At 41.9% G+C, this 72,089-nt stretch overlaps 2 protein-coding genes across 4 annotated transcripts; both read left to right on the top strand.

The window, feature by feature from the left end:
• Nucleotides 1-37,966: 37,966 nt before the first annotated feature.
• LOC106578631 (uncharacterized) lies at nucleotides 37,967-41,589 on the top strand. 3 transcript variants are annotated; one of them, XM_014157640.3, is made up of 8 exons: nucleotides 37,967-38,168; nucleotides 38,499-38,613; nucleotides 38,722-38,866; nucleotides 39,326-39,439; nucleotides 39,600-39,744; nucleotides 39,939-40,087; nucleotides 40,534-40,667; nucleotides 40,981-41,589. In XM_014157640.3, exons 2-8 carry the CDS (start codon nucleotides 38,508-38,510, stop codon nucleotides 41,124-41,126), a joined length of 939 nt encoding a protein of 312 aa, XP_014013115.1. In that variant the 5' UTR covers nucleotides 37,967-38,168; nucleotides 38,499-38,507; the 3' UTR covers nucleotides 41,127-41,589. The 3 variants fall into 3 exon arrangements, with proteins under 3 accessions (XP_014013115.1, XP_014013114.1, XP_082821795.1); XM_014157639.3 differs by having other exon boundaries at nucleotides 39,582-39,744; XM_082965669.1 differs by having other exon boundaries at nucleotides 39,326-39,744; nucleotides 40,012-40,087.
• A 274-nt stretch (nucleotides 41,590-41,863) lies between these two features.
• LOC106578604 (uncharacterized) lies at nucleotides 41,864-55,288 on the top strand. Its single transcript, XM_014157597.3, has 7 exons — nucleotides 41,864-42,115; nucleotides 44,209-44,353; nucleotides 44,622-44,735; nucleotides 47,122-47,266; nucleotides 53,711-53,859; nucleotides 54,075-54,214; nucleotides 54,804-55,288. Exons 1-7 carry the CDS (start codon nucleotides 41,962-41,964, stop codon nucleotides 54,995-54,997), a joined length of 1,041 nt encoding a protein of 346 aa, XP_014013072.2. The 5' UTR covers nucleotides 41,864-41,961; the 3' UTR covers nucleotides 54,998-55,288.
• Nucleotides 55,289-72,089: the final 16,801 nt, after the last annotated feature.

Raw genomic sequence — 72,089 nt, 5'->3', positions numbered from 1 at the left:
TTTTACATTAGCATGTGACGTTCAGAACTAGCATACCCCCCGCAAACTTCCGGTGAATTTACTAAATTACTCACGATAAACGTTCACAAAAAACATTATTATTTTAAGAATTATAGATACAGAACTCCTTTATGCACTCGCTATGTCCGATTTCATAATAGCTTTTCGGTGAAAGCACATTTTGCAATATTCTGAGTAGATAGCCCGGCATCACAGGGCTAGCTATTTAGACACCCACCAAGTTTAGCCCTCACCAAAGTCAGATTTACTATAAGAAAAATGTTATTACCTTTGCTGTTCTTCGTCAGAATGCACTCCCAGGACTTCTACTTCAATAACAAATGTTGGTTTGGTTCAAAATAATCCATAGTTAAAACCTGTTGGGGCTACAGGTTAGCAATGAACCCCGAGTCGGGATTGCTAACAAGGCTGGAAATTCAAAACATCAAAAATCTAATAATTTCAATTTCTCAAACAATCAACTATTTTACACAATTTAAGAGATAAACATCTCCTTAATCTAACCACATTGTTCGATTTTCAAAGAGGCTTTACGGCAAAAGCATAAAGTTAGATTATGTTAGGACAGTACATAGCCACAAAAGTACAAACATCCATTTTCAATTCAAGGTCAGGCGTCACCAAAGCAGAAACCAGCTAGAATTATGTACTAACCTTTGTCAATCTCCATCAGATGACACTCCTAGGACATTATGTTATACAATACATGCATTTTTTGTTCCATCAAGTTCATATTTATATCCAAAAACAGCATTTTACAGTAGCGTGAAATTCAGATTTTTTTCTTCTCTGAAATGCTTCCGGTGAACATAACAAAATTACTATTCGAAAACATTGGTAAATTATAATATTGTCATTCAAAGAATAATATATTATCATCTCGTAATTGCTACCGAATGGCCAGATCTCAAAATAACTTTACTGGGAAATCACATTTTGCAATAAACGGGGTGTTATGCTAAGAACAATAAGCTATGCTATACAGTTAGCATCATCTTAAATCGATAATAACATTGTAAATATCCCCTTACCTTTGATTATCTCCATCAGAAGGCAGGCATCCCAGGTCCGGAAGGCATCCCAGGTCCGGAACAAATGTGGTTTCTTTTGACAAAGTTCATAATTTATGTCCAAATAACACCAAGTACTTAGCGTTCATTATGCTCCCACAAAACGTGGTGGGGGGAGTGTAAAATCACGCCGAAAAGCTAAAAAAACCTAGTAAATAATCTATTTATGTTCGTTCAAACATGTCAAATGTTGTTTAGCATTAATCTTTTGGTCCATTTTTAACGTTAAACATCAGTAATATTTTCACACAACCTATCCTATGTCTAGATAAACAATGATGACAAACTCACGCTTCTCAGATTTATGCGCAGGCGCAAAAAAATGAAGTGATGACATGTCAACATCCTTGGATTCTAATTTGCTCTCTGTTTATCATAGACGCTTCAAACAACTTTATAAAGATCGTTGACATCTAGTGGAAGCCGTAGGTGTTGCGAAATGAATCCTCTCTCACTATGGTATCTATAAAACAATGACACTAAATAGTACAGTCACAAAATTCACATTTTTTTGGGATCTATTTTTCACAGGTTTTTGCCTGCAATATGAGTTTTGTTATACTTACAGACACCATTCAAACTGTTTTAGAAAATTCAGAGTGTTTTCTATCCGAATGTGTTAATAATATGCATATCCTAGCTTCTGAGTTGGTGTAGGAGGCAGTTAAAAATGGGCACATATTTTTTTCAAAATGTCTCAATACTGCCCCCGAGCCCCAACAGGTTATGTTCAAATATCCTCTGTTTTGTTCGTGCGTTCAAGACACTATCCGAAGGGAAAATAAGGGTGACGCGCCCGACACGTTTCGTGACAAGAAAATTCTAAATATTCCATTACCGTACTTCGAAGCATGTCAACCGCTGTTTAAAATCAATTTTTATGCCATTTTTCTCGTAAAAAAGCGATAATATTCCGACCGGGAAACCGTGTTTTAGTTCAAAGACAGAGAAAATAAAAACATGGGGTCGCCTCGTGCACGCGCCTCAGTCTCATTGTCCTCTGATAGACCACTTATCAAAGGCGCTAATGTTTTTCAGCCAGGGGCTGCAAAGACATCATTCAGCTTTTTCCCGGGTTCTGAGAGCCTATGGGAGCCGTAGGAAGTGTCACATTACAGCAAAGATCCTAAGTTTTCAATAAAGAGAGTCAAGAAGCCCAAGGAATGGTCAGAGAGGGCACTTCCTGTACAGAATCTTCTCAGGTTTTTGCCTGCCATATGAGTTCTGTTATACTCACAGACACCATTCAAACAGTTTTAGAAACTTTAGGGTGTTTTCTATCCAAAGCCAATAATTATATGCATATTCTTGTTTCTGGACAGTAATAATAACCAGATTAAATCGGGTACGTTTTTTATCCGGCCGTGTAAATACTGCCCCCTAGCCCTAACAGGTTTTAAAAGTAGAAGTTCAAATAGTTTGAGTACAGACCTGGATAGTAGGACAGAACTCTGCAGGCTATCTCTGCAGTAGATTGCAACACCGCCCCCTTTGGCCGTTGTATCTTGTCTGAAAATGTTGTAGTTAGGGATGGAGATTTCAGAGATAATCAACATGTGATCAATTATGTTTTTTGGGTGGTAAGTCGAATCGAATGAAACCCCAGGAGCACTGTGTGTCACTGTGATCAATATCCCTACATATGAGAGAACACGCACACACAGAAAATCTACATAACTGAGAGCTAAACACAGGCGACCAGATTTGGACTGAGATGGTTTTGTAGTATCATATTCATGATTGATCACCAGTGTTGTCTCTAGCACTGCATAATGCATGAATAGTGAAGGAGAAGGAACAGTTCTTTAGAAAGGCTATCCACACATTCCCTCTTACCCTCTCTCTCTCCACTCTCCTCCTCTTTCTCTCTCTCTCTCTCTCTCTCTCTCTCTCTCTCTCTCTCCTCTCTCTCTCTCTCTCTCTCTGTTTTGCCTTTTAAATTATAATGAATGGACAGGGATGGACCTGATCCTCGATCAGCACTCCTACTCTGAAATGCTTTATGAATATGGGCCCTAATGAGGTGTCTGTTGTGAATGTGGCTCCCTCTAAAGTCAGGGTGGATGTCATATCATATTTTTTTTTACTGCTGATGCGGAGCCCCATCGGGCCTTCACGACTGGACCACCGACGTTATCTGCCCGAGGGAGTTACCTGAACCTGAACCGAAAAGCTATTTTAAAATCGGACACCGCGATTGCATAAAGGAGTTCTGTATCTATAATTCTTAAAATAATTGTTATGTTTTTTGTGAACGTTTATCGTGAGTAATTTAGTAAATACAATTATGCAATCGCTATGTCAGATTTTAAAATAGCTTTTCGGTGAAATCACATTTTGCAATATTCTGAGTAGATAGCCTGGCCATCATGGCTAGCTATTTTGACACCCACCAAGTTTGGCACTCACCACACTCCGATTTACTATAAGAAAAATTGGATTACCTTTGCTGTTCTTCGTCAGAATGCACTCCCAGGACTTGTACTTTACACCCAATGTTGTTTTGGTTCCAAATAATCCATAGTTATATCCAAATAGCGGCGTTTTGTTCTTGCGTTCAAGACACTATCCGAAGGGTGACGCGCCGGCGCGTATCGTGACAAAAATAATTCAAAATATTCCATTACCGTATTCCGAAGCATGTCAAACGCTGTTTAAAATCAATTTTTATGAGATTTTTCTCGTAAAATAGCAATAATATTCCGACCGGGAGACGTCGTTTTCGTTCAAAGACTGAACATGTAAAATGGACTCTTCACGTGCACGCTCGCGCCCGTTTCATTGTTCTCAGCTCGACCACTATCCAAATGCGCTACTGTTTTTCAGCCAGGGACTGCAGAGTCATCATTCCCCGTTCTGGCGCCTTCTGAGAGCCTATGGGAGCCTTAGAAAATGTCACGTTACAGCAGTGATCCTCTGTTTTCGATAAAGAGGCAATAGAAGGCCAAGAAGTGGTCAGAGAGGGCAATTCCTGTATAGAATCTTCTCAGGTTTTGGCCTGCCATATGAGTTCTGTTATACTCACAGACACCATTCAAACAGTTTTAGAAACTTTAGGGTGTTTTCTATCCAAATCAAACAATTATATGCATATTCTAGTTTCTGGGCAGGAGTAATAACCATATTAATTCGGGTATGTTTTTTTATCCGGCCGTGAAAATACTGCCCCCTATCCTAAACAGGTTAACAACCCTCCAGACGAGCTTTAATGCCATACAACTCTCCTTCCGTGGCCTCCAACTGCTACTAAATACATCTAAAACTAAATGCATGCTCTTCAACCGATCGCTGCCTGCACCTGCCCGCCTGTCCAGCATCACTACTCTGGACGGTTCTGACTTAGAAAATGTGGACAACTACAAATACCTAGGTGTCTGGTTAGACTGTAAACTCTCCTTCCAGACTCACATCAAACATCTCCAATCCAAAGTTAAATCTAGAATTGGCTTCCTATTTCGCAACAAAGCATCCTTCACTCATGCTGCCAAACATACCCTCGTAAAACTGACCATCCTACCGATCCTCGACTTCGGCGATGTCATTTACAAAATAGCCTCCAATAACCTACTCAACAAACTGGATGCAGTCTATCACAGTGCCATCCGTTTTGTCAACAAAGCCCCATATACTACCCACCACTGCGACCTGTATGCTCTTGTTGGCTGGCCTTCGCTTCATAATCGTCGCCAAACCCACTGGCTCCAGGTCATCTACAAGACCCTGCTAGGTAAAGTCCCCCCTTATCTCCGCTCACTGGTCACCATATCAGCACCCACCTGTAGCACGCACTCCAGCAGGTATATCTCTCTGGTCACCCCCAAAGCCAATTCTTCCTTTGGCCGTCTCTCCTTCCAGTTCTCTGCTGCCAATGACTGGAACGAACTACAAAAATCTCTGAAACTGGATACACTTATCTCCCTCACTAGCTTTAAGCACCATCTGTCAGAGCAGCTCACAGATCACTGCACCTGTACATAGCCCATCTATAATTTAGCCCAAACAACAACCTCTTCCCCTACTGTATTTATTTAATTTATTTTTGCTCCTTTGCACCCCATTATTTATTTCTACTTTGCACTTTCTTCTACTACAAATCTACTATTCCAGTGTTTTACTTGCTATATTGTATTTACTTTGCCACCATGGCCTTTTTTGCCTTTACCTCCCTTATCTCACCTCATTTGCTCACATTGTATATAGACTTATTTTTCTACTGTATTATTGACTGTACGTTTGTTTTACTCCATGTGTAACTCTGTGCTGTTGTATGTTGTCGAACTGCTTTGCTTTATCTTGGCCAGGTCGCAATTGTAAATGAGAACTTGTTCTCAACTTGCCTACCTGGTTAAATAAAGGTGAAATAAAAAAAATAAAAAAAATATACAGTATATTATTTTACAAACATGAAATCTGTGACATCTGCACTCTGACCTTTCAGCCCAATTTGTATGAAAGATATTGGTTTGTTTAAAAATATAGATTTGTAACAATTATTTGTTATTTTTGTTCCCCTTTTTCATCATATCCAATTGGTAGATACAGTCTTGTCCCATTGCTGCAACACTGCTTCTTGACACAATGCCCGCTTAACCAGGAAGCCAGCCGCACCAACATACACCTGGCGACCGTATCAGTATGCATTGCACCCAGCCCGCCACAGGAGTCGCTAGAGCACAATGGGACAAGAACATCCCTGCAGGTCAAGTCATCCCCTAACCAAGACAATGCTGGGCCAATTGTGCACTGTCCCATGGGTCTCCCAGTCCCGGCCGTCTGCGACTGAGCCTGGACTTGAACCAGGATCTCTAGAGGCCTTAGACCACTGCGCCACTCGGGTTGCCATTGTTTCCCTTTCTAATCATGCCATGGGGATGTTCAATGACAGACATGTATTTGATTGAAATCTATCACTTGATGGTTTAATTTCAGAGAGAAATAATCATGTTTTTTTTGCAAAACACTACAGTATATTTCTGACTCATTCTCAAATAAATAGCTGGTACTGCTAGCTTTTACACGGGCAAAAGTAACAATCGAAAAAGTTTTGTTTTTTAAAGAACTACAAATGATACATTTGTGACATCAATATAAAAAATAGATATAAATCAATACAGTAATAGGAGATCTGTACAGTATGCAAAACATTTACATTATACATTTTAGTAGCATTTGTCTTAAGATAGCTAGGTGAGACAATCATATATCACAGTCAAATATACAGTATACGAACATTCCATTCCAGCTAAAGAATTGGTATATAGCATTTTGAAAAAAGTTACACATTTTAATACACACCTACAATCTATGAATTACAAATCTGAGAGCAGTAATATTTTACACACAGATGAAGGTTCTCATAAGCAATCATTTCTGTTGAAAAAATACAAATGTGAAAAATATGTGAATATAGTGTAAAAACATATAGATACTACTACATACTACTACATATAGATATTACTACATATACAGTACCAGTCAAAAGTTTGGACACACCTACACATTCAAGGGTTTTTTACTATTTTTTACATTGTAGAATGTAAAAAATACTATGAAATAACACATGTGGAATCATGTAGTAGCAGATGCTAAACTACAGGACTGTTTTGGTATCACAGACTGGAACATGTTCTGGGATTCTTCTGATGGCATTAAGGAGTACACCACATCAGTCACTGGCTTTATCAATAAGTGCATCGAGGACTTTGTCCCCACAGTGACTGTACGTACATACCCCAACCAGAAGCCATGGATTACAGGCAATATTTGCACTGAGCTGAAGGGTAGAGCTGCCGCTTTCAAGGTGCGGGACTCTAACCCGGAAGATTATAAGAAATCCTGCTATGCCCTGCAACGAACCATCAAACAGGCAAAGCGTCAATACAGGGCTAAGATTGAATCGTACTACACTGGCTCCGATGCTCGTCTCATGTGGCAGGGCATGCAAACTATTACAGACTACAAAGGAAAGCACAGCCACGAGCTGCCCAGTGACACGAGCCTACCAAACGAGCTAAATCACTTCTATGCTCGCTTTGAGGCAAGCAACACTGAGGCATGCATGAGAGCATCAGCTGTTCCAGATGACTGTGTGATCATGCTCTCCGTAGCCAATGTGAGTAAGACCTTTAAACAGGTCAACATTCAGAACTGCGAGGACAGACGGATTACCAGGACGTGTGCTCCGGGCATGTGCTGACCAACTGGCAGGTGTCTTCACTGACATTTTCAACATGTCCCTGATTGAGTCTGTAATACCAACATGTTTCAAGCAGACCACCATAGTCTTTGTGCCCAAGAACAACGAAGGCAACCTGCCTTAATGACTACAGACCCGTAGCACTCATGTTCGTAGCCATGAAGGGCTTTGAAACGCTGGTAATGGCTCACATCAACACCATTATCCCAGAAACCCTAGAGCCACTCCAATTTGCGTACCGCCCAAACAGATCCACAGATGCAATCTCTATTTACTCCACACTGCCCTTTCCCACCTGGACAACAGGAACACCTATGTGAGAAAGCTATTCATTGACTACAGCTCAGCGTTCAACACCATAGTACCCTCAAAGCTCATCACTAAGCTAAAGATGCTGGGACTAAACACTTCCCTCTGCAACTTCCTTGGTGTCCATATTACCAATAAACTAGAATGGTCAAAACTAGAGGTCGACCGATTAATCGGAATGGGCAATTAATTAGGGCTGATTTCAAGTTTTCATAACAATCAGTAATCGGCATTTTTGGACAGCGATTGTGGCCGATTACATTGCACTCCACGAGGAGACTGAGTGCAGGCTGACTACCTGTTACGCGAGTGCAACAAGAAGCCAAGGTAGGAAGATGGCGGACTGAACGAAGTTATGTAGAGCACCTCAAGATAAAAACATAATATTCAATATCGGTAAGTTAGACTAAAATATTAGCACTTCACAATCTGGTGGGTGATAACCTTCAATCTGGATAATAACACAAAACAAATCTTAAGACTAGAGACATTTATCAACAAATATTACGAAAACAAGCAACACCCAAACATGACAGAGAGTAAGACAGGGGAACCGATTTCAAAACGGAAACATGACTCTTCTACAGACACAGATTTCATATTTTCACCACCGGGAATGGTAAAGGTCGAAGCCGATCTGTTAAAATCAATAAATGACAAACTGGCTATACTTGAATTAGTTAGTAAGGATATAAAAGAGTTGAAGGCAAGCCTCGAGATGAGTGATGAGAAAGCTGCGACATTGGAGAAGGAAACACACAAGCTAAAAGGGACAGTCAACAAGATTGAAACCGAAGTGAATGAAATTAAAAAGGAGAACACCGTTCTGAGAGAAGCCTTACTGGACATACAAACTAGAACCATGAGAGAGAATCTGGTACTTACAGGTATCCAGGAGAAAGAAGGGGAAGTTCCTGAATCTGTAGTTAGAGAGTTCCTCCTTACAGCGCTTCAAATCCCACGCGAAGCTATCGACAAAATCCAACTTGAACGTGTACACCGCTTCGGACAAAGAGGCCAAAGGAATGAACGCCCAATCGTTGCCAAATTTGCTTCATTTAAATATAAAATAATGGTTAAAAGCCTGGGTAAAAGACTTGCTGGGAGCAAAATTGGCATGAATGATCAGTTTCCGAAGGAAATTGCAGAACGGCGTAAAGTTCTGTATCCAATTTTCAAAGAAAATAGATTAAAAGGGAAATGAGTAGCTCTCGTCATTGATAAACTATATATTGATAACCAGTTTTTCAGAGACACAAAGACTACTCCATGGTTATTTTAAAAATTACAAAGTTCTCATAGATGAGGGAAATAATGAAACACAATTCTAGCCCGGTTATGGATTGTAACAATACAATAAAAAAAATAGCTTTTGTATATATCTTCACATATAACTAATTGGAACACACAAGCACTAATTCAACATGGTGAAGATAAAAACTAAGTAAACAGAAGGCACAGTATGTGTGGATGGTGGGTGTTTGTTTATCTTTTAATTTTATTTGTTATGTTTGGGAAAGTTGAGTGAGTAATGAAATGGTTGCATATCCCAGAACCAATGTATTGCTGTGAGTGGGGGTATGAGAGAGCTTTCAATGTTGTTCAGATGATGGATATACTTTTATAATGAATTATACATCTTATTTATTTATTGTCCTATCATGGTGGAACAGTTTTAAAATAAATTATACATTTAATTTACTTATTGTCTTATCATGGGGATCTACATTTTTTAAATAAATGATACCTATTTATTTATGATCCTAATTTAATGGTACGGTCAACAACCCTATACCCTAGACACCCACCTGAATGACCCAGATACTAAGGAGAAGTCCCTAACTGTTTTATGTGCCTGCTGTAAGTGGTCTCTATGCAGCCAAAATGCGGTCAGAGACCAAGAGCAGCACTGCCCCCTCAAGATTCTGAGCCTGCTTGGCAGGGTTGGTCCTGCAAAGCCAAAGCCCCCTAAAGGGAGAGCATACTATACAAGGAAATTCTCAAAGCTTCTAATGAGAACCTTGACGACCTTGTACCTAGCCGGTGGGGATTCCGGTGGGGTGCGGTGCCCCCACCCAGGCAGTGGCAGTGCTGGCAACACTAGCTGCAGTAACCCATGGGGAGGGGGTCACACTCGGACATTCAGAGAGGAGATATACACTGCTCCAAAAAATAAAGGGAACACTTAAACAACACAATGTAACTCCAAGTCAATCACGCTTCTGTGAAATCAAACTGTCCACTTAGGAAGCAACACTGATTGACAATAAATTTCACATGCTGTTGTGCAAATGGAATAGACAACAGGTGGAAATTATAGGCAATTAGCAAGACACCCCCAATAAAGGAATGGTTCTGCAGGTGGGGACCACAGACCACTTCTCAGTTCCTATGCTTCCTGGCTGATGTTTTGGTCACTTTTGAATGCTGGCAGTGCTTTCGCTCTAGTGGTAGCATGAGACGGAGTCTACAACCCACACAAGTGGCTCAGGTAGGGCAGCTCATCCAGGATGGCACATCAATGCGAGCTGTGGCAAGAAGGTTTGCTGTGTCTGTCAGCGTAGTGTCCAGAGCATGGAGGCGCTACCAGGAGACAGGCCAGTACATCAGGAGATGTGGAGGAGGCCGTAGGAGGGCAACAACCCAGCAGCAGGACCGCTACCTCCGCCTTTGTGCAAGGAGGAGCAGGAGAAGCACTGCCAGAGCCCTGCAAAATGACCTCCAGCAGGCCACAAATGTGCATGTGTCTGCTCAAACGGTCAGAAACAGACTCCATGAGGGTGGTATGAGGGCCCGACGTCCACAGGTGGGGGTTGTGCTTACAGCCCAACACCGTGCAGGACGTTTGGCATTTGCCAGAGAACACCGAGATTGGCAAATTCGCCACTGGCACCCTGTGCTCTTCACAGATGAAAGCAGGTTCACACTGAGCACGTGACAGACGTGACAGAATCTGGAGACGCCGTGGAGAACGTTCTGCTGCCTGCAACATCCTCCAGAATGACCGGTTTGGCGGTGGGTCAGTCATGGTGTGGGGTGGCATTTCTTTGGGGGGCCGCACAGCCCTCCATGTGCTCGCCAGAGGTAGCCTGACTGCCATTAGGTACCGAGATGAGATCCTCAGACCCCTTGTGAGACCATATGCTGGTGCGGTTGGCCCTGGGTTCCTCCTAATGCAAGACAATGCTAGACCTCATGTGGCTGGAGTGTGTCAGCAGTTCCTGCAAGAGGAAGGCATTGATGCTATGGACTGGCCCGCCCGTTCCCCAGACCTGAATCCAATTGAGCACATCTGGGACATCATGTCTCGCTCCATCCACCAATGCCACGTTGCACCACAGACTGTCCAGGAGTTGGCGGATGCTTTAGTCCAGGTCTGGGAGGAGATCCCTCAGGAGACCATCCGCCACCTCATCAGGAGCATGCCCAGGCATTGTAGGGAGGTCATACAGGCACGTGGAGGCCACACACACTACTGAGCCTCATTTTGACTTGTTTTAAGGACATTACATCAAAGTTGGATCAGCCTGTAGTGTGGTTTTCCACTTTAATTTTGAGTGTGACTCCAAATCCAGACCTCCATGGGTTGATAAATTGGATTTCCATTGATTATTTTTGTGTGATTTTGTTGTCAACACATTCAACTATGTAAAGAAAAAAGTATTTAATAAGATTATTTCTTTCATTCAGATCTAGGATGTGTTGTTTAAGTGTTCCCTTTATTTTTTTGAGCAGTATATTATTGTGACCCTGGTGGCACAAAATCAAAAGTCTGACTGCATGGAGATGCTTGGGAATATGGTCAATACGGGTGACCGTATTGTGGGTGTTTCAGGGAAAAGTTGTACATTTGACCTCCATCATCTAGGATGTGACAATGGTTAATAAAATCTCTCAATTTCTGCCAATTTTTTTGCACGGTCTTGCAGGCCTTCTAATGCAGCTGCAACTGTAAATGCATTTGTAAATCAAGATCTTTCTTGAGTTGGGCTCTGGGATGGTGCAACTGTTGAGAATGTGAGCTTATGATTGTGTGGGGGGAAAGGGTTGAGTGTGTGTGGGTGTATGTGTGTATCCCACAACTGTTGTGAAGGAGTAAAATATGTTAGGGACAGTAGAGGATGATCCACAGCTATATATAATACAAATCGAGGTGAGGGCGATGGAAATGCATTTGGAAATTGATTTACTTAAATTCGGTAAATGGCACTGTGTGCTCTTTTCGAAGGATGGATCCCAGTTTGTTCAGGGCAATGGGATACGGGGGATTGGGGGTGGTCTGCCGGGCATTGGGATGACAACTCAACTAGGGATGAGGAAGGCTTTTAGCGGGTGGAATAGTAGGGACCAATTGGAGGTTTACTTAGTAGCAATGCAAATATCATGGTACAGCTATATAGACACTCAATCATCATGTTACTTGTTAATGGTACGTTTACAAACATATATTTTCATAAATAGAATTTAAAGTTGTCTCATTATGGTAAGTGGTGAAATAAGTATAGCAGATAATAAGAAAAGATGATCAGTATTTACCTGGTTAAAAGAGAACGAATATAATATCTATTGTTTACAGGAAACCCATTCAGGAAACCCTTCATTTTAGATGAAGTTTTGTGGAAAAAGAACTGGGGGGCTAAATATATTTCTCCCATGGGCAAAGAAATTCAAAAGGGGTGATGGTTTTAATTAACAGTAATTTTGATCCAAATGTGCAAATTGTCCTAACAGATTATCAAGGTAGATGGATTATTTTAAATATGTTATTGGACAATAAACAGATATGGCTTATTAACCTATTCGGTCTGAATAATGATGATCCAAGCTTCTTTGAAAATATATATAAGAATGTATCAACTCTACAAGCAACACTAGACTCTATTATTATGGTGGAAGATTTTAATACAGTCTTAAATACCTCTATGGACCGGAAAGGAAATCACACTACAAACTATCACCCTCGGGCACTTAAGGAAATCATGAATGTCATGGATATATTGGAATTAGTGGATATATGGAGACTTAAATACCCTGACCTAGTGAGATATACATGGCGGAGGCTTAATCAAGCTAGTCGTCTTGACTACTTTGTTATGCAATTCTCTCTGGCACCAAAAGTTAAATAAGTGTTGATAGGGGACAGAATGCTGTCGGATCATCACATAATTGGCATATATATTACTCTTACAGAACTTCCACGTGGGCGAGGATATTGGAAATTTAATCAAAGCCTACTAGATGATAAATTGTTTAGAACTAAGACAGAAGAATTTATTACTGACTTTTTCAGACATAACATAGGTACAGCATGGGACACTTTTAAGTGTGCCTTTAGAGGCCATGCAATTCAGTACTCATCTATAAAAATAAAAGCAATTTAGATCAAAAGAGTCCATATTAACAAAGGAAATTGAAGGACTAACAGTACAGTTAGATAGCAATAAAAACGGTACCATAGAGGCACAGAATAAGTTAGATGAAAAACAAAAAGAAATGGAGGAACTTATTCAAGAAAGATCCAATGTAATTTATTATAAAAATAAAGCGAACTGGATGGAATATGGGGAAAAATGCACCAAATTATTTTTCAATCTTCAATATAGAAATGCTACCAAAATGTTTTTATTAAAACTTGTTACAAATGATGGAGTCACGCATGATTCACCAAATGATATTTTGAAAGAGGAAGTAAAGTACCTTAAGAATATGTTTTCGTTTCAGGCTCCTCCATCTCCACTAAATGAAACTAATTGTATGGATTTTTTTCCAAATAATAATGTAAAATTAACATCTGTACAGAAAGACTCATGTGAAGACTAAATTACAGAGGAGGAACTGCTTGATGCAATTGGGGCCTTTAAGGATGGGAAAACTCCAGGGCTGGATGGCATACCAGTGGAAGTATACAAAACTTTTTTTATATACTCAAAGGACCATTATTAGCATGTTTTAACCACTCCTATATAAATGGTAGATTATCAGACACGCATCAAGAAGGTCTGATATCATTATTACTGAAACAGGACCCAAATGGTATATATAAAGATCCAATCCATTAAAAAATTGAGACCTCTTACACTTCAGTGTTGTGATGCAAAAATCCTAGCAAAATGCTTGGCGCATAGAATTAAAAAAGTATTGTCAGATAGTATTCATCCTAATCAGACAGGTTTTTTACTAATCAGACAGGTTTTTTACATGGACGATACATTGGAGATAATATAAGACAAGTACTGGAAACAATAGAATACTATGAAATATCAGGGACACCAGGCCTGGTATTCATAGCTGATTTTGAAAAGGATTTTGATAAAGTACGACTGGAGTTTATATATAAATGCCTAGAATATTGCAATTTTGGGGAATCTCTGATAAAATGGGTTAAAGTTATGTATAACCCTAGGTGTAAAATAGTAAATAATGGCTACATCTCAGAAAGTTTTAAACTACCTAGAGGAGTAAAACAAGGTTGTCCACTATTGGCATATTTATTTATTATTGCCATCGAAATGTTAGCTGTTAAGATTAGATCAAACAATAATATTAAGGAATTAGAAATCCATGGCTTAAAAACTAAGGTGTCATTGTACGCTGATGATTCATGTTTTCTTTTAAAACCACAATTAGAGTCTCTCCACGGCCTCATAGAGGATCTAGATACTTTTGCTATCCTCTCTGGATTAAACCAAATTATGATAAGTGTTACGTATTACAATATTACGTATTGGATCACAAAAAAATGCACATTTTACATTACCATGTAGTTTACCAATTAAATGGTCTGACGGAGATGTGGACATACTCGGTATACAAATCCCAAAAGAAAGAAATTATCTCACTCTAATACATTTTTATAGAAAGTTAGCAAAAATAGATAAGATCTTGCTACCATGGAAAGTAAAATACCTGTCTATTTGTGGGAAAATCACCCTGATTAACTATTTAGTCATATCACAGTTTACCTATTTGCTTATGGTTTTGCCTACACCTAGTGACCTGCTTTTTAAATTATATGAACAAAAAATATTCAATGTTATTTGGAACGGCAAGCCAGATAAAATTTAAAGGGCCTATTTATATATTGAATATGAATTCGGAGGGCAGAAATTATTAAATATTAAAGCATTAGACCTCTCACTAAAGGCATCAGTCATACCAAAGTTCTACTTAAATCCAAACTGGTTTTCTAGTAAATTGGTACGAATGTCTCATTCTATGTTCAAGAAGGGCCTTTTCCCCTTTATTCAGATTACACCTGCCCACTTTCAGTTGTTTGAAAAGGAAATAATCTCCAAAATATCTTTATTTTTTAAACAAGCCTTAGAAAGCTGGTTGCAATTTCAGTTTAATCCACCTGAAAAGACAGAACAAATAATACAACAAATATTGTGGTTAAATTCAAATATAGTAATTGATAAAAAAAAAGGTATTTTTCGAATATTTTTTTTAAAAAGGTATGATTTTAGCGAATGATATTATAAATAGGACTGGTGGAGTGATGTCACAGACATATGGAAAAGTCTGCTCTACCCAAAATCACAACCAATTAATTGCAGCATTACCACAAAAATGGAAGAGGCAAGTAGAAGGGGAAAAAAGTAAGGAACTTGTGTGTCGGCCCTGTATTAAAGAACATAAATGGTTAAAGAAAAGTGTGATAAATAAAAACATATACCAATTTAATTTAACGACCAAAAAACTGACAGCTGTGCCATATAAATTGCAAAATAGTTGGGAAGAGATTTTCGATGTACCCATTCCATGGCACACAGAAATAATCAGACACCCATTTTTCAAGCTAGCATATAATGTCACAAAAACAAAACCACAGCTAAATGCAGCACTAACCTTTGATGATCTTCATCAGATGACAACCCTAGGACATTATGTTATACAATGCATGCATGTTTTGTTCAATCAAGTTCATATTTATATCAAAAAACAGCTTTTTTACATTAGCATGTGACGTTCAGAACTAGCATACCCACCGCAAACATCCGGTGAATTTACTAAATTACTCACGATAAACGTTCACAAAAAACATAACAATTATTTTAAGAATTATAGATACAGAACTCCTCTATGCACTCGATATGTCCGATTTTAAAATAGCTTTTCGGTGAAAGCACATTTTGCAATATTCTCAGTAGATAGCCCAGCCATCACGGCTAGCCATTTAGACACCGACCAAGTTTAGCCCTGACCAAACTCCGATTCACTATTACAAAAGTTTGATTACCTTTGTTGTCTTCGTCAGAATGCACTCCCAGGACTGCTACTTCAATAACAAATGTTGGTTTGGTCCAAAATAATTCATCGTTATATCCAAACAGCGGCGTTTTGTTCGTGCGTTCAAGACACTATCCAAAGTGTAAATAAGGGTCACGAGCATGGCGCAATTCGTGACAAAAGATTTCGAAATATTCCATTACCGTACTTCGAAGCATGTCAACCGCTGTTTAAAATCAATTTTTATGCCATTTTTCTCGTAAAAAAGCGATAATATTCCGACCGGGAATCTGCGTTTAGGTAAACAGACGAAAGAAAACATAGCATGGGGTCGACGCGGGCACGCGCCTGAGTCTCACAGTACTGTAACCAGCCACTACCCAAACGCGATACTTTTTTTCAACCAGAGCCTGCAAAGCCACGATTCAGCTTTTTGCCGCCTTCTGAGAGCCCATGGGAGCCGTAGGAAGTGTCATGTAACAGCAGAGATCCTCTGTAATGGATAGAGATAATCAAAAAGGGCAAGAAATTGTCAGACAAGGCACTTCCTGCATGGAATCTTCTCAGGTTTTGGCCTGCCAAATGAGTTCTGTTATACTCACAGACACCATTCAAACAGTTTTAGAAACTTTGGAGTGTTTTCTATCCAAAGCTAATAATTATATGCATATTCTAGTTTCTGGGCAGGAGTAATAATCAGATTAAATCGGGTACGTTTTTTATCCGGCTGTGAAAATACTGCCCCCTAGCCATAACAGGTTAACCTGTTGGGGATTTTTTTTTGTAATTTTTTTTGTTGGCAGGGTACTCTCCTAACATAATCTAATGTTTTGCTTTTGCTGTAAAGCCTTTTTGAAATCGGACAACGTGGTTTGATTCAGGGGAGGTGTATGGGGTTTTGTATTTCGCGCGACGCGATTCCACTGGCTGTTGACTAGGGTGCAAGCGTCCCACGTTCCCAGACAGGTTAATCTAACCACACTGTCCGATTTCAAAAAGGCTTTACAGCGAAAGCAAAACATTAGATTATGTCAGGAGAGTAATCTCCCAAAAATAATCACACAGCCATTTTCAAAGCAAGCATATATGTCACAAAAACCAAAACCACAGCTAAATGCAGCACTAACCTTTGATGATCTTCATCAGATGACAATCCTAGGACATTATGTTATACAATACATGCATGTTTTGTTCAATCAAGTTCATATTTATATCAAAAACCAGCTTTTTACATTAGCATGTGATGTTCAGAACTAGCATACCCACCACAAACTTCCGGTGAATTTAATAAATTACTCACGATAAACGTTGACAAAAAACATAACAATTATTTTAAGAATTATAGATACAGAACTCCTGTATGCAATCACGGTGTCAGATTTTAAAATAGCTTTTCGGTGAAAGCACATTTTGCAATATTCTGAGTACATAGCCCGGCCATCACGGCTAGCTAATTTGACACCCACCAAGTTTGGCCCTCACCAAACTCAGATTTACTATTAGAAAAATTGGATTACCTTTGCTGTTCTTCGTCAGAATGCACTCCAAGGACTTCTACTTCAACAACAAATGTTGTTTTGGTTCCAAATAATCCATAGTTATATCCAAATAGCTCCGTTTTGTTCGTGCGTTGAGGTCACTATCCGAAGGGTGATGCGCGAGCGCATTTCGTGACAAAAAAAAATCTAAATATTCCATTACCGTACTTCGAATTATGTCAAACGCTGTTTAAAATAAATGTTTTTGCTATTTTTCTCGTAAAATAGCAATAATATTCCAACCAGGCGACGTTGTGTTCATTCAAACACTGAAAGAAAAACATGGAGTCATCTCGTGCACGTGTGCCTCAGTGCCATTGTTCTCAGCAGGACCACTCACAAAAACCCCTGCTCTTTTTCGCCCAGAGACTGGAGAGCTCTCATTCCACTTTCTGGCGCCTTCCTAGAGCCAATGGAAGCCTTAGAAAATGTCACGTTACAGCAGAGATGCTGTATTTTTGATAGAGATGCCCTGGAAGGAGAACTATATGTCAGACAGGGCACTTCCTGTATAGAATCTTCTCAGGTTTTGGCCTGCCATATGAGTTCTGTTATACTCACAGACACCATTCAAACAGTTTTAGAAACTTTGGAGTGTTTTCTATCCAAAGCTAATAATTATATGCATATTCTAGTTTCTGGGCAGGAGTAATAATCAGATTAAATCGGGTACGTTTTTTATCCGGCTGTGAAAATACTGCCCCCTAGCCATAATAGGTTAACCTGTTGGGGATTTTTTTTTGTAATTTTTTTTGTTGGCAGGGTACTCTCCTAACATAATCTAATGTTTTGCTTTTGCTGTAAAGCCTTTTTGAAATCGGACAACGTGGTTTGATTCAGGGGAGGTGTATGGGGTTTTGTATTTCGCGCGACGCGATTCCACTGGCTGTTGACTAGGGTGCAAGCGTCCCACGTTCCCAGACAGGTTAATCTAACCACACTGTCCGATTTCAAAAAGGCTTTACAGCGAAAGCAAAACATTAGATTATGTCAGGAGAGTAATCTCCCAAAAATAATCACACAGCCATTTTCAAAGCAAGCATATATGTCACAAAAACCAAAACCACAGCTAAATGCAGCACTAACCTTTGATGATCTTCATCAGATGACAATCCTAGGACATTATGTTATACAATACATGCATGTTTTGTTCAATCAAGTTCATATTTATATCAAAAACCAGCTTTTTACATTAGCATGTGATGTTCAGAACTAGCATACCCACCACAAACTTCCGGTGAATTTAATAAATTACTCACGATAAACGTTGACAAAAAACATAACAATTATTTTAAGAATTATAGATACAGAACTCCTGTATGCAATCACGGTGTCAGATTTTAAAATAGCTTTTCGGTGAAAGCACATTTTGCAATATTCTGAGTACATAGCCCGGCCATCACGGCTAGCTAATTTGACACCCACCAAGTTTGGCCCTCACCAAACTCAGATTTACTATTAGAAAAATTGGATTACCTTTGCTGTTCTTCGTCAGAATGCACTCCAAGGACTTCTACTTCAACAACAAATGTTGTTTTGGTTCCAAATAATCCATAGTTATATCCAAATAGCTCCGTTTTGTTCGTGCGTTGAGGTCACTATCCGAAGGGGGATGCGCGAGCGCATTTCGTGACAAAAAAAAATCTAAATATTCCATTACCGTACTTCGAATCATGTCAAACGCTGTTTAAAATAAATGTTTTTGCTATTTTTCTCGTAAAATAGCAATAATATTCCAACCAGGCGACGTTGTGTTCATTCAAACACTGAAAGAAAAACATGGAGTCGTCTCGTGCACGCGTGCCTCAGTGCCATTGTTCTCAGCAGGACCACTCACAAAAACCCCTGCTCTTTTTCGCCCAGAGACTGGAGAGCTCTCATTCCACTTTCTGGCGCCTTCCTAGAGCCAATGGAAGCCTTAGAAAATGTCACGTTACAGCAGAGATGCTGTATTTTTGATAGAGATGCCCTGGAAGGAGAACTATATGTCAGACAGGGCACTTCCTGTATAGAATCTTCTCAGGTTTTGGCCTGCCATATGAGTTCTGTTATACTCACAGACACCATTCAAACAGTTTTAGAAACTTTAGAGTGTTTTCTATCCAAATCTACTAATTATATGCATATTCTATTTTCTGGGCATGAGTAGTAACCAGATTAAATCGGGGACGTTTTTTATCCGGCCGTGAAAATACTGCCCTCTATCCCATACAGGCTAGCTTGTCCTGCGTTGCATATAATTGATGCGGTGCCTGTTAATTTATCATCGAATCACAGCCTACTTCGTCAAACGGGTGATGATTTAACAAGCGCATTCACGAAAAAGCACTGTCTTTGCACCAATGTGTACCTAACCATAAACATCAATGCATTTCTTTAAAATCAATACACATGTATATATTTTTAAACCTGCATATTTAGTTAATATTGCCTGCTAACATGAATTTCTTTTAACTAGGGAAATTGTGTCACTTCTCTTGCGTTCCGTGCAAGCAGAGTCAGGGTATATGCAGCAGTTTGGGCCGCCTCTCTCGTTGCAAACTATGTGAAGACCATTTCTTCCTAACAAAGACCGTAATTAATTTGCCAGAATTGTACATAATTATGACATAACAATGAAGGTTGTGCAATGTAACAGCAATATTTAGACTTAGGGATGCCACCCGTTAAAATACGTTACGGTTCTGTATTTAACTGAAAGAATAAACGTTTCGTTTTCAAAATGATAGTTTCCGGATTTGACCATATTAATGACCTAAGGCTCGTATTTCTGTGTGTTATTATGTTATAATTAAGTCTAGGATTTGATAGAGCAGTCTGAGTGAGCGGTGTAGGCAGCAGCAGGCTCGTAAGCATTCATTCAAACAGCACTTTTGTGCATTTGCCAGCAGCTCTTCGCTATGCTTCAAGCATTGAGCTGTTTATGATTTCAAGCCTATCAACTCCCGAGATTAGGCTGGTGTAACCGATGTGAAATGGCTAGCTAGTTAGCGGGGTGTGTGCTAATAGCGTTTCAATTGGTGACGTGACTCGCTCTGAGACCTTGAAGTAGTTGTTCCCCGCGGCTTTTGTGGAGCGATGGGTAACGATGCTTCGAGGGTGGCTGTTGTCGATGTGTCCCTGGTTCGGGGCGAGGAGAGGGACGGAAGCTATACTGTTACACTGGCAATACTATAGTGCCTGTAAGAACATCCAATAGTCAAAGGTATATGAAATACAAATGGTATAGAGAGAAATGGTCCTATAATTCCTTGTATAACTACAACCTAAAACTTCTTACCTGGGAATATTGAAGACTCATGTTAAAAGGAACCACCAGCTTTCATATGTTCTCATGTTCTGAGCAAGGAACTTAAACGTTAGCTTTTTTACATGGCACATACTGCACTTTTTCTTTCTTCTCCAACACTTTGTTTTTGCATTTTTAAACCAAACATTCATTATTTATTTGAGGCTAAGTTGATTTTATTGATGTATTATATTAAGTTAAAATAAAAGTGTTCATTCAGTACTGTTGTAATTGTCATTATATCAAATAAATAAATTGGCTGATTAATCGGCATCGGCTTTTTTGGCCCTCCAATAATAGGTATCGGTGTTGAAAAATCATAATCGGTTGACCTCTAGTCCAAATACACCAAGACAGTCGTGAAGAGGGCACGACAAAGCCTATTTCCCCTCAGGAAACTAAAAAGATTTGGCATGGGTCCTCAGATCCTCAAAACGTTCTACAGCTGCAACATCGAGAGCATCCTGACTGGTTGCATCACTGCCTGGTACGGCAATTGCTCGGCCTCTGACCGCAAGGCACTACAGAGGGTAGTGCGTACGTCCCAGTATATCACTGGGGCTAAGCTGCCTGCCATCCAGGACCTCTACACCAGGCGGTGTCAGAGGAAGGCCTTAAAAATTGTCAAAGACCCCAGCCACCCCAGTCATAGACTGTTCTCTTTACTACCGCATGGCAAGCGGTACCGGAGTGCCAAGTCTAGGACAAAAAGGCTTCTCAACAGTTTTTAAAATCAAATCAAATTTATTTTTATATAGCCCTTCGTACATCAGCTGATATTCTCAAAGTGCTGTACAGAAACCCAGCCTAAAACCCCAAACAGCAAGCAAAGCATGTGAAAGAAGCACGGTGGCTAGGAAAAACTCCCTAGGAAAAACTCCCTAGAAAGGCCAAAAACCTAGGAAGAAACCTAGAGAGGAACCAGGCTATGAGGGGTGGCCAGTCCTCTTCTGGCTGTGCAGGGTGGATATTATAACAGAACATGGTCAAGATGTTAAAATGTTCATAAATGACCAGTATGGTCAAATAATAATAATCATAGTAGTTGTCGAGGGTGCAACAAGCACGTCCGGTGAACAGGTCAGGGTTCCATAGCCGCAGGCAGAACAGTTGAAACTGGAGCAGCAGCACGGCCAGGTGGACTGGGGACAGTAAGGAGTCATCATACCAGGTAGTCCTGAGGCATGGTCCTAGGGCTCAGGTCCTCCGAGAGAAAGACAGAAAGAGGGAAAGAGAGAATTAGAGAGAGCATGTTTAAATACACACAGGACACCGGATAAGACAAGAGAAATACTCCAGATGTAACAGACTGACCCTAGCCCCCCGACACATAAACTACTGCAGCATAAATACTGGAGGCTGAGACAGGAGGGATCAGAAGACACTGTGGCCCCATCCGATGATACCCCCGGACAGGGCCAAACAGGCACCAAACATTACACCCAAGCCATAAGACTCCTGAACAGGTAATCAAATGCCTACCTGGACTATTTGCATTGTGTGTCCCCCCCCAAACCCTCTTTTTACACTGCTGCTACTCTCTGTTTATCATATATGCGTAGTCATTTTAACTATACATTCATGTACATACTACCTCAATTGGCCCGACCAACCAGTGCCCCCGCACATTGGCTAATCGGGCTATCTGCATTCTGCCCCGCCACCCGCACCACCCGTCAACCCCTCTTTTACGCTACTGCTACTCTCTGTTCATCATATATGCACAGTCACTTTAACCATACCTACATGTACATACTACCTCAATCAGCCTGACTAACCGGTGCCTGTATGTAGCCTTGCTACTGTTATAGCCTCGCTACTGTATATAGCCTGTCTTTTTACTGTTGCTTTATTTCTTTACTTACCTATTGTTCACCTAATACCTTTTTTGCACTGTTTGTTAGAGCCTGTAAGTAAGCATTTCACTGTAAGGTCTACACCTGTTGTATTCGGAGCACGTGACAAATGTACTTTGATTTGATTTGAGTAACCAAAAAGGTGTTTCACAAATCAAAATATATTTTATATTTGAGATTCCTCCAAGTAGCCACCCTTTGCTTTGATGACAGCTTTGCACACTTGGCATTCTCTCAACCCGCTTCATGAGGTTTCAATTAACAGGTGTGCCTTATTAAAAGTTAATTTGTGGAATTTATTCCTTCTTAATGAATTTGAGCCAATCAGTTGTGTTGTGACAAGGTAGGGGTGGTATACAGAAGATAGCCTTATTTGGTAAAGAACAAAGTCCATATTATGGCAAGGACAGCTCAAATAAGCAAAGAGAAACGACAGTCCCTCATTACTTTAATTAAGACATGAAGGTCAGTACTTTCTTCAAGTGCAGTTGCAAAACTCACCAAGCGCTATGATCATCAAAAGGTTTTACAGCTGCACCTTCGAGAGCATCCAGACGGGTTGCATCACTGCCTGGTATGGCAACTGCTCGGCCTCAGACCACAAGGCACTACAGAGGGTAGTGCGTACAGCCCAGTACACCACTGGGGCCAAGCTTCCTGCCATCCAGGACCTCTATACCAGGCGGTGTCAGCGGAAGGCCCTAAAAATTGTCAAAGACTCCAGCCACCCTAGTCATAGACTGTTCTCTCTGCTACTGCACGGCAAGTGGTACCGCAGCTCCAAATCTAGGTCCAAGAGGCTCCTACAAAGCTTCTACCCCCAAGCCATAAGACTCCTCGTCTTTGTGAAATGCACAGTAGGTGAATGGATGATCTCCGCATGTGTGATTCCTACCGTGAAGCATGGAGCAGGAGGTGTGATGGTGTGGGGGTGCTTTGCTGGTGACACTGTCAGTGATTTATTTAGAATTCAAAGCACACTTAACCAGCATGGCTACGGCAGCATTCTGCAGCGATACGCCATCTCATCTGGTTTGCGCCATCTCATCTGGTTTTTCAACAGGACAATGACCCAACACACATCCAGGCTGTGTAAGGGCTATTTGGCCCATAAGGCGAGTGAGGAAGTGCTGCATCAGATGACCTGGCCTCCACAATCACCCGACCTCAACCCAATTGAAATGGTTTGGGATGAGTTGGACTGCAGAGTGAAGAAAAAGCATCCAACAAGTGCTCAGCAATATGTGGGAACTCCTTCAAGACTGTTTGAAAAGCATTCCAGGTGAAGCTGGTTGAGAGAATGCCAAGAGTGTGCAAAGCTGTCATCAAGTCAAAGGGTGGCAACTTTGAAGAATCTCAAATATATTTTGATTTGTTTAAAAAAATGTGGGTTACTACATGATTTCATATGCGTTATTTCATAGTTTTGATGTCTTCACTATTATTCTGCAATGTAGAGAATAGTAAAGATAAGGAAAAACCCTTGAATGAGTAGGTGTGTACTAACTTTTGACTGGTACTCTTCTTCTTATTGGTGCACTTGAAGTGTTTCAATTAGCCTTATAAGTCTGTGTCAGGCTTCGCAGAATAGTAAGGTAGCGATCATTTTTATTATTATTATTACTACTGCATGAGGCCATAACCCGAGCACTCCATTCTACCACCTCAGGTATCTTGGCCCAGCTCCCACTCAGCCAAGTCCAAGCTCTTCTCTGTCCTGGCACCCCAATGGTGGAACCAGCTTCCCCCTGCCCATCTTCCGAAAACATCTGAAACCCTACCTCTTCAAACAGTATCTGAAATAAATTATTTTATTTCTTTAAAAAGCACTTGCACCTGCCAAATCCATCCATTACGCACAGTTCTCCCTCTCAAGCATTCCTGCTTGAGGATGCACTCAAATCAATATTTTACTTACCATCAAATGAATAGGTTATTGTCATCGGTTCTACGGAAAATCAGATAGCTTCCTTATGTTACAGTAAACCATTAGCCAACATTTCAACGATTAAACAAATGTCTCTTCATTTCAATTAAAGGCCTATCACAAACCTCTTGTAGGCAATTCTGTTAGGCTAATAAAAGCATGTTATTCGCAGCACAAACCAGCCTATTATCTCTGAAGTTCATTCACTTATTGGTGATGGCTACTTTAACTGTACGTTTAGGTTAGTGTTAAAGTGCTCACATAGGCCACTACTCTGCCATAGCTGTGAGATAACTAGTTCTAAAGGTAAGTGCGGTCTAAGCAATTCCCTTATGATATCACGTTACCTTCCTAGTTGATTCTATTGATGGAAAACTGTTGTTTACCTCATGTCGCACACATTTCCTTCTAGCTCACACTCCATCAAGGACAGCTGTATTTTAGGCTTTTCAAATATATTCCATTCTCCTTTCTCTTGTTTATTTTCTGGCTATATTCCCGCTAATATTAATTTATGTAATTAAGCTTATAGATATGTATTTTTCTGTCTTTATTATAATAATAATACTATTTTAATTTGTAAAGCGCATTTCCCACACTAAATGCACATACTGAAGCTTTATGGTTCTTGCTTCTGTGCACAAATCATTTAACCACTGCAGTTTTAGATTATTTATTTAGAATCTGATACTGGCCTTTATTATTTATTTTTTATTTCTGATATTTTAGCTTAATTAAATTGGTTTATATTATAGTGTTTCTATTCCAAGAAAAATTCAAATACATTTTACAGTCGCCTATTTATTGCCTACCTAAAACACCTGCTAATACATTTGAAGTAGAAATTAATCCTAATGTTAGAAAGTAGAATAAAAAAACAGATATAAGCTACTGTGGGCGGGTAAGCTAAATAATTACAACTGAATAGCCCTAATTCAAAGAATAGTGATAAAGGAGATGAAAAATGCTAGGTAGAGCATGCCCAGAGCTTGTGGCTAAGCAGTACCAGAGTGAAAATGTAGCAGAAGAGAAGGCCGACAGCAATTGTACTCTCTGCTCCTAGCGCCACACTTGCCCACTTGAATGCTCTGACATTCAAAAGCAGCCCTGATTTAGGCTATAAAAGAACTGTTAATGAATAATCATATCAATGGATGGAATCAGTGTATGAATGGCTGCAGCAACCATTACACGGACTTAAAATCTGCATAAGAAATGAGGCCTAATTAGACAAAATAACAATTAAGTCAAACGAGATAAGTTGTTCAAACGGCTTTGTATCTCATTCAAATGACTTAATATCTCGTTTGAAGATACTAAGAGATTCTAACTTGTTTAAACAAGATAATTCCAAGAATCTATTGGGGTTTTTTTGTGGGCAGGGGGCCTTGGGCTTCAGGGCTTCCTTCTGCACATGAGTAACATTAAAACATAATATTATGCCCCACCAACATTAGACAACTATACAGAAAACCCTCAAAATGCTGAATAAAGTAAATTAAATCCATGATGAGAGAATAGTCAAATTGACTGACAACTAAAATAGCAATGTAGATGGCACGCGTTTGCTAACGATCAGGGTACACCAAATCCAGAGGTTGTGATTTCAAATCCCAGGTTGGGTCATATTGAAAAGTGAGCACTATGTAATCATGTGAAATAGCTGTTTTCACATGTTGAGCTGAAAAGACACGTGAGACCAGTTGTTCACATGTTAAAACCATATGTTGACATGTTAAAACCATATGTTCACATGTATTACATTTAGAGTTCACATGTTAACACCACCTTTTCACATGTCAGGAGAATAACATGTTTTCAACTCACATGTTGAACTTGCATTTTCACATGTGAAAAACTTTCAGCGCTTCCTAGATCATGAGTAAGGGCCCTGGTGTAATCTCGACATAACCTATGGTTGTAAAATATATTGATTTGATGTTGTTGCAAGTGTAATTATAGCAATAATACACAAAGGAAATCTAATTTATGTAAAGTGTTACCTTTCATTCAAGTTATTTGATTTAAACATATCTGAGTATATTTGCAACTGATATATCATCGACCATATTCAAATGTACTTAATATAATGACAATGCCCCTGTAAAGAAACAAATTAAGCTAATCAGACATGTTTCATCTTGTCAATTAAAGAATGATTGTTATGCCCTGACCATAGAGAGCCTTTCTATTTCTCTATTTGGTCAGGTCAGGGTGTGATTTGGTGGGCAATCTAGTTTTCTTATTTCTTTGTTTGGCCGGGTATGGTCCCCAATCAGAAGCAGGTGTCTATCGTTGTCTCTGATTGGGGATCATACTTAAATTGCCCTTTTCCCACCAGTGATTGTGGGATCTTGTTTTTGTGAAGCCTGTGTGCAGCCCAGAACGTCACGTTTCCCTTTCCTTCTGTATTCGTTTTTTTTTTGTTTCAATTCGATTAAAGGCTGTGGAATTCCATGCACGCTGCGCCTTGGCTTATTTACGACAGGGAGTTTGAAGACAGCGATCGTGAAAATGATAGTTGGCATGTGGACTGCTAACGAGTACTAGTAGTCCAATTTGATGACCATGTCCTCTCTCCATTCTCCACAGACACTGGTTCAATTCAGCTCATTAGGAGTGGTAAATGTCGTTATGACAGGAGAGGACAGGAAGGAGTGGAACCTTGTCTATCTGGATTGTATTCATTAGCGCACACTATTTCAATGAATGAATGAATGACTGTGGAAAGGTATGCACGCACTACGGCCACTTTAGATTAAAGCACTAAGTCTCTTTGGGTAAAAGCATCTGCTAAGTGGCATATCTCATTATTGAATGAATGAATTAATTAATTAATTCATGGCTTATTAGAACAATCCAACCACTGACAAAAATCTAATTTATCAGCCAGGGAGAAATTCTTTCCATCCTTCTTTTTGTTATGGCTGTAATGCCACCACCCACAGGTACAATGAGATGTTCAATCATTTATTTCCTTTCCTTTATTTTCCTCCCCGAGGCAAAAATAAAAATGTGTGCCTGTCATGTATGTGTTAGACATGATGGCGGTGGTTGTCACGTGTGTGTGTGCTTGTGTGTGCCATCTACTTTATATCGCATTATGAATTCATAACACTGGTTAATAGAATGTCTCTGTAAACCGTATCAGACCTTTGAGATAAATTCAGATCTGGACTCATGTAGCAAGGGGTTCAGAGGACATGAAATCAGTTGGACTGGATGGGAGAACATGAGTACATTTTCTCCATGATTTATGGATCGATAGAATAGCCCAAAGGGACATCCTACAACCTTTTCATGTTCTTGTGAAGACTGGAAGATTTGCTTGAAGCAAAACTGTGACATAGCCGATAAAGTGGCTCTTGACAATATTAGCAGTGTATCTACTGTCTAGTCTATCAGTTCAGATTGAAATTATTCAAATGAGAGATTGAGTGAAATAAAAGGTGCAGTGCCTTATGTCTTTTTCATTTTCCACAATATTCCACTTAGGAGGTGGATGGCATGATTAAACATTTCAAGAAGTGTACGTACATACGGAATTAGGATCTTAATTTGAGCCAGTTTGCTACAGCATGAAAATAATCCTGCAGCAACAGGAAATGTGGATTCTAATTAATGGACGTTTTTGATGGGGTTGATACATTGTAGTAGTAAGTAAGTAAGAGTGCTCTATTGTGGCAGGGAGCATTACTGCGAGACGTTTGCCATTGTTTTGGCATTCTGTTAGTGTAATGCCCTTTAGATACAGACAGAAAGTAGCAAGTTCCTTGGTGCGTGATTTACTGACAGGTAGGTGTTGCTGAATGCTCTGGCCAAGTGACTATATTCTCTCTCTCTCTCTCTCTCTCTCTCTCTCTCTGTCTCTCTGTCTCTCTGTCTCTCTGTCTCTCTGTCTCTCTCTCTCTCTGTCTCTCTGTCTCTCTCTCTCTCTCTCTCTCTCTCTCTCTCTCGTTACCCTGTCCTACCTGAAGTGACAAGTGCCAGAGGTGGGACTAATCATAATGACTAAAGACCTTGACACAGAGTTCTGCTCCTGCCACATCCATCAACTGCTCCTGCCACATCCCCATACTCGCTCATCTTTTAGACACAAAGGAAGCTGATAATGGTAGTTGTTGAGTAGGAGCCTTCCATGTTGGAAAAGTGTGCAATGCACCACCTAAACAAATCGGTTCAATGACAAAAGCACGCTTTTTTTAATGTGACACCATTTATATTCTGTGTTAAGAGATGTTCCCTTTTATAGTGCACCATGTACACTCTTAACAATAAATATGCAAGTTGGAACCAAATAAGGTTATTGGGAGCAATGCCATAGATGAACCATTTTAGGGTCTCTGAAGAACCATAAATGGCATGGTTCTTTGAAGAACCATACACAAATCAGAAATGATTTGGCCCTCCAAGATCGGAATTGAATAGCCCCACTGTAGGGTTTTAAGCCTTAATTGCATATTTCCCAGGGTGAATTTTAGAGTTACCAGTACCACCCATGACTGTGTTCGCTAGTGACAGAAAAATGGTTGTTGCGTTCATACATTTTCAGTCCTGTGTCCTTCACAAAGTTAGATCCTAAGTGGTTATGTCATCATTAAAATGTAATTCTACAACATAATAAATACAATGCATTCGGAATGTATTCAGACACCTTGACGTTTTTCACATTTTGTTACGTTACAGCTTTATTCTAAAATAAAATATATATTTAAAAAATCATCAATCTACACACATAATGACAAAGCAAAAACAAGTTTAGACATTTTCGAAAATGTATAAAAAACAACAACTGAAATATCACATTTACATAAGTATTCAGACACTACTCAGAACTATGTTGAAGCACATTTGGCAGCGATTACAGCCTCGAGTCTTCTTGGGTACGACGCTACAAGCTTGGCACACCTATATTTGGGGAGTTTCACCCATTCTTTGCAGATCCTCTCAAGTTCTGTCAGGTTGAATGGGGAGCGTCGCTGCACAGCTATTTTCAGGTCTCTCCAGAAATGTTAGATCGGGTTCAAGTCCGGGCTCTGGCTAGGCCACTCAAGGACATTCAGAGACTTGTCTCGAAGCCACTCCTTCGTTGTCTTGTCTGTGGGTTTAGGGTCATTGTCCTGTTGGAAGGTGAACCTTCACACCGGTCTGAGGTCCTGAACGCTCTAGAGCAGGTTTTAATCAAGGATTTCTCTGTACTTTGCTTAATTCATATTTTCCTCAATCCTGACTAGTCTCCCAATCCCTGCCACAGAAAAACATCCACACAGCATGATACTTCACCATAGGGATGGTGCCAGGTTTCCTCCCAACGTGATGCTTGGCATTCAGGCCAAAGAGTTCAATTTTGGTTTCATCAGACCAGAGAATCTTGTTTCTCATTGTCTGAGAGTTTTTAGGTGCCTTGGGTAAACTCCAAGCGGGCTGTCATGTGCCTTTTACTGAGGAGTGGCTACCGTCGGGCCACTCTACCATAAAGGCCTGATTGGTGGAGTGCTGCAGAGATGGTTGTCTTTCTGGATGGTTCTCCCATCTCCACAGAGGAAATCTAGAGCTCTATCAGAGTGACCATCGGGTTCTTGGTCACCTCCCTGATCAAGGCCCTTCTACCACGATTGCTCAGTTTGGCCGGGTGGCCAGCTATAGGAAGAGTCTTTGTGGTTCCAAACTTCTTCCATTTTAGAGTGATGGAGGACACAGTGTTAATGGGGACGTTCAGTGCTGCAGAAATGTTTTGGTACCATTCCCCAGATCTGTGCCCCAGCACAATCCTATCTCGGAGCTCTGCAGACAATTCCTTCGACCTCATAGCTTGGTTTTTGCTTTGACATGCACTGTCAACTGTGGGACCTTATATAGACTGAATTATATAGATTGAATTTACCACAAGTGGACTCCAATCAAGTTGTAGAAACATCAAGGATGATCAATGGAAACAGGATGTACCTGGGCTCAATTTCAAGTCTCATAGCAAAGGGATACTTTCTGAATGCACTATATTTCATAAGGCCTGCATTTACCCTAGTACATTTGCCTGAAACTTGTGCAACCTGCATTTAAAATGACTGCCAGTGCCAGGGTTGGGAAGATGAAGACATGAAACTGGCTTAAACATCTCAACTGGAACAACCATTTCCGTAATGGGTGCAATAAATCCAAGTAACAGATTGGAATGGTTTAGAAAAATGTTATTTATATTTGAGTAGCGTAAAATTAATTAATCAATAAACATGCAAAAACATAGATATTGATAACAAACAATTGTAAAAAACATTTATTCATCGTGTGTGTGTGTGTGTGTGTGTGTGTGTGTGTGTGTGTGTGTGTGTGTGTGTGTGTGTGTGTGTGTGTGTGTGTGTGTGTGTGTGTGTGTGTGTGTGTGTGTGTGTGTGTGTGTGTGTGTGTGTGTGTGTGTGTGTGTGTGTGTGTGTCAGCAGGTAGCCTAGCAATTTAAGAGCATTTGGCCAATAACCTAAAGGTCACTAGTTCGAAGCCCCGAGCCAACTAGGTAAAAAAGCTGTTACGGTGCCCTTGAGCAAGGCACTTAACCCTAATTGAAGCTACAGTAATAGGAAGTATACTGATTGAGGTGATGTGCAAAATAGAACACATTGTCCAAAACACGAGCCATACGGCTCTGTAGCTCATTTACATCAAGCATAGAATCTCACCACAGTTGTCTTTTTCATCGTCATTTGTAATCTCTGTCAAGCCCACACTATTGGTCACTGGGTGTTGCATTCATTCCAGAAGGAAAGCGAATGTCTGACACAGATTTAGCGTGAAAGTCACACGCCATCTAAAGTGAGAGATAGAGGGTAAACAAGAATTTGAAAACACACAGCTCGTTAGTCACGGCCCTTCATTATTAAACTGTGCATGTAGGAGTCAAACAGGACACTGGCTAAGGCTTAACTTTGAGTGAGTGAGTGAGTGAGTGAGTGAGTGAGTGAGTGAGTGAGTGAGTGAGTGAGTGAGTGAGTGAGTGAGTGAGTGAGTGAGTGAGTGAGTGAGTGAGTGAGTGAGTGAGTGAGTGAGTGAGACTGCTTAATAATGAACTATATGTTATGTAAAAATTAACAATAGCCAAGAATACTGAGTATTACTCTAATTAGCTCCATGCTGAAACAATGACAGTTCTTCATTTTCACATATACATTTAAATATTGGTTATTCAGCAGACGCTCTTATTCAAAGTGACAGTGCATTCAACTAAAGTAGATAAACAACAATATATCACAGTCAGAGCAAGTAAGAAGTTAAAGTAACCGTTACTGAGAATGTTTTTTGCTGTTCAGCCGGCTACTTGCAAATGTATTTTTGTATTTTCAATTACAAAATACACACATTTTAATGAAATACAATACTTTGCAAAATGATTTTGATACATTGGTCTTTAGGGTATTTTGTAATTGTAATTTGTAATTTATGTCCATCCCTGGCTTTAACCATGGCAACAATGCAACGTTATTAGGGCCATGTCAACACATCTGTCAGCGCGGCTGTGAATCACATCACAAGAGACATGCCAAACGGGACATGAAGACATTTTTTTTTACATAATTGATGAAATTTAAAAGCTTTTTTGAGTTGCTTTGTGAATGACCAAATTAGCTTGAGATGATTTTACTCCATCCAAGTTTCTTGACATAGGCATTTTAAAGAGCTGTCATTTAAGTCAATTTTATTGGGTTTATATACAAAACAAATATTATGGGTGCAATTTTAGTCACTCAAAAGGCTATTTTATATGGGTATCAGAATGAGTGCTCTGGACCATTAAGGGCCCTTGGAGTACTGTTGCACGATAAAGAACCTTTGAGATCTGTCCCTTTCATAGCACACAGCAAATTGGCCAGTGTTGCCTAGTGTTGATTTTTCAGTGCAACATTTCCAATGTTGATTCAAGAGTTAAATTAACACTGTAAATAGATCAATTAACACTCAGGATCTAACTTGGTGAAGGCCATAGGACTGAAAATGTATTAATGCAATAACCATGTTTCTGTCACTAGCAAACACCCTGGGAAATATGCAAATAAGGCTTAAAACCCTACAGCAGGGCTGTTCAATTCCTGTCCTGGAGGGCTGAAACATTTCTGGCTTTTGATTTGTGTGTGGTTCTTAAAAGAACCTTCCCATTTTTGGTTCTTCAGAGACCTTACAATTGTCACCTAAGGCATCACACTCAAGAACCTTATTTCGTTCCAACTGGTACCTTTATTTTTAAGAGTGTAATTGTATTGATTTAAGACTGTAAGGCATCATTGTTGTAGCCATTGCGGAACCTATTCTTTGTAGATTCTTTCCGCAATGTCTGTTTCAAAACAGAGTAGTGTTTATTCTGGCATTTCATGGTGCAGTTTTTAAGGATTGTGATATTATTTAAAGAACTACACACTGTGTCCATTTTAGGACAGCCTCGGTCTCAACAGTCCTGCTGAAACTGAGGCTTTCTTAGTATGGACACCATACAAATAAGATTTGATGGTCTCTGTCAATAAAACCTACAGTCTTAGATTGTGCAGATACAGTTGAAGTTGGAAGTTTACATACACTTAGGTTGGAGTCATTAAAACTCGTTTTTCAACCACCCCACAAATGTCTTGTAAACAAACTATAGTTTTGGCAAGTCGTTTGGGACATCCTCTTTGCGCATGACACAAGTCATTTTTCCAACAATTGTTTACAGACAGATTATTTCACTGTATCACAATTCCAGTGGGTCAGAAGTTTACATACACTAAGTTGACTGTGCCTTCAAACAGCTTGGAAAATTCCAGAAAATGATGTCATGGCTTTAGAAGCTTCTGATAGGCTAATTGACATCATTTGAGTCAATTGGAGGAGTACTTGTGAATGTATTTCAAGACATACCTTCAAACCTAGTGCCTCTTTGCTTGACATTATGGGAAAATCAACAGAAATCAGCCAAGACCTCAGAAAAACATTGTAGACCTCTACAAGTCTGGTTCATCCTTGGGAGCAATTTCCAAATGCCTGAAGGTACCACGTTCATCTGCTCAAACAACAGTACGCAAGTATAAACACTATGCGACCACGCTGCCATCATACCACTCAGGAAGGAGACGCTTTCTGTCTCCTATAGATGAACGAACTTTGGTGTGAAAAGTGCAAATCAATCCCAGAACAATAGCAAAGGACCTTGTGAAGATGCTGGAGGAAACAGGTACAAAAGTATCTATATCCACAGTAAACAAGTCCTATATCGAAATAACCTGAAAGGCCGCTCAGCAAGGAAGAAGCCACTGCTCCAAAACTGCCATAAAAAAGCCAGACTACGATTTGCAACTGCGCATGGGGAGAAATGTCCTCTGGTCTGTTGAAACAAAAATAGAACTGTTTGGCCATAATGACCATCATTATGTTTGGAGGAAAAAGGGGGAGGCTTGCAAGCCAAAGAACATCATCCCAACCGTGAAGCACGGGGGTGCAGCATCATGTTGTGGGGGTGCTTTGCTGCAGGAGGGACTGGTGCATTTCACAAAATAGATGGCATCATGAGGATGGAAAACTATGTGGATTAATTGAAGCAACATCTCAAGACATCAGTCAGGAAGTTAAAGCTTGGTTGCAAATGGGTCTACCAAATGGACAATGACCCCAAGCATATTTCCAAAGTTGTGGCAAAATGGCTTAAGGACAACAAAGTTAAGGTATTGGAGTGGCCATCACAAAGCCCTGACCTCAATCCTATAGAATATTTGTGGGCAGAACTGAAAAAGCTTGTGCGAGCAAGGATGCCTACAAACCTAACTCACTTACACCAGCTCTGTCAGGAGGAATGGGCCAAAATTCACCCAACTTATTGTGGGAAGCTTGTGGAAGGCTACCCGAAATGTTTGACCCAATGTTTGACCCAATGCTACCAAATACTAATTGAGTGTATGTAAACTTCTCACCCAGTGGGAATGTGATGAACGAAATAATAGCTGAAATAAATCATTCTCTCTACTATTAATCTGACATTTCACATTTTTAAAATAAGGTGGTGATCCTAACTGACCTAAGACAGGGAATTTTTACTAGGATTAAATGTCAGGAATTGTGAAAAACTGAGTTTTAATGCATTTGGCTAAGGTGTATGTAAACTTCCGACTTCCAACTAAATCTAATGATTTAGATGACTTCAGTGGCCTTTGCCTTGGATGATGTACAGATGTAGTTAAAAGTGCTTGAATCACAGATCAGTCCAAGTGACGGATAGTGGTGTATAGTGATGGAGTTGACGTGAGCAGTATCCATCATCAAATGGGTGATGAAAGATGGTGTGTATGCAATAGAGCTGGATTCAATCTTATCGTCAAAGTATCGCGGAAGGTTCGCTGCATTAAAGGTCATTTCTGATTGAGACGAAATATGCAGTTTTTACTGTGAATTACCTTCCCTTCTAGAAAAACCACATGCATTTCACATGTAATCTTATGTGAAGTTAATGTGATAATGTGACATCTAAAAGCAACATGTGATAACATGGAATTTCACGTAAAAACATTTGAGCACATTTTAAAACATGAAATAAATGTGACAACATGGGGATGCAAAATGTCAACATGTGATATCATGGAACTACACGTGACAACATTTGAAAGTTTTTCACATGTAAAACTGCTAATTCAATTTTCGCACGTGAATGTTTTTCCACCAGCGTAAAGGCTATTCCACGTGTGAGAGTTAGATTTTCACATGACAGTTTTTCACATGTGAATCTGCAATTCACACATGAGGTGAAAACATGTTATTCTCCTGACATGTGAAAAGGTGATGTTAACACGTGAACTCTAATTGTAATACATGTGAACACATGGTTTCATACGTGAACCAACGACCTTACGCATCTCTTTTGTTTTCACGTGAATATTCCAGCTCAACATGTGAAAACAGCTATTTTGTATAAATAGAAGTCATGAAATGTTATGGGGGTTTTAAGGTAAGTGATACGCTGTTCAGCTAAAACAGTGTACACATCTTTAATCAATAGGATTACATTTGACATGATCACCTGACATTTCTGTATGACCCCCACCTGGAATTAGAACTCATAATGGACTTCGGGTACGCTGATCATTCTGCTGTGCCACAAAGTCTGTAGCATTCTCAGAACTCCCATTAAGATTCATGGCCTATAATACATCTCTGCACTTAGCAAAATAGTGCCAAGTGCACTGCTATTTTAGTTATCAGTTAATCTGCCTATTCTCTCATCCTTGATTTCATTTCAGCAAGCTGAGGGGTTTTCTGTATAGTTTAATGTTGGTGGGGCATATTATTCTATTTTCATGTTGCTTCTGAATCACTATGATAAATATAATAGTTTATCTTCAGTGTATTTTTATTAACGAAGCTGATAACTACTTTAAAGTCCAAAGTGTATGAATACAGGTGGAATCAGTTATTGACACAGACATGGTGGCGTAGAAGGAAGTTTGGAATGCCGTGACCCAAGAGGTTGTGACTTTAAATCTCTGCTGAGGAACATGTTAAATAATCATTCGTATATAAACATATACTATGTAATGATGTGTGTCAAATATGTAAGTTGATAACACTGTGTGAAGTTCTGGGGACATCCTAACGACTAATTCTTGTTTGCAGGGCATCACCTGTGAAATCTTGTGTGAAAAATAACCACATGTTTTTCCATGAGGTAGATTTAAAAGCCAAATAGCCTCCCTTCTGCCTGAAAAAGTCCTCAAGATTGTTAAGAGAAAATGAGGGCCCAGTAGACACGTCAGTGTGCTATGACCAATGAAACTTTAAAGAATCCTTATCACTCTGATTGGCATGGCTTCCCATCCTCTACCTCCTAGTATCATAGGCCAGTAGCTTTACTGTGTGTGTGTGTGTGTGTGTGTGTGTGTGTGTGTGTGTGTGTGTGTGTGTGTGTGTGTGTGTGTGTGTGTGTGTGTGTGCTTACCTGTGTGTGCTTACCTGTGTGTGTGACTGCCTGGCTGGTTTCTACGTGTGTGAGACAGTGTTTTGTGTGAGAGCTCATAAGTGCTTAATACCCTGGGGAGTGCTTCATTAATTATGCAGAGCGTTTGAAACGCCATACACCACGGGACAACATCTGGCGCAGTAGGCTCTCTGGGTCGAGGGCTCTGTCGGGAGGTGGAACACCAACCAAGCGGTGCCACGGTGCCCGCTCCCTCGTCCCCAGGACAGAAATAAAAGGATCAAATGACTAGTCTCAATTACCCTTCAGTACACTGGAAAAAAATAGAGGTTCTTAAATGGTTCTCCCTCGGCTCTTAAGGTTCCTTAGAGAACTTGCCTGATAAAGAACCTTTGAGTTAAATGTGGGTTCTTGACGTGGCATCTATGGTTCTTCATAATTCTTCATAATTAAAGAACTATACTATTTATGGTTCTTCAGAGACCCAAAAATGGTTCCCTTATTTTATCGCTCTCAAGAACCTTATTTGTCTCCAAATTGCACCTTTATTTTTAAGAGTGTACACAATGTCTTAACCCTACAGTGTCCATATTTGTAACGCCATGGCCATAGAGAGGGTTTTTTTGTTATCTATTTTGGTTAGGCCAGGGTGTTACATGGGTGGGCGTTCTATGTTTATTTTTCTATGTTGGTTTGTTTCTTTGGTTGGCCGTGTGTGGCTCCCAATCAGGAACAGCTGTAGTTCGTTGTTGCTGATTAGGAGTCATACATAGGCAGCCTGTTTTTCCTTTGTGGTTTGTGGGTGATTGTTTTCTGTTTAGAGTGTTTTCCTGACAGGACTGTTTTGCTGTCGTCTTTTGTTTAATTTTGTAAGTGTTCTCTTTTTCTATTAAATTTCAAGATGAACACACATCCTCCGCTGCACATTGGTCTCATTACTACGACAGCCGTTACAATATTAGGACAGCCTCTGTCGTGGAGAGTCACCTTTATTAGAAAACATGCCTGAGATGTAAGAAGAAACCTCGCCCAGTTATTGCCAGTGTTGCCATTGGGTTTGGGAGGATCTTTTGTTAAGAGCTCAGTGGTGTTTTAAAAGCAGTACACATGTAAACAGGAATTGAGCTGCAGGCGATGCTGTCTGGCGGAAGAATTAACGGATTGCAGAAATAATACTAAATGCACGGTATGCCTACTGGTGTAATATAACGCAATGGTGACACTGTGTGGTATAAGGCTATATGTCACATGCTGTTACAGCATGGCTATAAAAAAAGAATAGAGCAGATCTGACACCTTGTGGGCCCATGGAATACATCATCTATTTAGATGGTTAAGATATCTGAGTGAGGTACAGGCTCCTCTTTTATTCAGGGACATAACATTGAGGTGACTCTGCTATTACAACATAAGGGAGTTTGTTTTGTTCCACAGTGTTCCTATGCCGTGGCCTATTCAACGTTGGGTAAGGGTTGACATTATTACAACAATGACACGACTTGTTCCCGCACACAATGGTGCGGATTGTCCTTCGGATATGACTTAATGTGGTCTTGTGAATGGAGATAGAGGAGGAGTCTCTGCTACGTCCACCCACATCTCTCTCCGTCCATGGGCAGATCTATTTATTATCTGTGGAGACAGCACCAGCAGCAGACAGACCATCCTCAAGACTGTGAACCTAATGTGTGCTGCATCCACCTACTCTCCTGTGTGGGAGCAACTGGGAACAATCTGTTTTTGACTTTGTCCACAGAATATCCTAGAAGGTCTATCCTAGAAGGAATTAACAGTGTTTCAGGGCCACCATCGTAAGGTAAGATATTCTATTTCACATACTGTTCATCAGTCTTATGACAGTATCGTTTAGAAACAAATAACTGAATTTTATGAGGAACAATATATGCATTGTTGTACTGTAATAATGTTGAATAGGGCCATCTGAGAAACATTGTGGAACGAAACAAACTGCCCAATGTGGTGCAGCGGGGTAGAACACAGAAATCAAATGTTTTTGACATAGTGAAATGAGGGTGTGACTGACTAAAATGACATGTGACTTCTGACTGAAATTACTACTAAAATGACCGTACTGAAATGGATTGAAATGTCAGTACTGAAATTAGTTTTGTACTTCTGTCCTCAGATCCTGAACATGGGCGAGTGCATTTCAATCCGTGTTTTACTGATGTTTCTGGCCCTAATCAGCTATCTAATTGCACTGACATTCAACATATTGGCTCTATTTGGGCCCTGGACAGGTGAATTCTTAAAGTCCACTTCAAGTCAATGACATCTGTTTGAAATATACTTCCTTTTTTTTTTGCATCCGACAGAATGTTTTGTAACCTGTGTGTTTGAACATGTAGGTGCGTTCATGCAAACCACACAGTATGTGCTGAGCAAGTCCACAACCCACCTAACCCCGGATAGATGGGTACTCTTTCTATGGGACGTCCTTAACGTCTGGTTGATCGGCATGTTCATCTATCTGATACACAATCTCCGTAGAAGGTACGATACTGTCCATTAAAGCTAGACTCTCGCTGACACTACAACAATCATGTAAACATTGTTCCTTCAGACATTTTTTGTTATTTTCCAAGCCAAACCCTGGCTGGAATGAAATGAACTTTGCACTGGACATTAGCCTGGTCCCAGATCGGTTCCTGCTATATTGCTGAATCATTGTCTCTCACTGTCTTGCCAAACATGACAATTCCATAAGGAGGCATCCAGGCTAACTAGCCTGTATTTACTGGCAATCTAACTTAGGTGAGACAAAAAAAATACAAATAATTGAAGTGCAGAAAGAGTGATTTTTACTGTCCTGGCTAGGGTTGCAGAAGCTTTTCCAAAATTCCCAGGTCTAGTTCTGGCCATGATGATGATGTTTTTGATTATGATGAGGCTGATGGTGATGGTGATTTTGTTGTTGTTGTTAATTATCATGATGATGTTCTTGTTCCTTAGGGAAGCCTATACATGGATGTACACCACTCCTGCTGTCCTGCCCTACGGATTCTACTTGTCCTGGATTGTGAATAGTATTTTGAATATGGCATGGTTATTTCTGTACGACAAAGAGTAAGTGATCATATTATGTGTATTTACTGTGCAATTATATACAACTTTTAAAATGTTTTGAGTTGTTTTTGAGTTTCTACTTTGAATTCGTGGCAAGGAAATCACTTGTATAGTATTTCTCAAGACAGATTACGTTTTCTAGATTCTGTGTTTGTCATAGAAAGATGGTGCCAACACTCCTGATCACAGCATTACAGGCCATCTCCAACTGTGTTATTATCATGTTCTCCTGCTACGGACTGGTCGTCTATGGAGCATGGCTCCATAAATATCACAACAATGATCTCTGGCTCATTCGAATACTGGTACAAAAACTTTTTTTCTACGATTCTCCAAGAACATTGTATTGTGTACACAAACCTTCCACAAGTGTGCCGGACAGTTACTTTTTCGGTACAGACATGTGTTATCTGTTTATGGTGTCCATATTATGAAGCCTCAGTTTCAGTAGGACTGAAGCTGTCCTAATATGGGCACCGTATTTTTTAACTCTTTACAGGTGCAAAACGGAGTGGCTTTGTATGCAACATGGTGGGCTGTGGCTACTTTTTTACACTTGACCGTTGTTTTAGATCATCAAACCCCAATACCCAAGACAGATGCTGCAATAATGGTACTAGTTCTGCTCCAATTGGGACTCATAGGATGGTGAGAGTTTGATCCTACATTTTATCTAACCTCTTAATTCAGTGATGTTGATTCAATAAACCACACCATTTGAGCTTTGCCAGTAGATTTTCCATTGCAAATTCATGAACAGTGGATTTACTTAACCTATACATAAACTATGACAGTGGCATGACAAGATAATGATACAGTGGCCCTAAGCGACAAAGTAGCTTCTAAAAATTGTGTGACAGCTCGTGCACACAAAACAAGTGCCTGCAAATCATTTTGATTAAAATGTAGTGACAGCGTATGCCTGCGTTGCAAGTGCCTGCGTTGTGTGCATGCTGTCACTATATTTTAAAAGCTAATTTGCCCCTTTGGGCCACCATACAATCACCAGAAACCTTTCCTTCTCTCCCCTTTTTTTAACCATGGGATTGATGCACTATTGATTTATATTTTCTTCCTCCTTATAACTCTCTCAGGTTTGTCATAGAGAACTGGTACCTGGATAAGCACGTGCGTTACATCCTCACAGTGTACCCTGTGGTGATCCTGGTGTTGGCAGCAAGTGTGGCCAATCCAGCCACGCCCGGTACCCACATAGACATCATGTCTGGTAGGCCCTATGTCCTGACTGACTCCTAAACTGACACCCAGAGGAAGATAACATAACACAGCCTGTCCTAATATGGACACCGTACATATGTTTTATTAGTAGATATACCAAGTCTTAAGATTAGATCGTGTTATATTTACTGTACATAAGTATAATGAGAACTGAGTATACTTATGTGCAATTGGCAATGTTTACACTATCTTCACTACTAGACTAGTGTCAATGTTATTCTCGTATCACTGTCTGTAGTCACTGTAGTGACTTTCCCATGGCGCTTATGGCTAATATGCTTGATGCCTCATCTCTTTTCCAGCTGTCATATTGGCCATAACTAGTGTCATGTTCCTTGTACGCATTGTCATGGTGTTATGGAAGCACAAGAACAAACCGTTTTACGGAGAAGAGGAGCTCATGTCTCCAGTGGACATCGCCAGAACACAGAAGCTCATCTTTATGTAGGAAGAAGAGAGCTGCTGCGGATATTCATACGCCCCCTTGTTTGAATGTTGTTTTCTTAAACATTTAATGGCTGAGACATGATCAAACTCTCCCTGTGTTGGATTCATAAGGCTTTGCTTCAGCAAGACATTTATGATTTAGGCTAAAAGTGCCTTTGTACTGTATAGATTGAGCTCATTGGCCATGCTAATGTCTTTTCGAAATCATATCAATGACTGTGTGTGATAAAACTATGAACCGGAATTCTCTCATGACCGCAATACTAATTCAATGACGTTAATGTGATTGTGTTATTTATTTATTTATTTTGTTAACCTTTAACTACCACCATATTGTTTTTATACCGTGATCTGATCTACCTTTGTGTTTTGACGTTTTGTTTTAGGTGACATACTGTACAACAATTTGGACTGCATTAATGTATGAATGAAGCTATAGAAATAAAGTGTATTATTATACTTACTAACGTACTTATCTGTAAATGTTATTGTGATTTAACAATAGTAAATACAACCGTGTACCACTGTGCAATAGTAGGAGCACCCATTGGTTAGACACCATGGGGAAAAATAACCAAACACACACACACACACACACACACACACCAAATTATGTACACACACACACACACCACACACACACACACACACACACACACACACACACACACACACACACACAGTAAACCTATTATGCTACAGTAAACCATGATACACTGACTGAAACAGTGCCATCATCCAAAGTCCAATGCACGCGATCCAAGATAGTGTGTGTGTGTATAAAAGAGTGTGGTGTGTGAGGCGAGCGTTCTACAGTTGATAGCTCGACAGGGAGCATGTACCGCTCCCGTGTGTCTCCGTATGGCCAGGCCAGTATGGAGGGACACCATCACCATGTGGTCCTACACGGTGCATGTATCGCTCTGGCCATGGTTAGCCTGGTGGTCTCCGAGACCTTCCATGTTCTAGCATCAGGGACCAACTCTGGCGGTGAGTGAAATCTACCAGACACCTGGTCCATCTCTGTACTAAAGTGCAATACTGTGAGGGCATCAGGGACTTTGGTTCAGCAGACACTCTGGATAAACGAGTACAGTGGCTAGTGGATGTATCCTGAATGCAATGATTATAATGCCACCATTTTTAGAGTCAAGATTGCAGAGTCAAACGCTTGTTGTGGTCATTGCGTCCTGGGAACATGGGACCAAATACTAAACTTATGACTACTTTTTTAATATTAATCTTTCGGCGTGACAAAAATACTATTTATTAAACATTTCTTCATCCTAGCTATTGTTTTAGTTTAAATTAATAGAATTTCTAAGAATTTTAAGCATACAATATAGTCAGTGTTTGAGTATTTTACACAGTCATTATTGCTCATCTTTATCAAGGCTGCCAATAATTTCGGACCCCCCTGTATATATGATAACTTTGTCACTGTCGTAATTAATGACTATTTTACCCAATATGACCTGTAAATGATATCTCCTGCAGGGATTTTTCAAATGCATATACAGTATGTCACCCAAAGGATCCCTTTGAGAAGATAAGTTAGAACAACTTGTCATACACCAATGTATCCACAGTGGAATGACTATCTAATGATAGACCTTTGGTCTGCCACGCATTCTAAATGTCACCTTTTTACAGCCCAGCACTGAAGAGAGGCCAATGATTGTATTTTTAAATCCTAATCTGCATGTCACCAACTACATTACATAAGCAGATGAGTTAATAAACGCACTATCCGGACACGTCTGAAAGGAAACTTTGTAAACTGGAGGTGATGTTACCACAGAGTTTTCAAACCCAGAGGCACAACATCATGATACTTCCGGGAATGCGTCGCGATGAGTCTCAACAGGAAAGTCAATGGGAGACAGGACAAATGTGTCCTTAGTTGTTCATTTTCTCAAATTCTAAAGGCTCAACCTATATTCGAGCCAATGTCTTAACTAGCTGAACATGTCATTACAATAACCTGGGGAAAAAAGTGAAAAACTGACACGCTTTCATTTTTGTCAAAATCAATTTTATATCGAAGGAGTGCCTCTCATTTGATGACCTGCACATGCGCAGTTCTACGCAACACAATCGTCAGACCCAGGGGAAGTGTTTCTATGCATGGGCTATTCTTGCTAACGCCGCCATGACATCACCTCGAGGTGTGATCAGGGATTTCTATTGGAGAAGCAGTTTCTGCACATCTTCACACTGTGCTGTCTTTGATGTTACTGCTCATACTGATGTATTCTCCATCTCACTGTTATACAGTGTCCATATTAGGACTGTGTCAGCAGGGCTTGTTTCAGTCTGAGGCTGTCCTAATATCGACACCATACTTGTGCATGCTGTGAATCTGTTTCCTATGATGGGAGCCAAACACTAAAGTATCTCCATTGCCAATAGGATAAGCTGGCTTGTTATTCACAATACAGCTTCATCTTCACAGAGCTTATACTGGTATTACATTGCAACTCTATACTTACTGTTAGACACAGTAACTGTATGGTGTCCATATTAGGACACCCTCAGTCTTAGCAGGAGGCTGTCCTAATATGGACACTGTAGCACATGGATTGTAGAGCTTGCTAGTTTATAGTAAAAAAAAAAACGGAAATGAGTTACCTCTGGTTCGTTTAGCCTTTCCTATGGAGGAAATTAATGGGCAACTATGGGGTTTTGGGACAAATGCCTAAAATAAGGCCTGAGGTTAACACAGACTTAGGAGATCGTATATATTTTGTTCTATGAGATAATATCAGTCAGTTAACATGACTTTTATGAGTTCTGAAGCCTTTATGTGCTTGTTTTGTTTGCAAAAATGTAAAAAAATTCACACAAAAAGACATTAGCTGATGAAGATTATCTCAAAGACCAAAACATATAGGGACTCCTAAGCCGGTGTTTACCAAAGACCTTCTTTTCTGCGTTTATCTAAAGACTCAACAACAAAAACATGTTTTCCCTGTAGGCTTTGGCCAATGAGCCATGGAGGAGTCAATGCCTACAAAAAGACAGCATTACTATTGCTCTCTACAGAGTCATTTTACCGAACATGCAATGGCTTTACTCCCTAGGTCTGTTTATGACCACATTGGATAATGTGTCTGAGTCCTTTCCTCTGGAGGTGACAATGGACTGCTGGGCAGACAACACCTGGATCATGCTCCGGCTATGGAACAGTGCTTGGCTCATACACTCTCTTTTTACTGTGTTCCAGAGGTATCACACATACACTCTCACTCACTCACTCACTCACTCACTCACTCACTCACTCACTCACTCACTCACTCACTCACTCACTCACTCACTCACTCACTCACTCACTCACTCACTCACTCACTCACTCACTCACTCACTCACTCACTCACTCACCCCCTAGTCTTCCAAAGGTTAACTGAATGCCTAAGTGATGACAATTAAATGATGAGGCTGTACAGCATGTGTGATTTATATCACTCAGTTGTGATTGATGTTCTCTGCACAAAAGGAATGTGTTTGGTCCAGTCTCCTGCAACCCTGAGATTCACCCTCCGTCATTCTATCTGATCTGGACTATGATCAACGTAGCAAAGATCACCTGGCTGTTTCTCTGGGACAGGCAGTAAGTAGTTTGGCACTTTTTGCATTTAAAGGGGAAGTTTTAAAAATGCAATGTTAGATGATTTCTCATCCTGAAAGTGGTGTACGTGCCAGGATAAACTCTAACCCATGGTTTACTGTTATTTAAACAGCCACTACAAACTTCAGCTAGACTACTTTCAGGGTGAGGAACCATCTAACAGTTTTAAAGGCCCAATGCAGTCAAAAACGTGATTTTCCTGTGTTTTTTTATATATACACAGTTGAAGTTGGAAGTTTACATACACTTAGGTTGGAGTCCTTAAAACTTGTTTTTCAACCACCCCACAAATTTCTTGTTAACAAACTATAGTTTTGGCAAATCGGTTAGGACATCTACTTTGTGCATGACACAACTAATTTTTCCAACAATTGTTCACAGACAGATTATTTCACTTATAATTCACTGTATCACAATTCCAGTGAGTCAGAAGTTTACATACACTAAGTTGACTGTGCCATTAAACAGCTTGGAAAATTCCAGAAAATGATGTCATGGCTTTAGAAGCTTCTGATAGGTTCATTGACAAAATTTGAATCAATTTGAGGTGTACCTGTGGATGTATTTCAAGGCCTACCTTCAAACTCAGTGCCTCTGCTTGACATCATGGTAAAATAAAATAAAAATCAGCCAAGACCTCAGAAAAACAATTGTAGACCTCCACAAGTCTGGTTCATCCCTGGGAGCAATTTCCAAACGCCTGAGGGTACCACGTCCATCTGTACAAACAATAGTACACAAGTATAAACACCATGGGACCAAGCAGCCGTCATACCGCTCAGGAAGGAGGCAAGTTCTGTCTCCTAGAGATGTATGTACTTTGGTGTGAAAAGTGCAAATCAATCCCAGAACAGCAGCAAAGGACCTTGTGAAGATGCTGGAGGAAACAGGTACAAAAGTATCTATATCCATAGTAAAATGAGTGCTATATTGACATAACCTGAAAGGCCACTCAGCAAGGAAGAAGCCACTGCTCCAAAACCGCCATAAAAAAGCCAGACTACGGTTTGCAACTGCACATGGGGACAAAGATCGTACTTTTTGGAGAAATGTCCTCTGGTCTCATGAAACAAAAATAGAACTGTTTGGCCAAAATGACCATTGTTATGTTTGGAGGAAAAAGAGGGATGCTTGCAAGCTGAAGGACACCATCCCAACCGTGAAGAACAGGGGTGACAGCATCATGTTGTGGGGGTGCTTTGCTGTAGGGGGGACTGGTGCACTTCACAAAATAGATGGCATCATGAAGAGGGAGAATTATGTGGATGTATTGAAGCAACATCTCAAGACATCAGTCAGGAAGTTAAAGCTTGGTTGCAAATGGGTCTTCCAAATGGACAATAACCCCAAGCATAATTCCAAAGTTGTGACAAAATGGCTTAAGGACAACAAAGTCAAGGTATTGGAGTGACCATCACACCTGACTTAATCCAATAGACAATTTGTGGGCAGAACTGAAAAAGCGTGTGCGAGCAAGGAAGCCTACAAACCTGACTCAGTTACACCAGCTTTGTCAGGAGGAATGGAAGAAAATTCACCCAACTTATTGTGGGAAGCTTGTGGAAGGCTACCCGAAACATTTGACCCAAGTTAAACAATGTAAAGGCAAATATACCAAATACTAATTGAGTGTATGTAAACGTCTGACCCACGGGGAATGTGATGAAAGAATTAAAAGCTGAAATAAATCATTCTTTTTACTATTATTCTGACCTTTCACATTCTTAAAATAAAGTGGTGATCCTAACTGACCTAACACAGGGAATCTTTACTAGGATTAAATGTCAGGAATTGTGAAAAACTGAGTTTAAATGTATTTGGCTAAGGTGTACGTAAACTTCCGACTTTAACTGTTTTTCTACACTATGAGGTTTGAATAATACTGTGAAATTGTTTAAATTATGATAATACCCTTTTAGTTTAAGAGCTGTTTGAAAAGACCACCTGAAATTTTAGTCTGTTTATCTGGGATGGAGATTTGGCCTGCCTGGTGACATCACACAGGCGGTAAATTAGATAACAGACCAATAAGAAAGCGAGTTCCAAACTTCTCTGCCAATAACAGCTATTTTTCAGTTTCCCTTCCCACTCAGACCACTCCCAGACAGTCTTAGCAACATTCTTGCTTGAGAAATGGATCTTTTTGATGACAATTTTAATTGGAAACAATCACAGTAAGTTACTGTATTGTTACCCAGAAATGATTGATATGGAGATAAAAACAGCTGCATTGGACCTTAAAATATAAACTTCCCCTTTAAGATACATATTTTGGGATTTTAAAATATGACAAAATAAATACAGTGGGCCTATGTGCAGAACCAAGAAAGGCAATACTAAATATGGAACATCTTTTGTGTTTTTACAGTGACCTTCTTCCATCCCTGTTTTTTAAATGGGTTATGCCAATTCACAGCTTCCAAATGCTGTATGTGTCCTACCGAAACCTGCACAATCACAGAACCTGGCTGGCCATCAATAACCCTAAAGAACCCTGGTGGACCCGCTATCTGGTGAATTCAAGATCTTATCTACATAATGATGTCAAGATGTACCACAGTTGCTTGTTTTATCATGCTGCTGTTAGCCAATGAGCTTCAGGGCAAAATTACCTTATGTAACCAAGTTGAATTGGTTAAACTTACTCTTTAGCTTGAAATACCACCACCCGTGCAGCCGAAGTGCTAGCTTTTCTTGTTTGCAAAAAATACAAGTTAGTGCTCTTAAGAAAGCCGCAAGCGGAACAGTTACGCTAACAGGTCGTAATAGATGTTTTCTTGAGATCATTTGCAGCAATGACCTCACTAACCTTAAGATAAGATAGTACTTTATTAACCTTGGTACAGTATGTCTTGTTTTAATATATCGGATTCATATGTCTTAGTAGTCATTAGAGATCATTAAGGTTTTCTTGGCATCATTTGCAGCAATGACCTAAGGTAAAATTATGTAGCACTATCCCACTGGGCACAGATGTCAATTCAATGTCTATTCCATGTTGGTTTAACGCAATTTCATTGAAATTACATTGAAATTACATGAAAACAATGTTGATTCAACCAGTGTGTGCCCAGTGGGATATACAGTGCATTCAGAAAGTATTCAGAGCCCTTGACTTTCCACATTTTGTTACGTTACAGCCTTATTCTAAAATGGATAAAAAATATATATCCTCATCAATCTACAAACAATACCCATAATGACAAAGCAAATGTTTGCAAAAAAATTTAATATCACATTTACATAAGTATTCAGACCCTTTTCTCAGTACTTTGTTGAAGCACCTTAGGTATTTTCAGGTCTCTCCAGAGATGTTTCGATCATGTTCAAGTCAGGGCTCTGACTGGGCCACTCAAGGACATTCAGAGACTTGTCCCGAAGCCACTCATGAGTTTTCTTAGCTGTGTGCTTTGGGTCATTGTCCTGTTGGAAGGTGAACCTTCACCCCCAGTCTGAGGTCCTGTGCGCACCTTCGCTCCCCATCCAACCTGACAGAGCTTGAGAGGATCTGCAAAGAAGAATGGGATAAACTCCCCAAATATTGGTGTGCCAAGCTTGTAGCGTCATACCCAAGAAGACTTAAGGCTGTAATCGCTACCAAAGGTGCTTCAACAAAGTACTGAGTAAAGGGTCTGAATACTAATGTAAATGTGATATTTCAGTTTTTCCATTTGTATAATTTGCAAAAATGTATAAAAAACTATATTTGCTTTGTCATTATGGGGTATTGTGTGTAGATTGATGAAGGGGGGGACAATTCAATCAATTTTTGAATAAGGCTGTAAAGTAACAAAATGTGGGAAAAGTCAAGGGGTCTGAATACTTTCCAAATCATTGTATATATAAAAAAAATCTAATATTTTTTTAAAATATATTTTCCTTCATTATTTCCCCCTAACCCTATCTCCCCTCCCCTAATTGGAGTAAACTAATGGACAACAACACTTAGGTTTCTACTTCCAGCTTATACATGCTATATACAGTACCAGTCAAAAGTTCGGACACACCTACTCAAGAGTGTTTCTTAATTTTTACTATTTTCTACATTGTAGAATAATTGTGAAGACATAAAAACTGTGAAATAACACATGGAATCATGTAGTAACCAAAAAATTGTTAAACAAATCAAAATATATTTTAAATTTGAGATTCTTCAAAGTAGCTACCTTTTGCCTTGATGACAGCTTTGCACACTCTTGGCATTCACTCAACAAGCTTCACCTGGAATGCTTTTCCAACAGTCTTAAAGGAGTTCCCACATATGCTGAGCACTTGTTGGCTGCTTTTCCATCACTCTGCGGTCCAAACCATCTCAATTGGGTTGAGGTCGGGTGATTGTGGAGGCCAGGTCAAATGATGTGTCACATGTGCTCCCTCTCCGGCCTCTAGGTCACCAGGCTGCTCGTTATGGCGCACACCTGTCACAATCGTTACGCGCATCAGCGCATTATGACACTCACCTGAACTCGATCACTTCCCTGATTACCTTCCCTATATATGTCACTCCCTTTGGTTCCTTCCCCAGGCATCATTGTTTCTGTTTCTTGTCTCTGTGTTGTATTATGTTACATTTATTTATTAAAACACTCCCTGAACTTGCTTCCCGACTCTCAGCGCAGATCGTTACATGATGTAGCACTCCATCACTCTCCTTCTTGGTTAAATAGCCCTTACAAAGCCTGGAGGTGTGTTGGGTCATTGTCCTGTTGAAAAGCAAATTACAGTTCCACTAAGCACAAGACAGATGGTATGACGTATCGCCGCAGATTGCTGTGGTAGCCATTCTGGTTGTGTGCCTTGAATTCTAAATAAATCACTGACAGTGTCACCAGCAAAGCACCATCACACCTCCTCCTCCATACTTCACGGTGGGAACAACACATGCGGAGATCATCCGTTTACCTACTCTGCGTCTCACAAAGACATGGCAGTTGGAGCCAAAAATCTCACATTTGGACTCATCAGTGCAAAGGACAGATTTCCACTGGTCTAATGTCCGTTGCTTGTGTTTCTTGGCCCAAGCAAGTCTCTTCTTATTATTGATGTCCTTTGGTAGTGGTTTCTTTGCAGCAATTCGGCCTGATTCACGCAGTCTCCTCTGTACAGTTGATGTTGAAATGTGTCTGTTACTCTGTGAAGCATTTATTTGGGCTGCAATTCTGAGGCTGGTAACTAAGGAACTTATCTTCTGCAGCAGAGGTAACTCTGGGTCTTCCTTTCCTGTGGTGGTCCTCATGAGAGCCAGTTTCATCATAGCACTTGATGGTTTTTGCAACTGCACTTGAAGAAACTTTCAAAGTTCTTGACATTTTCCGGATTGACTGACCTTCATGATGGACTGTCCTTTCCCTTTGTTAATTTCATCTGTTCTTGCCGTAATATGGACTTGATCTTTTACCAAATAGGGCTATCTTCTGTATACCATCCCTACATTGTCACAACACAACTGACTGACTCAAATGCATTAAGAAGGAAAGAAACTCCACAAATGTACTTTTAACAAGGCACACCTGTTAATTGAAATGCATTCCAGGTGACTACCTCATGAAGCAGTCTGAGAGAATGCCAAGAGTGTGCAAAGCTGTCAAGACAAAAGGAGACTACTTTAAAGAATCTAAAATATAAACATATTTTGATTTGTTTAAAACTTTTTTGGTTGCTACATGATTCCATATGTGTTATTTCATAGTTGATGTCTTCATTATTATTCTACAATGTAGAAAATAGTAAAACAAATAAAGAAAAACCCTTAAATGAGAAGGTGTGTCCAAACTTTTGACTGGTACTGTACATTTTACAGACACAGTATATACAGTAGTTATCTTTGATTTGTTTTTAGTCCTATCCTTCATCTACCCTCAACCCCTGCCATCTATTTCTGAAGACCATCCAGTGTTGATTTCTATTTGCCATATTTTTCAACTGTGCTATTTCACAAACATTCTGAACAGACAGAAAATACATTTTACAGACACAGTATATTTTACATTAGTTCTCTTCTTATTTTGAGTCCCACCCTTCAGCTCCACTCAAACCCTCCCATCTATCTCTGAACACCATCCAGTTTTGATTTCTGTTTGCCATATATTTTTCAACTGTGCTCTGATGTTTCACAAAAGTTCTGAACCTTTCTATTCACATAGTTTCTACAGATTGTAAATGAAAGATAACATTTTTTCTAAGAGTATTATTATATTATTGATCGATTGACTATGACTTTTTAAATCACCCAGCAGTGCTATTTGCAGAGTTAGCTCCAGGTAAATGTTGCAATTCTTCAGCCATTCCTGAACCTGCGACCAAAAACAAGCTACATATGGACAATACCAAAACAAACTATCTAATGATTCTGTCTCGACTGCATTTAGAGAGAGTGGACCAAAACGCAGCAGAGTTAGTGTTCAACATATTTAATTATTGCCGTAACACTATTCAAACAAAACAAGGAACTGACAGCCAACACAGTCCTGTCAGGTGAAACACACTACACAGAAACAATTACCCACAAAACCCCAACGGAAAAACATGCACTTATGTGTGACTCCCAATCAACAGCAACGAACTTCAGCTGTGCCTGATTTGGGAGCCACACACGGCCCAAAACAAAGAAATACAAACACATAGAAACAGAACATAGAACGCCCACCCAATGTAACACCCTGGCCTAACCAAAATAAAGAACAAAAAACCCCTCTCTATGGCCAGGGCGTTACAGTCTCTTCACAGAAAAATCTGTAGTGCTGGAATAGTTGTATCCCCCATATATTTAACATTGTATTGATGCCAAAAATGTTGTATATTAATTGAAATTGAAAAACTCAAAGTTTTGAATCCAGCGTTGTTTTGTGTATCAGTCCATAAACCAAAAATCTCTTCCCAACTATTTTGCAATCTATATGGCACAGCTGTCAATTTGTTGGTACTTAAATTAAACAGATATACTTTCTTATTTATCCGAATTCTGTTTAACCAATATTGATCTTTAATGCAGGGCCGACAGAAAAGTCCCTTACTTTCTCCCCCTTCCACTTGCCTCTTCAATTTTTGCGGTAATGCTGCAATTAGTTGGTTATAATTTTGAGTAGCGCAGACATTTCAGAATGTGTATGTTAGCTGCGTGTGTGACAACTCCACCAGTCCTATTTATGATATCATTTACAAAGATTATACATTTTTAAAATATTTTTTCTCCAATTTAAACATGATTTTATCAATTGGATTATCTTGGCAAAGGAGAAATGCTCACCAGCAGGGATTTAATCAAATATGCGCACCAAATTTGAGAGAAATGTGCTTTTTGTGAATATGGAAAAGGATATTGCCATAACAATAATTTTACTTAATTTGAATTAAAAAAACACCACCACTCCCATCCTTCCAGTGCACGCCAATCAACACAAGGCAAGGGTATCCCATGATTGAACTGATAGCCAATCATTTATACTAGAGGCCACGTAGTTAATAAACAATAAGGAACACCTGTTCTACCAGTCTATGAGGCTGCATTCAAGAGCTCATGCATGTTACATGTTTACCCCCCCCCCCCCCCCCCAAAGTTTTTAAATGTGTCCTCACATTTCAAGACAAAAAAGCAAAAAATAAGACAAGGCACATCAAAAATAAAGGTCAAGAAAAAATGCAAAAACACATCTAAATGAAGAATACATGCATTGACCAAATAGGCCTAATGAAAAAGCACACTTTGAAAAGCAAAATACTGCAATCCAATACTTAAATAAAATAAATACTCGAGGACCATGCAGTCGTATAATGGGACAGAGTCATCTTTTCTTCAACGTTTCAGAGCGCCTCATCATCACTCCATTGCCAGTATGTTCGCCAAGGGGACCGTCATTATGCGCCAAAACACCATTCTGCAACACATGAACTTGGACAAACATACCGCACGAACATCACATTAAATTATATCTGTCACATTAAAAATAAATACACAGGCCTAATTTATATTTCTCTTAACATTTTAGAATACCTTAATATGCTTGGTGCAATATAGATGAGCTGCAAACATCAACCACTTACCTGGAGCTCCTCATCAGCCACATATGCACACACATTCACTGGGTACAAACTCACGGCGCAGCACAGGCCAGGGTTCTTTTCACCCTATACTGCTATGGGTGTGGCAACTGGGCATTAACACAGATACAGAGGTGGTTGGTTTCACGGGACTGCTTACACAATACAGCATAACCGCATGGCAGAAAGACTGAACTTGGCCTCTCTACGCGCAACAACTTAGGCAGCCATGACGCTCGGTGCCAGGATTCCCTCTTATGCCGCATTCAAAACAACTCGGAAAAAATAGTTTTGAGCGGTCATTCAACTTGGATTTCCAACTCGAGAGCTCCGACTCACGAGAGCTCAGCCTTTCCGACCTGAAGATCACTGACGTCATGATTTGACCTCGTATTTTTCAGAGTTCCCAGTTGTCTTGAATACACCATAGGTATCACCTCCGACTTCCCTTAAGGGAAGTTCACCATTCACAAAACCTCACACATTCGCATCCATCCGCTAAGCCGTGCACCAGGAAGGCAGCGGAGAGCCCAGCCATTATGGTCACCCAATGCCCCTCCTCAGCGCACCTCCGGCCCCCTAACCCATATTCACAAGGCATTAGAGCCTCCACTAAAAACAAGGCATTAGAGCCTCCACTAAAAACAAGGCATTAGAGCCTCCACTAAAAACAAGGCATTAGAGCCTCCACTAAAAACAAGGCATTAGAGCCTCCACTAAAAACAAGGCATTAGAGCCTCCACTAAAAACAAGGCCAACCAGGGCCACATCACAAATCTAAACACACCAATACATATTCTAAAAACAGATCCTTTACCAATAAATACTACGTCTTGTTTTAATATGTCTGTTTCATATGTCTTTTATCGTGGTCCCTCTGGTCTAACTGTGCATTGATGTGTTGGTGTTGTGTGGGACAGACCCAGAACGGACTGGCTGTGTTTGGCTGGTGGACTCTCCTGGAGGCCCTGGTCAGTCTGGGAGTTGTGCTGAGGTACCAGGCTGGGCTACCTGATCCTCTGGTCAGCTCAATGGTGCTCACTGTACTTCTCCTGGGGATGCTCATCTGGTAATAACTGACAATGAAATAATAATTGGCCCATACATATAATTCGTAATCATTGATTGAATGGAAAAATTATCATTGTGGTGTCCCTATTAGGATAGTCTCTCCTGCTGAGACGGAGGCTGTCCTAATATGGACACCGTACTGACTAAATCGGTACACTATACTTGGAAGCTGGGGTTTAATTCAGTTTTGAAAACAATGCTATTTCCTAACAGGTTTGTCTTTGAGAGCTTCATATTCTCCAAGTACATCCGCTACACGTTTACTGTCTACCCTGTGTTGATTGTGGGCCTGGGAGCCATGTTCACCAGAAGCTATCGTGTCCATGACCTTGCTCCTAACACAGTATATTGTGGTAAGAACATAGAGTTGTATAGAGGGCGCACTTAGCCCAAAGCCTGTTTAATCATATGCAGTGCCTTTGAGGGCTTTCACCATTCACCACTTTCAACTCAGTGGAACTTGCTATGGGTTAAGGAAGATCACAGAATTCCATCCAGGTCAGCAGGAATTATACTCCTGAGCAAACATTCCCTAAATCGCTCCAGATAAGAGCATCTGCTAAATTACTAAAATGTAAATGTATAATCAGGTGGCAGTAAATCACTAACCTTGTCTGTTCAGACTTTGCACATTGCAAAGATAGGAGATGAGCTCTCTAGTACAGCTCTATGGAATGAACACATACTGGAGTAATACCAACCACTCACACTCACATTCTGTAACAGATCAATTTTAATGTAGGCAGATGCTGGCCAATTATAACATGATTTTATAGTCACATAACATATACTGTAATTGGAACAGTGCTAAGCTAACGCTGTAGGCCAGTCATAATTGAATACCAGAAAAATCTTGTAGACAATTTTGTATAATCTGATGAATAACAGTTACGTAACACTTACATTACACTTGACTTTGTATTTCTTGTCCCAACCACACAGGGTTCCTTATGCTTGCGGCAACTGTCCTGAACTGTATCCGTTTGATCGCTGCATGCTTTTACCCAGATGACACCTCCAACTATTTGACCGAGGAGCCCAACCGTAAACCTGACTTCTGCAAGACTGTATGCAAACCAATGGGAAAGGACAGCACAATGGCTTCACAAATTGGTTTTGTGAATCCTGTCTTCTGAAATAACTTAGACAATTAGCAGAGGATACAGTGTCCATATTAGGACAGAAACGACTCCTGTTGAGGATTTACCCAAAGTGAATTGTTTTGCATGTAAATCATTTTGATACTGATTAATAGTATTTTCTGTAAGAATGGACATTGTGCTCTTGGTGATGGGTAGCTACAGCTTGAGTTAACTCTAAGCTTAGAGTGTTGACATGCCTCCACATTCATCACAAACAAATAGATTCCAGAATACCAAACAGTCCCTTAACAATTCAGAATGTTGAATAAACTTTATTTGAACTTACTTTACCGGTTTTCACTGAGTTTTCACTCCTCCTCCATAAAGGGAGCCACTCGCTCACCAGCTGGTCATTCTTACCTCTCTTCCTTGCGGACGTGACTGCATTCATAAAAGCCTTCCTCAGCATGACTAGATTCCTGGCTCGCTACTGATGTTTAGAGGTTAATGCTGCCGAACATTGGACTTCAGCTCCTGTCGATAGTATTGAGTGCTGACCAATAGGAAGGTTTTGCTTTGAGTATAATAATTTCTCTACTCGTCAGTCTCCATTTAGCTAGCACCACACGGCTAGCTATCGAGACTTGGTTAGGCCTAGCCGCAAGGCTTTAGCTAACTTGGCTCGCTAGCTTCAAAGCTAGCTTACCACACAAAGGACAAGCTCTCGCTGCAAGGCTAAACCTATCCTGTGTAACTCACAAGGCTAGTTACACCAAACTAGCTTTTCTACCTACACAGGTAGAATTGCTAGCTTTCCTCTCACATTTAGCACAAACCACTCATGGGCCATGTTGACTAGACTGACAGCACTAGCTTCACAGCGTGACAATCGAGAGACCCGCGTTGTTCGTGGAGTAACAAAGAAAGCACGCACTTTCTCTGGCTAGCAGTGTGCTAACTAGATAGGCTATTAGCCTTGAGGCGAAAGATAGGTTGGTTTGGTAGAAGACAAAAAGGCTATGATGTGCACACGCTATGGAGTGTGGGACATCATCTAGGAGGACTAAAACCTCGATATTGATTAGAAAGAAATACTCTAAATCGATGACAAAGAGGAGGAAGAGAAAGCTCAAGCTCATGCCTCAGTGCAGCATCAGCACACAATGAAAAATATAGGCTTATCGATGTCTATAAACGGGTAGGAAGCAGGCTCGGTATTGGGGGATGGCAGCACTGACAAGGACTGGTTCAATGGGAAGAAACTGCCCTCTCACACCATCGCAGGGAAACATCTCCTCCCAGCGGTCTCAGCATGCATGGCGGAAGCCTAACGTCACTGGGACAAGCCCCTGTTCAGCTAGATCCAAACCTCGGCAAACCTCCAGTAGTTGAGCTGTCCCTGGCTAGCCACCTCTACCCCAGTGCATCATCTATGACCGGCACTGCTCTCCTCTCCTCCATATTCCAAAAGGTCTATGTGGCTGTGGCACGTTCAGTACAGGTGTTGAACGTAACGTCCCTACTGCTGGCATACCAAGCCAAGCCAATGAGCACTCTCTTAGTCAATGGCAAAATCAGCCCAGACCAATGGGACGAGATCTGCGTCATTGCGGATCTCAACCTCCGATCCTCCAGAGGTGCATGTGTGCGTGTATGTGTTTGTGTTTCTGTTCAACCAAATATTTCTTAAGCCCAGTGGTCGAAATTCTTGCTGGATTCATTGTGCTTGCATCTTCCTGGGGTCCTGCTGCTCCACGGCTGTACAATCATATTTGCTGAAGTACAGAAGACTCTGCCTCCCTCTTTGGTGGCTCCATCTCTGTTGATCTGCTCAGGATTCAGTATGCACGCGAAGCAGTGACTTCAGGGGGACCTGTGCAAACATAATAGTTTCAGTATAGCTTAAGTTTTTCAAATTATTTTCGTTTTTATTTTCGTTTCAGTTTTTGTTTACTATAACCTTGATCTGTACTCCTAAAATAGGGGGGTCTCGCTCAACCCCTGAGTATCCCCCGTGCCACAGCTCTCCCCTCAGCGCTTTCACAAGCAACTAAAGCAGAAAAACAATTTGCCAGTCACCACCAAGCAGTCCCCGAATCCCAGTGTTTCAACACTGCCCTATGTAATAAAAAAGTATCTGTTGCATCCAGGCTTCTTGCCAAAGGTACAGAGGAGAAATACGACAAAGGGGCAACTCGCTCCAATGCCCCCAGAGGGCACTACGGCACCACTAGTGAGTGAGAGTCATTCGACTTGTGGCCGATCGCTGCAAGAGCAGGGAACTGGTGGCATGCACAGTCAAATCAAATCAAATTTGCCACATGCGCCGAATACAACAGGTGTAGTAGACCTTACAGTGAAATGTTTACTTACAAGCCCTTAACCAACAATGCAGTTTTAAGAAAATACCCCCAAAAAAGTCAAAGTAAGTAATTTGTATCAAGAATATGCATATCCTTGCTTCATGTCCTGAGCTACAGGCAGTTAGATTTCGGTATGTCATTTTAGGCGAAAATGTAAAAAAGGGGTGGATCCTTAAGAGCTTAGTGATGAGCTTTGAGGGCACTATGGTGTTGAACGCTGAGCTGTAGTCAATGAATAGTATTCTCACATAAGTGCTCTTTTTGTCCAGTTTGGACTAGCCTTTCAAAGCATTTCATGGCTACAGACATGAGTGCTACGGGTCGATAGTCATTTAGGCAGGCTACCTTAGTGTTCTTGGGCACATGGACTATGGTGGTCTACTTGAAACATATTACAGACTCAGACAGAGAGAGGTTGAAAATGTCAGTGAAGACACTTGCCAGTTGGTCAGAGCATGCTCAGAGTACATGTCCTGGTCATCCGTCTGGCACAGCGGCCTTGTGAATGTTGACCTGTTTAAAGGTCTTACTCACATCGGCTGCGGAGAGTGTGATCACACAGTCTTCTGGAACAGCTGATGCTCTCATGCATGTTTCAGTGTTACTTGCCTCGAAGTGAGCATAGAAGTTATTTAGCTCGTCTGGTAGGCTTGTATCACTGGGCAGCTCTCGGCTGTGCTTCCACTTGCTTCTAATCCTGGTACGTCCTGGTTCCCAGGGGTCATTGCATACACTCCAGTCTGGACCTAAGAATCCGCAACAGCTATCATCATGTTCTGTATGCTTACATACAATATGCTGTTTCGTTTTATTCGTCAAGGCAACTGGTTCAGTTCAGTCGACCTATAGGGGGCTTATTTTCATATAAGCATTCTGCCAGCACACAGGACATTTTCAGGTTTCCTTTCAAAGCACAGCCTACAAATACCTTGCTGTTCCCTTCGGGCTAGCACTTACATTTACATTTACATTTAAGTCATTTAGCAGACGCTCTTATCCAGAGCGACTTACAAATTGGTGCATTCACCTTATGATATCCAGTGGAACAACCACTTTACAATAGTGCATCTAAATCTTTTAAGGGGGGGGGGGGTTAGAAGGATTACTTTATCCTATCCTAGGTATTCCTTAAAGAGGTGGGGTTTCAGGTGTCTCCGGAAGGTGGTGATTGACTCCGCTGTCCTGGCGTCGTGAGGGAGCTTGTTCCACCATTGGGGTGCCAGAGCAGCGAACAGTTTTGACTGGGCTGAGCGGGAACTGTGCTTCCTCAGAGGTAGGGGGGCCAGCAGGCCAGAGGTGGATGAACGCAGTGCCCTTGTTTGGGTGTATGGCCTGATCAGAGCCTGAAGGTATGGAGGTACCGTTCCCTTCACAGCTCCGTAGGCAATCACCATGGTCTTGTAGCGGATGCGAGCTTCAACTGGAAGCCAGTGGAGAGAGCGGAGGAGCGGGGTGACGTGAGAGAACTTGGGAAGGTTGAACACCAGACGGGCTGCGGCGTTCTGGATGAGTTGTAGGGGTTTAATGGCACAGGCAGGGAGCCCAGCCAACAGCGAGTTGCAGTAATCCAGACGGGAGATGACAAGTGCCTGGATTAGGACCTGCGCCGCTTCCTGTGTGAGGCAGGGTCGTACTCTGCGAATGTTGTAGAGCATGAACCTACAGGATCGGGTCACCGCCTTGATGTTAGTGGAGAACGACAGGGTGTTGTCCAGGATCACGCCAAGGTTCTTAGCACTCTGGGAGGAGGACACAAGGGAGTTGTCAACCGTGATGGGAAGATCATGGAACGGGCAGTCCTTCCCCGGGAGGAAGAGCAGCTCCGTCTTGCCGAGGTTCAGCTTGAGGTGGTGATCCGTCATCCACACTGATATGTCTGACAGACATGCAGAGATGCTATTCGCCGCCTGGTTATCAGAAGGGGGAAAGGAGAAGATTAATTGTGTGCCGTCTGCATAGCAATGATAGGAGAGACCATGTGAGGATATGACAGAGCCAAGTGACTTGGTGTATAGCGAGAATAGGAGAGGGCCTAGAACACAGCCCTGGGGGACACCAGTGGTGAGAGCGCATGGTGTGGAGACAGATTCTCGCCACGCCACCTGGTAGGAGCGACCTGTCAGGTAGGACGCAATCCAAGCGTGGGCCGCGCCGGAGATGCCCAACTCGGAGAGGGTGGAGAGGAGGATCTGATGGTTCACAGTATCAAAGGCAGCAGATAGGTCTAGAAGGATGAGAGCAGAGGAGAGAGAGTTAGCTTTAGCAGTGCGGAGAGCCTCCGTGACACAGAGAAGAGCAGTCTCAGTTGAATGCCCAGTCTTGAAACCTGACTGATTTGGATCAAGAAGGTCATTCTGAGAGAGATAGCAGGAGAGCTGGCCAAGGACGGCACGTTCAAGAGTTTTGGAGAGAAAAGAAAGAAGGGATACTGGTCTGTAGTTGTTGACATCGGAGGGATCGAGTGTAGGTTTTTTCAGAAGGGGTGCAACTCTCTCTCTCTTGAAGACGGAAGGGACGTAGCCAGCGGTCAAGGATGAGTTGATGAGCGAGGTGAGGTAGGGGAGAAGGTCTCCGGAAATGGTCTGGAGAAGAGAGGAGGGGATAGGGTCAAGTGGGCAGGTTGTTGGGCGGCCGGCCGTCACAAAACGCGAGATTTCATCTGGAGAGAGAGGGGAGAAAGAGGTCAAAGCACAGGGTAGGGCAGTGTGAGCAGGACCAGCAGTGTCATTTGACTTAGCAAACGAGGATCGGATATCGTCAACCTTCTTTTCAAAATGGTTGACGAAGTCATCCGCAGAGAGGGAGGAGGGGGGGGAGGGGGAGGAGGATTCAGGAGGGAGGAGAAGGTAGCAAAGAGCTTCCTAGGGTTAGAGGCAGATGCTTGGAATTTAGAGTGGTAGAAAGTGGCTTTAGCAGCAGAGACAGAAGAGGAGAATGTAGAGAGGAGGGAGTGAAAGGATGCCAGGTCCGCAGGGAGGCGAGTTTTCCTCCGTTTCCGCTCGGCTGCCCGGAGCCCTGTTCTGTGAGCTCGTAGTGAGTCGTCGAGCCACGGAGCAGGAGGGGAAGACCGAGCCGGCCTGGAGGATAGGGGACAGAGAAAATCAAAGGATGCAGAAAGGGAGGAGAGGAGGGTTGAGGAGGCAGAATCAGGAGATAGGTTGGAGAAGGTTTGAGCAGAGGGAAGAGATGATAGGATGGAAGAGGAGAGAGTAGCGGGAGAGAGAGAGCGAAGGTTGGGACGGCGCAATACCATCCAAGTAGGGGCAGAGTGAGAAGTGTTGGATGAGAGCAAGAGGGAAAAGGATACATGGTAGTGGTCGGAGATTTGGAGAGGAGTTGCAATGAGATTAGTGGAAGAACAGCATCTAGTAAAGATGAGGTCAAGCGTATTGCCTGCCTTGTGAGTAGGGGGGGAAGGTGAGAGGGTGAGGTCAAAAGAGGAGAGGAGTGGAAAGAAGGAGGCAGAGAGGAATGAGTCAAAGGTAGACGTGGGGAGGTTAAAGTCACCCAGAACTGTGAGAGGTGAGCCATCCTCAGGAAAGGAACTTATCAAGGCGTCAAGCTCATTGATGAACTCTCCAAGGGAACCTGGAGGGCGATAAATGATAAGGATGTTAAGCTTGAAAGGGCTGGTAACTGTGACAGCATGGAATTCAAATGAGGAGATAGACAGATGGGTCAGGGGAGAAAGAGAGAATGTCCACTTGGGAGAGATGAGGATTCCAGTGCCACCCCCCCGCTGGCTCGATGCTCTAGGGGTATGCGAGAACACGTGGGCAGACGAAGAGAGAGCAGTAGGAGTAGCAGTGTTATCTGTGGTAATCCATGTTTCTGTCAGTGCCAGGAAGTCTAGGGACTGGAGGGTAGCATAGGCTGAGATGAACTCAGCCTTGTTGGCTGCAGACCGGCAGTTCCAGAGGCTGCCGGAGACCTGGAACTCCACGTGGGTCGTGCGCGCTGGGACCACCAGGTTAGAGTGGCAGCGGCCACGCGGTTGTGTTGACCCTAACCCTGGTAAATTTAGTGGAATGTTGACCCTAACCCTGGTAGATGAAGTGGAATGTTGACCCTAACCCTGGTAAATGAAGTGGAATGTTGACCCCAACCCTGGTAGATGAAGTGGAATGTTGACCCTAACCCTGGTAAATGAAGTGGAATGTTGACCCTAACCCCGGTAAATGAAGTGGAATGTTGACCCTAACCCTGGTAGATGAAGTGGAATGTTGACCCTAACCCTGGTAAATGAAGTGGAATGTTGACCCTAACCCTGGTAGATGAAGTGGAATGTTGACCCTAACCCTGGTAAATGAAGTGGAATGTTGACCCTAACCCTGGTAAATGAAGTGGAATGTTGACCCCAACCCTGGTAGATGAAGTGGAATGTTGACCCCAACCCTGGTAAATGAAGTGGAATGTTGACCCTAACCCTGGTAGATGAAGTGGAATGTTGACCCTAACCCTGGTAAATGAAGTGGAATGTCAGCTGACCAAGTTCTATCAAAGTCTGACGTACAAGGCTACAGCCTGAGGATCATACATGTTTGATGCACCTCATAGTCCTCCCCAGCAGAGAGCAGCATCTCCATGACCTTGTTCAGCTGGAAAATAAAGGGTGAAGTAGAAGTCTGCTTTTCCAGAAGGGGGAGTAGTGAACTCATTACGATCCTGAGCGTTCAGTTGTTCCACTCTCCCATAGAGGTCCTCTGTGTCCCTCAAACACAATTTTGGACCTCGAAGCCAGTTCCACTGGGTTTTTTCATTGTTCCCCCTAATCAGGGACAGATTTAGACCTGGGACGTCAGGTGGGTGCAATTAAATGTCAGGTAGAACAGAAAACCAGCAGGCTCCGGACCTCATAGGGTAAGAGTTTAATACCCCTGCTCTTTGTCATTCTATGCATTCTCCCTTCTGCATTATGGTTAAGAAGGGATGGGCGTAGCCAAAGCATTAATCAATCACGCTTAACTGTTCCAGTACATAGTTTATGTCCCCAAAGACAAGTCTGATCAAACTCCAATGCATCTTCAGGAGCCCAGGGAAACAGAGAGAGGACATGTGACCTTTTCTGGGGACATATACACAGATGAAAGATGGAAATAAAACTGTCCTTAAACCTTACTCACCAAAGCAAGACAGGTGACACCTGTAGCAATTAATCTCCATTCAATGTATGTTTGATACGTTGTCTACGGCTTCGGTCAATGAAATGAACATAAATGAGTTTTGTCTTTTGTCTTTGATACTGAAAAATAGATAGTTTAATTGTAATATTATGTAAAACGTTGTGGTTATTTGTGTGAATATGACCCTATGCCGAATGTGCACTGAATAAATACAGTGAGCTTTCTGCCTTTCTACCTGGATTCATAGACTAGTACAACATTATTGTGTTGAAAATAATCGACTGAAATATTGTGATCTTCATTTATTTCAATACTATGTTCTGTCTGACAACAGAGATAACACTTATGTGTTGTCAAGATTGCTATCAATGTTATCACATCATTAGTAGCATACGTACTGTACAATGATATTGCAAGTTTGTGCACTAGTGTGCGTCAACATTACTACATGCAAGGCCATTAGTGCATGTTTTCTCCCCTATTTTCCTTCAAACACTCCTCTATCTGTCCATATGCTGCCACAGCTGAGCCCAGGGACAGAGACCGAGAGGAATAATTGAGTCCACCATGAAGAAAATGAGAACATTTATTTAAATCTTTATGGACCTTAAGCATCGACTCTTAATTTGAATTGATTTGACATTATCTTTATATAAAATGTGTGATTCACGTTTCGCCTTGAGAAGATTATAAAATCAATTTATCAACAACTTTATTGTAAAACAACCACACAACAGTGCTTGGCCAATTTATAAATGTCAGTTGACATTAAGTGTTTTATCGCTGGGAGATAGAGTGTCTTAAATGGGTGGGCTCTAAATCTCATTGGAAGTGTGCGCCTCAAGCACTCGGCTGTTCTCTCATCTGTCTAGCTACCACACTGGCCCAGCCAAATCCCAGCTGATGGGAAACACTGGGGAATATGTTCAAATTGAAAGAAGAAACAAAGGCTATTTACTGACAAAGGCCTTGTAATTGTTTTTATTCTCCCAAGACTTTAGCCTGAGAGAAATAAAGCCAGATGTGAATTTGCATTGTCAATTAAAATAGTTAAAATTAATTATACAGAGAAAAGAGATTTGGAAGAAAAAAGTTGTCCTCCCACTCCTGTACTCGTACTCTTGAGGGTAAAGCTAAATTAGCTTGTCTGATTGACATGGCTGCAGCAGGCTTGAAGAAACGTTGATGGCTGTCAGTTATTTCATTTTTCATTTGGGTAGTTTTAAGAGTGTTTTGATATCTATAAAAGCCAGTTTCTCATAGCAACAAATATTTGTTTTCCTCCTATACCCCAAACCGAGTAAGATGTTATCACCACAACAAATTAAAGTGGTTTTGATTTCTAGGAAATCAGACAGACTTTTTTGTGTCTTTAGAAGTCTATAGATAGAGAGACAAGGTTAACTGAATTATTTACAAAATATTGTAATTTATTCCCTTAATCTTGTATTTTCATTCAACTGTTTACCACAAATATAGTACATTCATTCACCAAGGAAAATAGGATTTACTATCATGGCACAAAACACTGAGACTAATACAAAAGTCAAGATGGTTACCCAGGTATACAATGGTGCATTGAACCATTGTGCGCTTGGCACAGCAACCGGTAATTAAAAATATAAATTAGACATTTTTTAGTTATGGTTAATTAGAAGAACTTGCCTTGATACTAAGGCACACTTGGAGTGTTGACACAGCTAATCTACCAGGACCTCATCAAACCAAGAAGGAACTTGTTGAGTTTAATCAAAAGGGGAGATTTCATATTCTAATTATCACCTCTAATTAACATAAGGTGCTAATTGCTAATTATGACATATTATTATGAATGCAAACTCTACTAGTGTACTGTGAGTCTAGGCTACTGAGAGAATAGGGAAAAACTAATTAGGCATGTCATGGACAAAACAAACAGTTATGAATATGAATTGGCTACTGAGTGCTACCTAAACAACAGATGGAGGGTAGATATTGCCTGAAGCAGCTTTGTGGGAATCGTCATAGACCGAACATTCAAATGCCAAGGCCAGCTTCAGAGCTTGATCAAGCTGTAATCTTGAAATCTTGGCCTTCCTGGGGTTGGCATTTTGAGTTTCTTCCGGGGCAGCGCACCTGTATACTGCAAACACAGCATGCTATTATCACACGATCTTCCACATCTTCTATGACACTGAAATTCAAAAGATTTTCACAGGTGTTTTGAAATGACTTGCTGACAGAAGAGTCAATAGCTAGGTCCCTTTTCCCCCCACAATTAATTCAATTAAATGTACCTTTGATATTTTGGTCATTACATTTCTATCTCACAATCATGAATGTTTCAGCTATACAGATTGAGTAGAGCCCCCATGTTTTGAGGCTATAATATAGTGTTTGGTCTCCTGACGGGCCGACCCCAGGTGGTGAAGGTAGGAAACAACACTTCCACTTCGCTAATCCTCAACACAAGGCCCCCACAAGGGTGGCCATGCACGCCTCCAACTCAATCATCAAGTTTGCAGACGACACAACAGTAGTAGGCCTGATTACCAACTATAACAAGACAGCCTACAGGGAAGAGGTGAGGGCCAGAAAAATAACCTCTCCCTCAACATCAACAAAACAAAGGAGCTGATCTTGGACTTCAGGAAACAGGAGAGGGAGCATTCCCATATCGATGGGACCGCAGTGGAGAAGATGAAATATTGCAAGTTCCTCGGCCTACACATCACTGATGATCTGAAATGGTCCACCCACACAGACAGTGTGGTGAAGAAAGAGCAACAGCGCCTCCTCAACCTCAGGAGGCTGAAGAAATTCTGCTTAGCCCCTAAGACCCTCAGGAACCTTTACAGATGCACAATTGAGAGCATCCTGTTGGGCTGTATCACCGCCTGGTACGGAAACTGCACCGAACGCAACTGCAGGGCTCTCCAGAGGGTGGTACGATTTGCCCAACGCATCAGTGGGGGCACACTGACTGCCCTCAGGACACAGCAGCCGATGGGAAAGGAAGGCCAAAAAGATCATCAAAGACATCAACCACCCGAACCATGGACTGTTCACCCCGCTATCATCCAGAAGCCAAGGTCAGTACAGGTGCATCATAGCTGGGACCAAAAGATGGCGCCGAGCGGATGGCTTATGTTTTACATGTTCCTAACCAACTGTGCTATTTTGTAAAGAAGTTTTGCGTAGTTTAACTTAGTTTTTAAAGCGTTTTCGTACATAATGCTACCGTCTCTTATGACCGAATATCATTTCTGGACATCAGAACAGAGATTACTCAGCTCGAACTGGAAGAAGCTTTTTCCTTTAACGAGTCTGACGAGAAGGATATAATGCTTTCCGGGGAACAAGCCATAATCCCCGTCATTTGCGTGAAGAAAAGACGGAGGAAAGGGGGGCACAGGTCAGGCTGCCTTCTGAGAATTCGTAGGCAAGCGAGTAAACTCCCACTGCCATCCATTCTATTGGCCAATGTGCAATCATTGGAAAACAAACTGATGACTTACTATCAAAATTATCCTACCAACGGGGCATTAAAAACTGTAATATCATATGTTTCACCGAGTCGTGGCCGAACGACGACACGGATAATATAGAGCTGGCGGGATTTTCCATGCACCGGCAGAACAGAGACCCTACATCTGGTAAGACGAGGGGGGTGGGGGTGTGTGTCTATTTGTCAATAACAGCTGGTGCACGATGTTTAATAGGAAAGAAGTCTCGAGGTATTGCTTGCCTGAGACAGAGTACCTTATGATAACCTGTGGACCACAGTATATACCAAGAGTTCTCATCTATATTATTCGTAGCCGTCTATCCACAGACCATTGCTAAGACCGCACTCAACCAACTCTATAAGGCCATAAGCAAACAAGGAAATGCTCTCCCAGAAGCAGCGCTCCTGGTGGCCGGGACTTTAATGCAGGCAAACTTAACTCCGTTTTAACTCATTTCTACCAGCATGTCACATGTGCAACCAGAGGGAAAAAAACTCTAGACCACCTTTACTCCACACACAGAGATGCATACAAAGCTCTCCCCCATCCTTCATTTGGCAAATCTGACCATAATTATATTCCTGCTTACAAGCAAAAACTAAAGTATTAAGTACCAGTGACTCGCTCAATACCACCTCAGTCATCGGCTTCATCAATAAACGTATCGACGACGTCGTCCCACAGTGAAAGTACGTACAAATCCCAACCAGAAGCCATGGATTACAGGCAACATCCGCATCGAGCTAAAGGCTAGAGCTGCCGCTTTCAAGGAGGGGGACATTAATCTGGACGCTTATAAAAAATCCCGCTATGCCCTCAGACGAACCATCAAACAAGCAAGGCGTCAATACAGGGTTAAGATTGAATCCTACTACACCGACTCTGATGCTCATCAGATGTGGCAGGGCTTGAAAACTATTACAGACTACAAAGGGAAACCCAGACACGAGCTGCCCAGTGACGCGAGCCTACCAGATGAGCTAAATGCCTTTTATGCTCGCTTCGAGGCAAGCAGCACTGAAGCATGCACAAGAGCACCAGCTGTTCTGGACGACTATGTGATAACGCTCTTGGTAGCCGATGTGGGCAAGACCTTTAAACAGGTCAACATTCACAAAGCCATAGAGCCAGATGGATTACCAGGACATGTACTCAAAGCATGCGCGGACCAACTGTCAAGTGTCTTCACTGACATTTTCAACCTCTCCCTGACCGAGTCTGTAATACCTACATGTTTCAGGCAGACTACCATAGTCCCTGTGCCCAAGGAAGCGAAGGTAACCTGCCTAAATGATTACCGCCCCGTAGCGCTCCCATCGGTAGCCATGAAGCGCTTTGAAAGGCTAGTCATGGCTCACATCAACAGCATCCTCCCAGATACCCTAGACCCACTCCAATTCGCATAACGCCCCAACAGAAATAACGCAATCTCAATCGCACTCCACACTACCCTTTCCCACCTGGACAAAAGGAACACCTACGTGAGAATACTGTTCATTGACTACTGCTCAGAGTTCAACACCATAGTGTCCACGAAGCTCGTCACTAAGCTATGGACCCTGGGACTAAACACCTCCCTCTGCAACTTGATCCTGGACTTCCTGATGGGCCGCCCCTAGGTGGTAAGGGTAGGCAACAACACGTCTGCCACGCTGATCCTCAACACTGGAGCCCCTCAAAGGTGCACACTTAGTCCCCTCCCTGTTCACCCACGACTGCATGGCCAAGCTCCAACATCATCATTAAGTTTGCTGACGACACAACAGTGGTAGGCCTGATCACTGACAACGATGAGACAGCCTACAGGGAGGAGGTCAGAGACCTGGCAGAGTGGTGCCAGGACAACAACCTCTCCCTCATTGTGAGCAAGACAAAGGAGCTGATTGTGGATTACAGGAAAAGGTGGGCCGAACAGGCCCCCATTAACATCGACAGGGCTGTAGTGAAGCAGGTCGAGAGTTTCAAGTTCCTTGGTGTCCACATCACCAACAAACTATCATGGTCCAAACACACGAAGACAGTTGTGAAGAGGGCACGATAACACCTGTTCCCCCTCTGTAGACTGAAAAGATATGGCATGCCCCATATCCTCAAAAAGTTATACAGCTGCAACATCAAGAGCCTGGTATGGCAACTGCTGGGCATCTGACCGTAAGGCAATAGAAACGGTAATGCGTACGGCCCAGTCCGTCACTGGGGCCAAGCTTCCTGCGATACAGGACCTATATAATAGGCGGTGTCAAAGGAAAGCCCATAAAATTGTCAAAGACTCCAGTCACCCAAGTCATAGACTGTTCTATCTGCTACCATTTACATTTACATTTAAGTCATTTAGCAGACGCTCTTATCTAGAGCGACTTACAAATTGGTGCATTCACCTAATAATATCCAGTGGAACAACCACTTTACAATAGTGCATCTAAATCTTTTAAGGGGGGGGTTAGAAGGATTACTTTATCCTATCCCAGGTATTCCTTGAAGAGGTGGGGTTTCAGGTGTCTCCGGAAGGTGGTGATTGACTCCGCTGTCCTGGCGTCGTGAGGGAGCTTGTTCCACCATTGGGGTGCCAGAGCAGCGAACAGTTTTGACTGGGCTGAGCGGGAACTGTGCTTCCTCAGAGGTAGGGAGGCGAGCAGGCCAGAGGTGGATGAACGGAGTGCCCTTGTTTGGGTGTAGGGCCTGATCAGAGCCTGAAGGTACGGAGGTGCCGTTCCCCTCACAGCTCCGTAGGCAAGCACCATGGTCTTGTAGCGGATGCGAGCTTCGACTGGAAGCCAGTGGAGAGAGCGGAGGAGCGGGGTGACGTGAGAGAACTTGGGAAGGTTGAACACCAGACGGGCTGCGGCGTTCTGGATGAGTTGTAGGGGTTTAATGGCACAGGCAGGGAGCCCAGCCAACAGCGAGTTGCAATAATCCAGACGGGAGATGACAAGTGCCTGGATTAGGACCTGCGCCGCTTCCTGTGTGAGGCAGGGTCGTACTCTGCGAATGTTGTAGAGCATGAACCTACAGGATCGGGTCACCGCCTTGATGTTGGTGGAGAACGACAGGGTGTTGTCCAGGGTCACGCCAAGGCTCTTAGCACTCTGGGAGGAGGACACAAGGGAGTTGTCAACCGTGATGGCGAGATCATGGAACGGGCAGTCCTTCCCCGGGAGGAAGAGCAGCTCCGTCTTGCCGAGGTTCAGCTTGAGGTGGTGATCCGTCATCCACACTGATATGTCTGCCAGACATGCAGAGATGCGATTCGCCACCTGGTTGTCAGAAGGGGGAAAGGAGAAGATTAATTGTGTGTCATCTGCATAGCAATGATATGAGAGACCATGTGAGGATATGACAGAGCCAAGTGACTTGGTGTATAGCGAGAATAGGAGTGGGCCAAGAACAGAGCCCTGGGGGACACCAGTGGTGAGAGCACGTGGTGCGGAGACAGATTCTCGCCACGCCACCTGGTAGGAGCGACCTGTCAGGTAGGACGCAATCCAAGCGTGGGCGGCGCCGGAGATGCCCAGCTCGGAGAGGGTGGAGAGGAGGATCTGATGGTTCACGGTATCAAAGGCAGCAGATAGGTCTAGAAGGATGAGAGCAGAGGAGAGAGAGTTAGCTTTAGCAGTGCGGAGAGCCTCCGTGACACAGAGAAGAGCAGTCTCAGTTGAATGCCCAGTCTTGAAACCTGACTGATTAGGATCAAGAAGGTCATTCTGAGAGAGATAGCAAGAGAGCTGGCCAAGGACGGCGCGTTCAAGAGTTTTGGAGAGAAAGGAAAGAAGGGATACTGGTCTGTAGTTGTTGACATCGGAGGGATCGAGTGTAGGTTTTTTCAGAAGGGGTGTAACTCTCGCTCTTTTGAAGACGGAAGGGACGTAGCCAGCGGTCAAGGATGAGTTGATGAGCGAGGTGAGGTAGGGGAGAAGGTCTCCGGAAATGGTCTGGAGAAGAGAGGAGGGGATAGGGTCAAGTGGGCAGGTTGTTGGGCGGCCGGCCGTCACAAGACGCGAGATTTCATCTGGAGAGAGAGGGGAGAAAGAGGTCAAAGCACAGGGTAGGGCAGTGTGAGCAGGACCAGCAGTGTCGTTTGACTTAGCAAACGAGGATCGGATGTCGTCAACCTTCTTTTCAAAATGGTTGACGAAGTCATCCGCAGAGAGGGAGGAGGGGGGGGAGGATTCAGGTGGGAGGAGAAGGTAGCAAAGAGCTTCCCAGGGTTAGAGGCAGATGCTTGGAGTTTAGAGTGGTAGAAAGTGGCTTTAGCAGCAGAGACAGAAGAGGAAAATGTAGAGAGGAGGGAGTGAAAGGATGCCAGGTCCGCAGGGAGGCGAGTTTTCCTCCATTTCCGCTCGGCTGCCCGGAGCCCTGTTCTGTGAGCTCGCAGTGAGTCGTCGAGCCACGGAGCAGGAGGGGAGGACCGAGCCGGCCTGGAGGATAGGGGACAGAGGAAATCAAAGGATGCAGAGAGGGAGGAGAGGAGGGTTGAGGAGGCAGAATCAGGAGATAGGTTGGAGAAGGTTTGAGCAGAGGGAAGAGATGATAGGATGGAAGAGGAGAGAGTAGCGGGAGAGAGAGAGCGAAGGTTGGGACGGCGCAATACCATCCGAGTAGGGGCAGAGTGAGAAGTGTTGGATGAGAGCGAGAGGGAAAAGGATACAAGGTAGTGGTCGGAGATTTGGAGGGGAGTTGCAATGAGATTAGTGGAAGAACAGCATCTAGTAAAGATGAGGTCAAGCGTATTGCCTGCCTTGTGAGTAGGGGGGGAAGGTGAGAGGGTGAGGTCGAAAGAGGAGAGGAGTGGAAAGAAGGAGGCAGAGAGGAATGAGTCGAAGGTAGACGTGGGGAGGTTAAAATCACCCAGAACTGTGAGAGGTGAGCCATCCTCAGGAAAGGAACTTATCAAGGCGTCAAGCTCATTGATGAACTCTCCAAGGGAACCTGGAGGGCGATAAATGATAAGGATGTTAAGCTTGAAAGGGCTGGTAACTGTGACAGCATGGAATTCAAATGAGGAGATAGACAGATGGGTCAGGGGAGAAAGAGAGAATGTCCACTTGGGAGAGATGAGGATTCCAGTGCCACCACCCCGCTGGCTCGATGCTCTAGGGGTATGCGAGAACACGTAGTCAGACGAGGAGAGAGCAGTAGGAGTAACAGTGTTATCTGTGGTAATCCATGTTTCCGTCAGCGCCAGGAAGTCTAGGGACTGGAGGGTAGCATAGGCTGAGATGAACTCAGCCTTGTTGGCCGCAGACCGGCAGTTCCAGAGGCTGCCGGAGACCTGGAACTCCACGTGGGTCGTGCGCTCTGGGACCACCAGGTTAGAGTGGCAGCGGCCACGTGGTGTGGAGCGTTTGTATGGCCTGTGCAGAGGAGAGAGAACAGGGATAGACAGACACATAGTAGACAAGCTACAGAAGAGGCTACGCTAATGCAAAGGAGATTGGAATGACAAGTGGACTACACGTCTCGAATGTTCAGGAAGTTAAGCTTACGTTGCAAAAATCTTATTGACTAAAATGATACAGTACTGCTACCACACGGCAAGCAGTACCAGAGCACCAAGTCTATGACCAAAAGGCTTCTTAACAGCTTCTACCCCCAAGCCATAAGACTGCTGAACAATTAATCAAATGGCCACTGAACTATTTACATTGACCCTCCCTCCATTTGTTTTGTACACTGCTGCTACTCACTGTTTATTATCTATGCATAGTCAGTTCACCCCAACCTACATGTACAAATTCCCTCGTCTAACCTGTACCACCGCACATTGACTTGTTCCTGCTACCCCCTGTATGTAGCCTCGTTATTGTTATTTTATTGTGTTACTTTTTAGTATTTTTTACTTTAGTTTATTTAGTTAATATTTTCTTAATAACCTGTTAGGGCTAGGGGGCAGTATTGACACGGCTGGATAAAAAACATACCCGATTTAATCTGGTTACCACTCCTACCCAGTAACTAGAATATGCATATACTTATTACATATGGATAGAAAACACCCTAAAGTTTCTAAAACTGTTTGAATGGTGTCTGTGAGTATAACAGAACTCAAATGGCAGGTCAAAACCTGAGAGATTCCTTTACAGGAAGTGGCCTGTCTGACCATTTCTTGAACTTCTTTTCCATCTCTATCTTTTACTAAGGATCTCTGCTCTAACGTGACACTTCCCACGTCTTC

This window comes from Salmo salar, chromosome 19, assembly GCF_965601325.2.
Source record: "Salmo salar chromosome 19, fSalSal1, whole genome shotgun sequence".
Taxonomy (NCBI): domain Eukaryota; kingdom Metazoa; phylum Chordata; class Actinopteri; order Salmoniformes; family Salmonidae; genus Salmo; species Salmo salar.
Note: the sequence above shows the minus strand (reverse complement) of the source record. Positions and strands in the feature narration are given on the sequence as shown.

Bases quoted from the DNA above. Each gene is read 5' to 3' on its own strand.
- LOC106578604 (XM_014157597.3), top strand. From the start codon at position 41,962: ATGTACCGCTCCCGTGTGTCTCCGTATGGCCAGGCCAGTATGGAGGGA. The intron at 47,267-53,710 runs GTGAATTCAAGA...TGTGTGGGACAG, and splicing joins CCTGGTGGACCCGCTATCTG to ACCCAGAACGGACTGGCTGT. The intron at 53,860-54,074 runs GTAATAACTGAC...ATTTCCTAACAG, and splicing joins CTCCTGGGGATGCTCATCTG to GTTTGTCTTTGAGAGCTTCA.
- LOC106578631 (XM_014157639.3), top strand. From the start codon at position 38,508: ATGGGCGAGTGCATTTCAATCCGTGTTTTACTGATGTTTCTGGCCCTA. The intron at 38,614-38,721 runs GTGAATTCTTAA...TTGAACATGTAG, and splicing joins TCTATTTGGGCCCTGGACAG to GTGCGTTCATGCAAACCACA. The intron at 38,867-39,325 runs GTACGATACTGT...CTTGTTCCTTAG, and splicing joins ATACACAATCTCCGTAGAAG to GGAAGCCTATACATGGATGT.